The sequence below is a fragment of the Neophocaena asiaeorientalis genome, unplaced genomic scaffold (genome assembly GCF_003031525.2).
Source record: "Neophocaena asiaeorientalis asiaeorientalis breed wild unplaced genomic scaffold, Neophocaena_asiaeorientalis_V1.1 scaffold202, whole genome shotgun sequence".
Classification (NCBI taxonomy): Eukaryota; Metazoa; Chordata; class Mammalia; order Artiodactyla; family Phocoenidae; genus Neophocaena; species Neophocaena asiaeorientalis.
In genome coordinates this window covers 176,465-248,553 of record NW_020172627.1, presented here as the reverse complement: position 1 = coordinate 248,553, position 72,089 = coordinate 176,465, and positions in this window count along the sequence as shown.

Sequence of the window (72,089 nt, the reverse complement as noted above, 5' to 3'; positions counted from 1 at the left end):
TGGGAGAACTTTGGGGGACACTGAGCCTCAGGGTAAACTTTGCACATCAATTACGGGCAAAGGTAACGAATTGAAAACATGGTGTTTTTTTTTGAAATCCCCACTATGTACGGGGAGCCCTGCAATGAGCTGTCTGCTTTGAGAGGTTGTGTTGTACTGATTGCAGGATTCGCAAGAGGAGGTAGGGATTGGGCTTGGGATTCTCTACCCTGTCCCCCAAAGTTTTCCTTCCCAGGTTCATGCACTGCAATGGAGCTTGAGTCCAGCCCTGTGGGTACCCCACGGCCTCCCCAGTGCTGAGATAGAGATGTCTCTTCTTCCTGGGGCTCCACTCCCCCTCCTCCTCCATGGCCTGTACCTCTTCTGCTCCCCACCAAGAGGGTCTCACCCCAGCCTCCTACTGGGGGTCAGTCCTTAGGTTCCCCCAGCTCCCTGATGAGAGGCACCACACCTGAACCTAGGGGCGGGGCTGACAGGACAAGGGGCCTTCACAGCGCTTGCCCTGAGCAGCGGAAAGATGCTCAGACATTTCACCCTCCCTGATGAACACTCCTCGGGGCACCCACTGGACCTTATTACACTATCAGAGTGTCCTCCTCTGTATTCATAACCTGGTGTGTGTCTGACCCAAGAGGAGGAGAAAGGAGGAAAGAAAAAAACCTTCCCATATTATAAAAACAAACAGGGATGTATCATGAGGGAGAATGAAACTTGTGCATGAATTTTAAGGATAAGAAGCAAGACTTTAAAGAATTCTGGATTGTAGCTTCTTTTTGGGGCTGTGCCCCAAATGCCCCAAATGACTTATTCATTCATTGGAGATCTGTTGGATAAAAAGTTTGAAATGTGCTGACTTCACCCATTTAATCATTTCCTTGTTGTTTCTTTAGTGGATATTTAAAAAACATTTTATGTTTATCAAAGTCGTACATATACATAGTTTTAAAAGTTAAAGGGTTCTGCAAGGCTTATAATGAAAACCAGCATTTCCCCTCCCCCTTCCTGATCCTCGCTCCCCAGAGGCCATCACTTTGAATTCTTCTCGCTGATTCTTCTGCTGCTTTCCTCCTTACTCTAAAATAACATGCGTCGACTGCCATTTCTTGATTTTCCAGTTTAAATGTTATTTGATGAATTCCTACAATGGAAGAGGAGGACTTAGCACTCTGAAACCACCCTCCCGCCATGCGTAGGCACACTCTTTCCTCCTCAACCCTCGTCATGGTAGTTATAGTGTAATTTTTGGCCAAATCAATATTCGGTATTTACGTAGTTATGACTATGTTCATATTATTCACGGCTAAACCATGTAGAGCACATTTCCTATCTTGCACAGCTTTTTGTTTTGCTTGGAATAAAGGGTTGCCAAGTTTTCCCTTTGTTTAGTGTTTGATTACCAGTCTTTTGTAGACTTTGGGCTGAAGGAGGCTATCCCTGCTCTTTGTGTAGATTCGCGTGCGCTCCAGCATGGACTGGCTGCTGCCACCCCCCCAACCCCCGTGGCCTTGGGGTCCTGTTCACCCCTTTGACTCCCCCAAGTTGGGTCCCTGTTGGCTGAATCCAATGTCTTCTCCTGGTTTCCTCCCTTGTTCTGGTGAAGCGCCTCCTCCAAGAGCTTCCTGACAAATGTTCTGTGTTAGCACAGTGTTTTGAGAGCTTGTACAGACAAAACTTAGCCAGTCCACCCTCACTTTTGATTGGCAGCTTGGGTGGAGATGCTTGACCCTCAGACTTTGAAGCCGTCGCCCACTGCCTTCCAGCTCACAGAGCTGCTGTGGAGAAGTCAGATGCTGTTCTCATCAGGCCAGTTTCCTCTCTGAAATCTTTCAGAATTTTCTTTTTATCCTTGGGCTGCCCGGGTGTGGGTCTCATTTCACATGGGGGTTTTCAAACTGGAGGCTCATGGTTGTTACTCGCAATGTGGTAAATGTTCTTTTGTTATTTTTCTACCCCTCCTCCTCATCCCCCCAATCTATTTTCTCTGTTCTCATTTCTAACCCTTTTGTTTTTTCGGTTATGGACCTCCTGAGCTGATTGTCTAGAGTTTGTAGTTTTTCTCTCCGATGTCCCATCTCTTTGTTTGTGTTCTGTCTTTTGGAAGATGTGTCTTAACCTTTCTATTGAGCTTCTTGTATGCTATCTATCTGCACTGTTAATTTCCAAAACTACTTTAAAAATCCTGAATGATTCTTTTTAAGCTTTGTTATTATTTTGTAAGCAACCCACTCACTCATTTCATGGATACACGCACTATCTTATTTCCTGGAGATAGCACTTGTAATTTATATACATAGATAATAATTTTTTTCTCCCCTGCTCCCTGAGATATCTCTGTTTCTTCGAAGTTCTTTTTTCACTCTTTGATGGTTTTGCCTCTGACTTGATGTAACCAGTAAGGCTCTAACACACACATGGGAAGCTCTGTGTGTCTGGGTGGGGCTTTGGTGGAGGAAGACTGATCTGGGCCATTTTACTGGAGGGGGGATCCGAACTGCCAGTGTCTGTATAGATTCTATTGGGCTGGCCTGTATCCCTAGAGAAGAATCATCCGAAACACTGCTTGGTTTCTCGTTCTCAGGGAGAAAGAGGTGTAGGGTGTGGGTTTCAGCATTCAGCAATGTTGACTTTCTCTTCATCCCCGTGGTCAGCCTGGTGCCCTCACCTGCATCTGTCCCCTTGGTTCCTGAGTCCAGAGCCCCCTGCTTCTCTCTCACTAGAGAGTAGAGCCCTGTCTTCTGCCAGGATGATGGGGAGGTGGTTTCTTACCTGTACAAGTTGGGGCAAGGGACCATTGGCCAAAACATTCTCATACTAATTTTTAACTATCCCTCTGTTTTCAGCTCCGCCCACACCGCCACTTGCAGACATACCTGTCACTTGTAATCCCAACTCATTTCTGGCAGACTCTGCTTTGCTTCCAGGCTTCCCCCACCACCTGGGTAGGTTTCAGGCTTCTCAGATCTGCTCCAGCATGACTACTCATGCAACTGCTTTCCAGGTTCCAAGATTTCATCCCTGTTACTTCCTCTCCATTTTCTTTGTCTGTAGAAGGTTTTGCCTTATTTTCCCTTCTTACTGTCATTTAGTGAACTTTCAGGAGACACTAGATTAACACGCTGGGGAGCCCATGGGCCTTTCTTTGCTTGCTCTGTTCTGGAAACTCCTCCCATCCCGTCACGGACTGCCCCTGCCAGCCCAGGACCAGCTGCCCTGTCTCTCTCTGCCTCTCACATGGGTGGGAGGTGAATGATTAGAAAATCCTTTCAGGAGGCCTTGAATCCAGCTTTTAGACCCTGGGGACTAGTTGGCATCTACCATATTGTGCTTGATCTTTGGAGTCTGTGCACAAACCAAGACTGAAAGGGCCCCACTGGAGCATCCAACATTCACTGCCTTCATCTTAATGATCTCTTCCAATCCTTTACCCACTTTTCCATTGGACTGTTTTCTTTCTGTGATTTGTAAGCACTATTTTTGGCTATGAATCCTTTGCTTGTTAGAAAATTCCAAACGCTCCTTGTTTTTTTAACTTTATGATGTGTTTTGAGCTATGGAAGTTTTTAATTTCTGTAAGATTAATCAGTCAGTTGTTTCCTTTATGGCTTCTGGGTGTTGAATCTTCCTTCCTGGGGAAGGAACCTCCATCCTAAAGTTGTAAAAAAGAACCTCTTTTTTCCCCCTAAAACTTTTGTTGTTTCTTTCATTTAGCTTTTTTAAAATATTTACTTTTCATGACAAAAAAAATGCACCCTAATGTAGCAAAATAGCCAACACAGAGATATGTCACAGGGAGTTAACAGTCTCTTCTCTTTTTACTTCCAGGCCAGCTTCCTCAGGTCACCAGCCTTAGCAGTTTGAAGTCTATCACACCCTTCTTTATGGTCATTCAAATATGTGTTCAGATTTATGGGATTTAGTTTTGCTTTGTTTTATCAAAATGGGAGGATGGTGTTTAAACACCTCTGAAACTAATTTTTTTACACTTTATTATAGATTTTGTTGTTCCACTTTAAAAATGGTTTTAATTAAAATTTCTATCGAGGTAACTATAGATTCACGTGTACTTGTAAACAATACCGTGTATCTTTTATCCAATTTCCTCCAATGGTAACATCTTGCAAAACTGTAGTCCAATGTCACAACCAGGAGGGTGAAATTAAGATGATCCAGGGATCTTTTTTGTTTGTTTGTTTTATTCTACCATCTCTTTTTATTTTTTCCACAACTTTACTGGAGTATAAATGCTTTACAATGTTGTGTTAGTTTCTGCTGTACAACAAAGTGAATCAGCTATACGTACACATATATCCCCTATCTCCTTCCTCTTGAACCTCCCTCCCACCCTCCCTGTCTCACCCCTCTAGGTGGTCACAAAGCACTGAGCTGATCTCCCTGTGCTATGCGGTTGCTTCCCACTAGCTATCTATTTTACATTTGGTAGTGTATATATGTCCATGCCACTCTCTCACTTCGTCCCAGCTTACCCTTCCCGCTCCCTGTGTCCTCAAGTCTGTTCTCTACATCTGCGTCCTTATTCCTGTCCTTTCCCTAGGTTCATCAGTACTGCTTTTTAAAATTCCATATATATGTGTTAACATATGGTATTTGTTTTTCTCTTTTTGACTTGCTTCACTCTGTATGACAGGTTCTAGGTCCATCCACCTCACTACAAATAACTCAATTTTGTTTCTTTTTATGGCTGAGTAATATTCCATTGTATATATGTGCCACATCTTCTTTAACCATTCATCTGTCGATGGACACTTAGGTTGTTTCCATGTCCTGGCTATTGTAAATAGAGCTGCAATGAACATCGTGGTAGGTGACTCTTTTTTTATGGTTTTCTCAGGGTATATGCCCAGTAGTGGGATTGCTGGGTCATATGGTAGTTCTATTCTTAGTTTTTTAAGGAACCTCCATACTGTTCTCCATAGTGGCTGTATCAATTTACATTCCCACCAACAGTGCAGGAGGGTTCCCTTTTCTCCGCATCCTCTCCAGCATTTATTGTTTGTAGCTTTTTTGACGATGGCCATTCTCACCGGTGTGAGGTGATACCTCATTGTAGTTTCGTTTTGCATTTCTCTGATGATTAGTGATGTTGAGCATCCTTTCATGTGTTTGTTGGCAATCTGTATATCTTCTTTGGAGAAATGTCTGTTTAGATCTTCTGCCCATTTTTGGATTGGGTTGTTTGTTTTTCTGATATTGAGCTGCATGAGCTGCTTGTATATTTTGGAGATTAATCCTTTGTCAGTTGCTTCATTTGCAAATATTTTCTTCCATTCTGAGGGTTATCTTTTCCTCTTGTTTATGGTTTCCTTTGCTGTGCAAAAGTTTTTAAGTTTCATTAGGTCCCATTTGTTTATTTTTGTTTTTATTTCCCTTACTCTAGGAGGTGGGTCAAAAAGGATCTTGCTGTGATTTATGTCATAGAGTGTTCTGCCTATGTTTTCCTCTATGAGTTTTACAGTGTCTGGGCTTACATTTAGGTCTTTAATCCATTTTGAGTTTATTTTTGTGTAAGGTGTTAGGGTGTGTTCTAATTTCATTCTTTTACATGTAGCTGTCTAGTTTTCCCAGCACCACCTATTGAAGAGGCTGTCATTTCTCCATTGTATATTCTTGCCTCCTTTGAAGATGATCCAGGGATCTTATCCCTAGTTTTATTTGTACTCCTTTGTGTGTGTGTGTGTGTGTGTGTGTGCGTGTATACGATTTTATCACGGGGGTAGGTTCATGTATCCACCACCACAATCAAGATGCAGAACAGTCCATCACCATCAGGATCTTTCTTGTCTCCCTTTTATAACCACACCCACTTCCCTCCTACACGCTCCCAACACACAACCCCTCACCCCCCTTCCTCCCATCCCTGAGCTGTGGCAACACTAATCTGTTCCCTGTTCCTATAATTTTGTCATTTCAAAATGTTATATTAATGCAACCTGCAGTGTAGTATCTTTTTGGATGGGCTTTATTCACTTGGCATAATCTCTGGATCTTTATCTGGGTTACTGGGTCTCTCAGTAGCTCCTTCCTCTTTATTGCTGAGCAGGTGCATAGTATGGATGGACCACAGTTTGTTTAACATTCACCTGTAAAAGGATATCTAGTCTGATTTTAATTTTGGGCTACTATGAATAAAGCTACGATGAACTTTGAGTACAAGCTTCTGTGTGAACACAAGTTTCACTGCTCTGGAAAAATGCCCAGGAATGAAAATTTCTGGGTCGTATGGTAATTGCATGTTTATTTTTTTTTTTTTTTTTTTTTGCGATACACGGGCCTCTCTCACTGTTGTGGCCTCTCCCGTGGCGGAGCACAGGCTCCGGACGCGCAGGCTCAGCGGCCATGGCTCACGGGCCCAGCTGCTCAGCGGCATGTGGGATCTTCCCAGACCGGGGCACGAACCCCACTGCGCCACCAGGGAAGCCCGCGTGTTTAGTTTTATAAAAAATTGCCAAACCATTTTCAAGACTGTGAAACTATTTGTTTAAATATTGTTTGAGATCCCTTGGGGTTCATAAACACAGATCTAGCCTTTTTGTTTTTCAAAGCTCCATAACATGCTATAGTGTGGATATCATGCAACTGATTTCACCGTTCAGGCTGTCTCAGTGTTTCACCACTGCCAGTGATGCTGAGATAGACAGCCTCTTACAGAGAGCCTTACATACTGGCGACCTGACTTCCATAGGATAGATTTTCAGAATTGATAACTTTAGTAGATATTGCATATTACTTTCCAAAAAATTCTAGGAATTCATACTCTCACAAGCAATGTATGAAACTAGTCATTTCCCTACCTCCTTGCTAGCAATGTAAATCGTCAGTCTTAGTTTTATTCTAATATTCTATTTTTTAAGGTTATTTAAATTCCTGTGGAACTTACTTTGGAAGACATTGTAGAATAGGGGTCTAACTTTATTCCTCCCACGCCAAGTTCTTCTAGTTAGCTATTACTGCATGGCAAGCTAACCCAAAACTTAGTGACCAAAACCAGTAATTTATTATTATTACATCTTGGGATTATGGGATTAGGAATTGGGTCAGGGCATAGCAGCAATGACTCCTTCTTGGTCCATGATGTCTGGGAACTCAGCTAGGGTACCTCACACAGCTGGGGGCAGAAACAGTTGAGGGCTGACCCAGCATCTTCCTCCATCTCTCTTTTCCCCTGGCGTGTCCATGTGGTGAGCATGGATTTCCTCACAGCATGCCTGCCTTATGGTATCAAACTTCTCACATGGAAGCTCAGGGCTCCAAGAGAGAAGGAGCAGCTTCAGCTGTCCCTTAAAGGCTAGGACTGGAGCTGACATAGTGTCACTCCCACCACCCTCTATTGGTTAAAGCAGTTGACCTCCAGCCCAGATTCACGGGAGGAAGCTTAGACTCCACCTCTCAATGGGAAGAGTATCAAGGACTTTATAACTATCTTTGATCTGTTACACAGGTGTTGATACCTAATTCAGCTAGTGTTATTTATTTAATTATTCTTTATTCATTGAATTGAAATACTCCTTTTTTTCCCCTGGCCTCTCTATTCTGTTTCACTGATTCATTTGTTTTTTCATCAACTAAAGCCATTATGTTCTGATTCTTATGGCATTACAGTATATTTTGATAGCTAGTAAGGTTTGTACCCCATTATTGGCTCCCCTGTCCCAGAATTTGCTACCAATTCTGGCTTATTTACACATTCAGGTGATACTTTTCCTGCCTTGGGATTTGGGAATGCCTGTTTTTCCCTTTGAGGGATGGCTGGTGCTGTCCAGTCCGTTTGGGTTCCCTGGGTGGGGGTCCCCTGGACCCAGATCTTGGCATCAACTCCAAAGTGTGAACCAAGGCTGGGGAAGAAAAGAAGGTTGTTCATCCCAGTGAGAGGAACTACAGGGTCTCCTGCCTCGGGAGCTTTAAACAAGCAGCACTCACACAAGCGTAGTAAGTGCTCTGAGCTCCCAGGCGGCTGCCCTCCCTTCATTGCAGTCTATGCACACACTGAAGCCTGTTTTGGAAATGCTGAGGGAAGGGATAATTTGGGGCAAATGCTTCAGCCCTGCAGGAAGACTCTGAGCCCTGTCATCTGAGTCAGAACACCCATTGCAAGAAACACGCCAGGGCCAGTTACAGCCACCTCCAGGCATGGTGAAGAGAGACCCAGATCAAAGTAACATTCCATGCCTGGGACATGTGTTGTAGTGTCCATCTCCTAGATGTAGAATTGAAAGGGAAGTTTAAGGGAAGAGGTGTTATACCTTTGCATGGAAAGCTGCAAACTCAAACTGTGAACCAGTGTTTCTTTCTTTCAAAGGACTGAGTAATCAGTGTTGCTTTGGTTTTGATTTTCCATGTAAAAGAAAAGGGCAGAAACATTGTTTCTTCTGAGAGCTACCATCCACAGCTAGGAAGCCTGGGGGAGATTAGAGGGAAGATTAATGTGTGACATTTATACATGGGGTTTGGGAAGGATTGTTGCTTTTTATAAATCCATTTCTGTTGCCCGTGGTCTCAGTAGATATGGATTGGTCACTGGTGATTGTTTAACCATAAGATAACCTAAGGCAAATTCCCCTCTGCCTCTAATGAGCAGCCTCTCAACAGGCCATAATAAAATCTGCATGTGTAAGTTTTCCTAGACGATGGAAGGACTCACTTTACCCATTTCCAGGATATTTGGGGGACATGTTATGACTGCTAAGATGGAAAGTAAGTTTCAGCCGCCATCTATCTGGATCTATAGAGTGATAGTCACAACAGGCCTGTGCCAACTTCTACGGAGACCAATAGATGTAAAGGTCTGCTATGCGTTAAAGCAGGCTGCCGTTCCAGGGCATGGGATAAGGAGGTCCTGTGTGGTTGTACACTCTGGGCACTGAACAAGGGTAAAGGTGTCCCTGCTTTCAGCTTTTATGAATTGGAAAAAACAATATTTATCAAGTGATAGAGCAGAGAGGTAAGTTAAAGAAAATGGCTCCCTTTGATACGATGGAGACTTTTCAGACTTGATACAATACAGTATGTCAGAGCAACCATGAAACAGGCTCTAGTAGGGTGACAAGGAACACAAACCTTTATCCCAAGTGGCTGTAGGCTGTAGTGCCTTCATGTAGCACACTTGCTTGGGTGTGGCCATATTAGCTGGGAAGGGCCAGCTTCTGTGCTGACTGGGCAGTGCCTGTGCTGAGCCCATTACTATAGGATGAAGGGGAAATGGACATGGGAAGATCCTGTCCTATTAGATCTATCAGACCACCCTCCCCCACTTACTTCTGTAGCCTCCATTGTTTAGTCTCTTATTTGCCATCCGCCTCTAGCCAAACTCTTAAATTCCCAGTTCCTCCCTGCTTCCTGCTCCGTCTTTCTTTAGAACACACACACACACACACACACACACACACACACAATTCCCTTTGCCTACAGTGATTTTCCGTGATATTTAACCTGGTGAACCCTTCCCTTTGTGTTTTCCAACATCTATGACCTGTGCAACGTTCAAAACCCCAAGAGGACACAAACACACGCACTGCTTGGTCTGTCTCCCCTCTGCCCTCGTGCCCGCGCTCCCCCAGATCTCAGCACAACGACACTGCCTCAGGAGCTTACCTGCTTCCCGTAACCCAGCTACACCCTCCTGGGAGGTCAATCTTAGTTCTTAGGAAAACTTTTAAGTATCTATTTGTGGTTATTTGTTTAGTGTCTGTCTTCCTCATGGAGTTGTAGGCATCAGAAGGAGAGAAACACTATGTATTTTGTTGTTGTTGTTTTTTGTGGTATGCGGGCCCCACTGCTGTGGCCTCTCCCGTTGCGGAGCACAGGCTCCGGACGCACAGGCTCAGCGGCCATGACTCACGGGCCCAGCCGCTCCGCGGCACGTGGGATCCTCCCGGACCGGGGCACGAACCCACGTCCCCTGCATCGGCAGGCGGACTCCCAACAACTGCGCCACCAGGGAAGCCCCCAACACTATGTATTTTGTTCACTACTTTTCTCAGCGTCCAACTCAGAGCCTGATGCTCGGATGTTCCGTCAAAGTTGGCTGTCTATGCTCATCTTGCTGCTTCAAGAATAAAGACTGATGCATTCGTTTTCTTGGGATGCTGAAACAAATCATCATAACTGGGGGCTTAAAACAACAGAAACTTATTCTCTCCCAGCTCTGGAGGCCAGAAGTCTGCCGTCAAGGTGTTGGCAGGACGGTGTTTCCTCTCAAGGCTTTAGAGGAGGATCCTGCCCTGCCTTTCTCTTAGTTTCTGAGGTGACTGGCGACCTTTGCTGTTGCTTGCCTTGTAGATGCACCACTCCAGTCTTTGCTTCCATTGTCCCCTGACATTCTTCCCATGTGTCTATTTGCATATCTTCCTCTTCTTATAAAGACACAGTCATATTGGGTTAAGGGCTCACGCTACACCAGCATGACCTCATCCTAACTTAACTAACTATACCTGCTATGGGCATATTTCCAAATAAGGTCACGTTCAGAAATTCCAGGAAGGACACGAATTTGAGGGCATGCAATCCAATCCTGCACAACTAAGGTATCTCCCTTTCTGCCTTCAGCTATTGCTGAGATGATGTTCCCGTGCCCTCTGCACTGATGGATGTGTCTACGCTCCCACAGGCTCCATGAGAACAGCGGGTGCTTCTGGTTGGTGCCTCCTGACCTGTGATAGAAAGTTGTGGAGGAACAAGGGAAGGCTGAGGACTCCTGAGAGAGGAGACCCCATCTTGCACTGACAATCCAGAGGGAAGGATTCAAACCCAGGTTTCCGGGAAGTCAGCAAATACTTGTTTTTTCTGCACACGCTGCGAGCTGCTGACACATCTGCAGGATGGGAGGGCGTGGCTCCTGAGTACTGAGAAGGACCTCGAATTCTTCCCTGGTAATGACAGAGCACCTTTATCAGGGGGCCTTGGCACTGCTCCTCTGGATTCTTCCTAAATCATGAGGTTTGAATTACAACTTGCTAAGGGAGTGGGATGCAAATTCATCCCAGCTTTGTTAGCTAAAGGGCCTGAGTATGTGACCTTGGGCATGGACATGTTTGAAGTCCAGAACACATGGGTTGGAGGAGTGGAAAGTGGGCCTCAGACAGGCTCCCCTCACACCTTGGAGTCAGACATGTCCGTGGGCAACTGGCAAGCCCTGGCCTCTAAAAAGACTCACACCCCATTACATTCTGCCATTGCCAATGTAGGGGGTGGGTGGGCTTGGTTTGGTTTCCAGGAAGGAAAGAGAATAAATACAAAAGCAATTGTATTAGAGAAGACTGGGTGGGGTGGAGAGACATGGGGAAGTCAGAGCATTTTATCCAGTTGGCTCTCAAGTACATAAAATCTGTAGCAGGACTGCTGGAGGGATAAAAGTAATGACCTTGTCAAGGAAAACCATGGACATCTTTATTGAGCTATAATTTACATTCCACACAATTCATGCATTTCAAGTGTACAATTTGATGATTTTGATTTATTCACAAGTTGTGGAATTTCAACAGTCAATTTTAGAACATTTTCATCACCCCAAAAAGAAACCCTGCATCTCCTAGCTCCAATTCCCCCACTCCCCAAGCTATAGCAAACCACTAAGCTACTTTCTGTCTCTATAGATTTGCCTGTTCTGCACATTTCATATAAATGAAAACATACAACATGTAGACTTTTGTGACTGGATTCTTTCACTTAGCGTCATGTTTTTAAGGTTCATCCATGTTGTAGCACGTATCAGTACTGCATTCCTTTTATGGCTGGATAATAGTCCATTGTATGAATATACTAAATTTTGTTTATCCAATCATCTTTTGATGGACATTTGGGTTTCACACCTTTTGGCTATCATGAATAATGCTTTTATACATTCATATGCAAATTTTTGCACAGACATATGTTTTCATTTCTCTTGAGTATATACTTAGGAGTGAAATTGTTAGGTTATATGGTAACTCTATTTTTAACATTTTGAGGAACGGCCAGAATGTTTTTCATAACAGCTGCACATTTTGCATTCCCATCAGCAATGCATGAGGGTTCTAATTTTGCCAATATTTGCTATTATCTGACTTTTTGATTGCAGCCATCCTAGTAGGTATGAAGTGGTATCTTATTATGGTTTTGATGTACATTTCTCTGATGGCTAATGTTGAGTATCTTTTCGTATGCTTATTGGCCATTTGTATATCCTTTTGGAGAAATGACTAGTCAGAGCCTTTGCCCATTTTTTAACTGGGTTATTTGTCTTTTTATTATGCAGTTGCAATAGTTCTTTATATATTCTAGATACAAGTCCCTTATAAAATATTTGCAGAAAAGTTTCTGCCACTCTATGTGTTGATATTTCAGTTTAATAATGGTGTCCTTTGAAGCACAAAAGTTTTTAATTTTGATGAATTCGAATTTATGTTTTTTTTCTTTTGTTGCTCATGCTTTTGGTGTCGTATCTAAGACTCCTTTGCCAAATGCCAGGTTGTGGAGCTTTATGCCTATGTTTTCTTCTAAGACTTCAGTAGTTTTAGCTTACATTAGGTCTTTGATGCATTTTGATTTAAAAACCACAGACATGTTTCACAATAATGAGATATTTGGAAAGAGTGTGCAGGACAACTTACCAACGACCGAACTGTGGTCTTCAACAAATTTATCTACTTAACATATTCTTTTCTGTGTGCTCATTTATTTACACACACATATAATAATAGCAATACAACAATAATAGCTTTTGTGGCCACATGTTAAGTAGTGACTAATGCAGGGCAGAACAATAACGAAACATTGCATGTAGCTAACAGTGGATTTTGCGCTTTCTTGAAGCAACCTCTCCTTAAAGATCAAAGAGAGCTGCCAGATTTTTGACGAACAGCATTAAAAAAAAAAAATGAAAGAGAATATACAAGCCACATTTTCTCTCTAACTTCTCTCTAACTGGAATCCCAGCATAAAGAGGGCTTGGATCAGCTTCTGTCAACAGATTTGAGACGTTGTCTCTTGCAGAAGCATCCAATTTACTCAGTTGGGGAGGGCCGGTAGAGATGCTGGTGCTTGGCAACCAGGAAATATAAGGCTCAAGTCACTCCCATCGTCCCTCACCCACATTTTCCATGGCACCTGAGAGAAGTAGAGAGATTCAAAGTTGACCAGAGGACCAGCTCCATTATTTGGGGGCAAAATGAAAATTCACAGAAACCTCTTGTTCAAAAAGCCGAAGAAGGGTCACTAAAGGTACAAAAATAAAGATTTTTTTCTTTCTTTTGCACTCTCTCTCTCTCTCTCTCGTCCCGTCTTGGTGTTTTTAGTTTGTTACTTATTGTCCTGCTCCTTTAGGTGTGGGGAGCCTCACGGCCCGAGTGCAGACCTCACAGGTCAGTTCTCCCACCTGGCAGCTGCTGGGTGGACACACTATGTCCCATCCAGGGTTGGGGACATGAAGCCCAACATTTTTCTTCTCCATGGGCTGGCCGCCTCAACCCAGAGAGCATGGGAGACCCAGAGCATCAGTCCACACCGGTACCTGGACTGGGGTAAGAGAGAGGCTTTCCCCTCCCAGTCGCCCACTGACACGCCATGGTGCTGCCAGCCTGGGGTGTGGGCAGCCAGTGCCACGCCTCACCCCAAGATGCCATGGGCACATGCACCTGACCCCAACCCTCCCCACACCTGTCTCCACTGGGGGCAGAGTGCAGCAGCAGCTGTCACCTGGTAGAAGTGGGAAAGATGCTGGGAGCAGGGGACTGGATGGCCAAAAACCCACCCTTGGAGATGGGACCTTATGTGCGCTGAGGTGTCAAGCCCAGTACATGCTGTGTTGCCCAGAGGACTTCACTTATAAAACGCATTCAAAGATACAATTATGAAGATTCCTGGAGACCAATCAGTAACGGCAGAGCATTAAACCCCAAGTGCGGGGCCCCTCCGAGGGCAGGGTCCTGTGGACTGCATTGGTTGCCCACCTAAAGGCCAGTCTGGGTGTCCTGTGAGATTAGCTGGGAGACAGGGCTGAGGGACCAGTTCAGAGGCTGCCTGATGGGGCACGGGGACACACTCCAGCCCTGTCAGTGGCGAGGAAGGTCACTACTAGATGCTCCTGAGATGGCTCGTTTCAGGGAGCTGCGTGGCCAATAGCCAACCCCGCAGATACCAAGGAAGCATCTTAGGATGAGGAAGGAGGTGGGATCAAGGAATGTCTCACCCCACCAGAGACGGGCAGCGGGCCTGGAAAGTGAGCCCTCGATGCTCCTGCCCTCCACTGGAAGTCAGAGAGGATGGATGAGGACTCAGTGCTATTATATTTATTGATTTCAAATCCAATTAAAAAGCTTTGCTCTAAGTAAATTTCATTATGGAGAGTAAAACGGCTCCATTTGATTTTACAGTTGACACCTGTGTACTGTTGCAACCGCAGTGCTGTACCCTCCCCACCGGCACTTTCCAGAGCTCACCCCAGGCCAGGAAGGTGCTAAGCCTCTTGCACGGTCACATTGAATTGCCATAACAACCGCACGCGGCAAGTACGGCTTCATCGCCACTTTTAGGAAGAGGAAATCAAGACTCAGGGAGGTGGAAGAGCTTGGCTGAGGTCATGAGGTGTGCAATGAAAACCTGGTAGAGCTAGAATCAGACTTTGATTGCTCTCACCCTACTCCCACTCCCACCCTCAACTTGTACCCTAATCCTCTTTTTAGTCCTAACAGTTTTTGTATGTTACATCCACTTCTGTAGGTAAACATTTTGAGAATGTACCAAAAGAAGAGGAAGTTGTTAGGGTGATAGCTCAGAGATGTGTCTGAGGGGCAGCTGGGGAAAAGGGACCCTGACGAAGGGACCCTGATGAATGGAAGGACAGAGACAAGGAAGGCTGTGATGTCCAAGAAAGGAGTCATGCCCCTCTTGTGTAAGAAGCGAATCATGAAGAACCTCCTGACCTGAGTTCAAGGATTTGTCAGGAGATGGGGGTAAACTCTCGGGGGCACGGGTGGGGTTCCTGGCCATCACGTCAGCAGCCGGCAGAGAGCTCTCCTCTAAACAGCTATGGGTCACAGGCCTTCAAAAATCTGATAAAAGCAATTAACACACTCTTTCTAAAAAGGAGTACTATTATAATTCTGTGCATAATTCAAGAGGTTCACACACATCTTATACAAACCAATCTCAGATTTTTCTGCACATCTGGAGGAACAGAGGGAGCACAGATGCACCTGCACCAGCTAACATGAGAGCAAAGAGACCCACAGGCAGCAAGTCTTCCATCTGGGACAGTACCATCTGAGAAGCATATTTCTTGCTAGGGTGACAGAGGGGTGGAGGGGACTTTGCAGAGCCAAGAGCCTGCACAGGGGACATGGGGCTTTTGACTTCCCCGTAGAACTGGGTGAGGCCTCCCCTGTGGCCCCAGACACTGACTTTTCTCAAGACATCAGCACCTACAGAGAAAGAATTGTATATAGTGGCCAAAGTAACACTAGAGGATTTTTCTCTTCTCTTCTAAATATGTTTGTTTTTAAATGATAAGAGACCTGACTCCCCTCCCTGTGTGACAAAACCTTACACGCCGCTCTGATCTAGCTTCTTCCCATATGTGTCTGGGACGGCCTGCCATGGGTAAAACTCTCTGGGAAGCAGGCTCTGAGTCTGAGATTTGTCTACAGGAAATATTTTGGGAGTGCTATCCAGAATGACACGTGTGAAGAGTTATGGAAGCAGGCTTGGGCAGAGAGAGAAGTTGGGCCATGAGGCAGTTCTAACACATGCCTCAGCCATGCACGGGAAACATGGCACAGCCAACATGACCCTGTGGAAGAGCCCTGAGGTGGCTGAGGGGACCGGGCCTTTGCATCCCTGCACTGACCAGCCATTGAATGTGGGTCTGCTCTAGGAGCAGTGGTGACCACCACCTGAGTTTCCGGCTGTCGGTAGGGGGAATAGGGACTTGGTCGTGAAGGGGTGGGGGGCTCTGGGTGCACCACAGCCTTTGCTACAAAACCGCTCAAATGTGGCACTCTGACCTGGAAAAGTAACCATTTAATTCAGCCTGTGAGGACCAATATACAAAGGCTATGCTCATGTTTTCACTCCTCTTAGTGACCAAGAAGCTGCCACTACTGACTGATACTACTGTAGAACTTTCTAGAACTTCTGTTGTAATTCCACCTGCCCCCAGACAGGGGCAATCCAGAATAAAGGGAAGACAGTGCCAGAGTCATGTCAGCGGGATTGTTCTCACTCTGGATTCACTATGGGAATAAGAGTCCCCCATGCTGTTCTGCTCAGGCCATTGGGAGTTGGAAAAAGCAGACGGAAGCAAGGCCAGATCCCCTGTAGACGATCAGCAAGCAGCAGCCTTTCTTTTGAGGCTTAGCCAGTGAGCGGGAGCCAGACAGGGGACTGGCTAATGTCTGGGCTTAGTCTGTCTGGAGGAAGGACCAGGAAGGCTAGACACAGCCAGGCTCTTTTTGGCAGCGATGCAGGTACAGAAATCTGACTTCTCAGGGTACCTGGAACTGTCTGAGCACAAGGGATTGAATCAAAATAAACAAGCTCTTAAGATACTGATGATAATAACAATAATGGTGGTGATGATGATGAAGATGACATAGCTAACATGTATTTTGGAGCTTCTTGGTGCCAGGGTCTAGGCTAAGTAGTTTGCATGAACTATCTCCACAAATCCTTTTTATAAACCTCTAAGGTAGGTACTATTTTTATCCCTTGTACAGATGAGAAAACTTACTGTGAGAAGGCTGGGTAAGTTGCTCAAGTTACATTGCTAGTAAGCGGTGAACCATTATTTAAACCTGGCCAGTCTTACACTAGACCCCACACTCGTCCCCAAGCCTTCTGTTTCTCGTTAAACGGTGCCATCCTTCACCCAGTTGCTCAGGCCACAACCCCTAGGAGTCATCCTTTAGTTCTTTTATTTGTAAATGTCCTATAACTAAATGAAATTTTAATAGTCTCATAAACTTTACCTTGAAAATTTCTCCTCAGCCTGGCCACTTAGGCTTTATCTCCCGACCTACTGCTGTATCAGTGAGAACGAGCTAGGCTATGCCTCAGTGACAAACAGACCCTAACTCTCGGTGGCTTAAAATAGCAACAGTTCCCTTGCTCTTGCTCCACATGCGTTGCTCTCCTCAACGGGGCTCTCCTCCATATTAGCCTCGCTCAGGGAGTCAGATTGACAGAGTTTCTAGAATTCGGAACGTTGTCAAGGGATGGCAAAGAAAGGGCAAGGTGTGTGCAAGCTCTTAGAGGTGTCTACTTCTCCCGTTTTATTGGTTGAAGCAAACCACGTGTCCATGCCTAATTTCACAGGGGTGGGAAGTGCCATTCTTCCATAGACCCAGGGGGAGCCCTAGAGACACAGGAGAGCAGCAGCATCACTGCCGCAGTCCCTGTAGATCCGATCTCCACGCTCTCTTGCACAGAGAACTTTAACAGCCTCAAACCAGTCCCCTACTTCTGCTCTTGCCCTCCAAACCCTTCTCTGTGTGATGGAGAGAATGACCTAAAATATAAATCAGATCACTTTCCTCTCAAGTTTGAAGTCCTAAATAGCTTCCACCACATTAATAATAAAAGTCAAAGTCCTCAACCTGGCCTACAAGGCTCCAAAACAAGGCTCAGCAAACGACAGTCCTCTGGCCACTGCCTGTCTTTGTCAATAAAGTTTTATTGGCACACAGCCACACCTATTCACTTACATATTGCCTGTGGCTGCTTTCATGATACAACAGCAGAGTTGAGTAGACATGACAGAGATTGTATGGCCACAAAGCTTAAATATCTAACTGGCCCGGTACAGAGACAGCTTGTTGACTCCTGCCCTGAAAGACCTGGATTTTGCCTCCTCCCAAGACCTCATCTCCTCTCACTCCCTGTTACTGGCTTCCTCCAGCCATACTGGACTGCCTATTGTTCCCCAAACTGCCCAGCTCCCTCCCACCTCAGGACAACTGCACATTCCATCCTCCTGCCCAGAAGCCGCTTCCCTCACTTTTTAACACTGCTCATTCTGGGAAAGAATGTCTGGTTTCTTCTCTACAGGCCCCCCTACAATAGCAACCCCTCAATCTTGTCACTCTTCAATCCGTTCTTTGTTGCATTCCTCTCCACTTGACATGGCGCTGCAGATTTTATTCATTTATGTATTTCCCATCTTCTTCCATATTCAGGTCTGTGAGGTCCTGAAGTTTTGGGTTGAGAGGGCTGGAGTTGTCTCAGTATCCTGGATAGTCTTCTCTTACCATCTGTGCCTTCTGAGTCTCTAATTCTAAGTTTACCAGTACCCTCCTGGGGAGGGGATTTTTAATTTTTGGCCTCCACTCTAAAGAGAGTATAGTTCCATGAGATTTTCAAGATCGTTTTATGTCTGAAGATTTTAATTTTTGCATTTGAGAATCAAGGACAATGGTGGTATTATGATGCCTTTTTAAAAACACATCAAGCAAATTCCGGTCATCTCTGGGAGGCAAACTTTGAACATCTCTGCAGTCCCCAGGGAGAAAAATCTTCAGTAACTTTGAAGCCAAATATGATTTCTGAAAAGGAAGTTACAGTCAATTGAAAACTCTCAGTGGAGCGTGAAGAGCAGAGGGTTCCCTGTGGTGGAGCCGCAGCTGGTTCTGCCCAAGCTAGACGTGCCCTTCCCGGCTGGAGGGAGACCGCACAGGCGACATGGTGGGCAGGCTGGAGCAGGACGGGCCTCGGACCCAAGCGTGTGCTCAGAGACCAGCTCAGAACACGGAAATATTCCTTCCTCATCCTTGTTGTAGGCTTGGCCATTTCCAAATGAATTTAGGTGATTAAGGCAGAGAAAACAGAATAAAAGCAAAGTGACACTGCCTCACCTTCTTCTTCGCAGAGATGATCTGGAATATATGAGAATCAGCTGAGGCTACCGATGGTTGGATGAGTGTCTGTGGGACAAGGTGGTCCACAAAGAACCCCTGGCCCAATCTTCCTGGTCAGAGCTCCCTGACTCCACCGTTTCCTGCTTGGCTGCATGCAAGGAGATGCAGGGGTGCCCAGAGGTCCAGTTGCTTCCCTGGGCTTCCTGCTGCATTCACATGACCTTCTGCCACCCACACCCTTGGCTGCTTGCTCAGGTGCTCCGGACCATTCCCTGGAGTACCCTGTGCTCTGCCCTGCCTCATCCCAAGTGGGCCCCCTCTCCTCCTATTGGTCAATAAAGTCCAAGCTTAGCTGAGCATTCCAGGCCATTTACAGTCTGTGTCCAAGATCATCTCCTCTTTCTCTCTGACGTCAACTTACCCTGTGTTTATCCAATTTGACATCCAGCTGTTTCTCAAAGAGTCTGGTACTGTCCTGCTCCCTGCTTTGGTTCATGCTCTTCCAAATTCGCTGGTGTCTCCTACTTCTGCCTGCAGGAATGTACTTATCCTCCAAGGCCTTTATTCCAAGTCACCTCCCCCATGCATTCTGTCTTCTCCCTTGGAGCCCCACCATGGGTATCTACGCCTCTACCATGTCTGGCTGAAGCTACGCGAACCTTCTCCCTTCCATGGGGCTCCACAGGAACAGAGCATGGCTTGTTCATCTTCATTCCATTTCCCTTTGCCACCCCCCGACCACGGGGCCTGGTGCAGATGGTGGGTTAGAGGGTATTTATCAAATGAATAAATGCTCTAACAACAGGGACTGGTGATTTAATTTACACTGGTTTTGTGTGTGGCTTTCCCAGAAAGCTTGGCATCTCTAAGGTAGGGGGTGAGGATGGCATAGAACAAGGTGCAGTGGAAGGGTAGGAAACCTAAGCCAGAGAAGGCACATGGGCCATGGCTCCTTTGTAAGTCTGGCTGATGGACTGGGGTGAGTGATTGGGGTAACTGATGATCAGGGTTGTCCCTGAGCCCTGTGCAGGGAGACTGAGAAGTTTTACCTGGCCTGCTCCAGGGCTGATTGAGGTGTGATGTCTGCTGTAATCCCAGTGGAACACACATGAGCATTCACAACTCTGTCAAAGGTGTGAGTCTCAGAGAAAAGAGAGAAAGGCAAATGTCAGCTTCAGGGATCAGATGAGCTAGGCCTTTGGAGGAGGTAGGAGCATCTGTCCAGGCCTTGACGGTTCTCCTTTGGTGCCCTCTGATGCCCTAAGGTGTCCCTCCAGTTGGGCTGAGCAACTCTCACCATGGCTGTGTATGGGAAGCCCATCCTTGCACCCGTGCGATCGTGAAGCAAAGCCCTCACCCCATACAGCCTCCTTTCTGTGTCCTGTTGACCCTCGGCCATGCCCACTGTGCTTTCAGCCACACACAAACCTCAGACCTAGACACACTCAGGGATCCTCCCCTCTCTACAGCCCTCTCTCTTAAAGGTCTAGAAACCTCCACAGGCACCATGCTACAGTCAGTCATCTGTGAACTCCTGGAAAGTTCACTTGGACAAGGTTCTGACAAGGGCTGGGGTTGGCAGGTGGCCTGGTCCCTGTCCCGGGTTCTGGCTAACGCTTCACCAATCATCTTGCCCACCCATGTTCTACAGAAAGGCCCAGCAGGTCCCTGGATACACTCAAACGCTGCTCCCCTCCAGTGGCTGAGCAGAAAAACAGCTCCATCCTAGAGGTCCTTCTGGACTCCAGGAGCTGCTGTGCAGAGGGAAGAAAAGCACTGTCACTGAAATCATGATGGAGACGGGGAGCATAGAAAACAAAGGGTTGAAGAATCAGATGAAGGGGAGGTGCCACAACAACGAGGTGTGGAGGGGAGTAGACCAGGGCAGGTGGACCCACTGCCCCCACTGGATGGGTTTAAAATCATCTACTTCCCAGCAGTGGAAGGCCCAGAGGCCAGTGCTACCCCCAGGCCACGTCCATAATGCGGAAGGAAGGCAAGGAGAAGAAAGGGGACTGAGAGAGCCAGGTGTAGGTGAGAGGGGACAGAAAATCTCTGCATGGAGCGTCACAACATGAAAGTTCAGGCACTCCCCTTTTCTATTAGCAAAGTCACATTTGTTCCTGTGTACTTGGGGGAAGGTCAGGATGGGGGCAGGTGTGATGCAGCCATGGTGGAAGAGTCCTCATGGTTCCCATAGATACAGAGTGGAACCCAGCCTTTGTCTCCAAGCCCACCTCATGGCCACATCCTAGAATAGCCCAGGGTCCTCCTAGGTCTACCACAGCCCACACGGATGCCATCCTGGTGAGTGCCTCTCTTTGGCTGCCAGTCCCAGCTCTGCTCAGTTCACATCCTTATCGCTTTTCTCACCACCTTTCATAAGAACTTCCTCTGCCATTTTTCTCCACCAATGTACCTTCCACATGGCTGCCTGAAAAGTCTCTCACAGTGGAAATCTGCCCACACATCTCCTCCCGTGCACATGCTGTGCCCTCTTTCTGGGATACCCTTCCCTACCCCTACCTTGGACAAGGGCAGGAGTGATGGGGCCGAGGTTTGGATATCCAGGAAAGACTTGGGGCTGGATCCTGTTGGCTGGCGATTCTCAAACTTGCTCATGTGACAAAGCTCCTGGAAGACATGGACCCATTTCACAGAATACCACAGACCACTGATAGATATCATTCCATCGTAACCACAGGTAGGCGTGTATTAGATTCAAAGATAGTCCTCTTTTATACAGGACTGTCATACTCCTCAGGTACATGCAGTTCTTGGCACATATATAAGGTGTTTTTATTAAAACACATTTCCAAGTTTTTCATATCACGTGCATTTTCCATTTGCTCAATACTTTTCTAATCTGGGTTCTAACTGGGTTTTCTAATCTCACTGGGTTAATAAATTGTAGCACGTAGTTGTATAAATCTCATCACCTTGATAAGCTCTGAATTTCTTTTCCTGAAAGGTAAGGTTAACAACAGTTTCACAAGGATTCAGTAAATTAACCCCCCAGTGCACACTGGAGGTGCCCAGGACATGCCAGCAGCTTTTTCTTTGTCTCCTTTTCCACAGGCCCCTCTGCTTGACATGCACTGTGACCCACAGTCCCGGCTGGGACCCTGGTCTGTTTCCGTAGTACATATTTAATGTTTTTTCCTGCCCAGTATCCACTTCCCTTCCTCACCCCCAATATCTTTGTGCGGAATTCTCTTCATCCTGGGTGGAGGATTGAAGAAGTTTAATGCAAACAGCTGGCTTCCCATGAGGGCAACAGTGTTGTTTTCTGAATGCTGCCAGGTGGGTCTGTGGAGGGAGCCAGGTTTATTCCCTAATTTGTCACCATTATAAAGTTCTCAGATTTTTTTTTTCTCCACATGAGAGAAAGTTGTGGGAACGGCTGGGACCCAGGAAGCCCCATGGATGTTTGTCACAGATGTCACCTTGACCCATCAGGGAAGTTCTGGAGGTAAGTGATCAAGAACCCCTGGGGTCTCACAGGTCACCGGGAGGCAGACAGGTTAAGGGTCTAGAAAGTTTTGCATAGAAGGGCTTATTTTGGTTCCTGTGGGGCTGGGCTTTCTGACATCACACAGGGAGGAAGTTCACTTCTGCCACCCAAGGGGCAACATGACCGCTCTTATCAGCACTGAAGAGCCATCAGAAGCCACATGCAGAGATCCTCAGCAGAAGTCCAGGGTGTGCTGGGGCCAGGGGAGCTGCAGCCACGGGAAGGGGAGAGAGAAGTGGAGATGGCCCGGGAGCCTCAGTGCCCATCCGCCCGCACGCCAGGCACATCTGTCTGGTTCTACTAGGTATGTCTCAGATCCTCTATTTCTTCCTCTAGTAAGTGGCCACAATACTTGCCTCTTAAGAGTGTCATGGAGGTTAAATGAAATCATGTATCAGAAATGCCTGGGACATTGCGGGCACTTGATAAGTGTGGCCCCCCTCCCTCTGCGGCAGATAGCATCACCAGAAGAGAGAGGAGGGTTCCAGCATGGAGCAAGTTCATGACATCCGCTAGGAGCAGGGGACAGAAATTATAGCAAGGAGAAAAAGCATTTGTGAAAAGGTTGGTAATGAGGGTGGGGAAGTCCAGGAGTAGAATAACGGGACCTGAACCACAAGGTGAGGACCACAGACACAGGACTCAAGACCAAGCCTGAGTACCTGGAACCCCCTGGCCCTCGTGCGCCTAGTCCCTGACGCTGATGGCTGTGCGTGCAGGTGGCTGAGTGTGGAGGTACCATGTGGATGTAGATGGGTGGATGTGTGGAGATTGCTAGTCACAACTAACTTGTGTCAGAAAACTCTTTTCCTGATTAGTTGTTTCTGTTGAACTTAACTGCCCAGAAAATCGAATTTTGAAGTTTATCCAAGACATGATTATGTTCTTTTCATATAATCTCTTTTTCTGAGAGTCCCCGTGAAAGAAGGCTAATTGGATGCTGTTTGTTTGCAGTAAGAATACTCAAGACCAGGTGGAGCCAGTGGCCTTGTGCTCCGTGGCATGGGGCCAAGGCCAGGACAGCGGCCCTGATTGGATCTGCCTGGGCCTGGCCTGCCCAGGGAGAGAGGGCACTGGTGATGGGCTGCCCCGCCCAGGACCAAACAAGTTAGGAGGACGGAGGAGGCTGGCCTGTCCCCTCCTCTCACTCATACTCTGCCCTCCTCTTGGGAGCCAGGAGCCTGCCCTCAATCAAATTGTGGCCTTGCTCTCAATTTCCGTTTCCCTTTCTGACAACACAGGCCAGCCTCCCAGAAGAAGAAAGATGAGTTTCTAATGTAAAACAGAATCTGTTTGAACCAAGCTCGGAATGGTTTCCTGACTTTCATCAGGAAGGGGAAGGACTTCCACATCAGGGGACCAGAGGTGGTGGCAGGCATGGAGGTGTGCAGGGGAGGTATCCTCAGGTTGGACAGGAAGGCTTGGGAGGGAGCCCTGGGCATCAGGGCGGGCCTGCCAGGGGGAGAGTCAGGAGGATGGAGGCCTTCTATCGCTGTCCTGGCCCCCATCGTTCAACCCCCTTTCATTCTGCCACGACCCCCCTGACCTGCTAAAATTGAATGGTGGTTCTGGTGGGCTCCAGCACCCCATCCTAACAGGCACTGTCATTCAGTCCTCAGGGCAGGCAGTGGGGGCCCAAGGAAGAGGCAGCTGCCCTCCACCTTCTCGAGGGCCGGTCCCAACCCAGGATGTTAGGAGAGAAAAAGGCTGCAAAGGGAAGAGACTAAAATAAAGGGGGACAGAAATCTGCCACAAGCAATCCCCAGCTTCTCTCAGCCTCACCCTGGAGAGGAGACCTCTTGCTGGGAGAGAAGCAGGAAAGGAGACCCAGAGGGCACATTCTCCAACAAGAAGGACCGACTTGGCCAAAGTGATAACCAAAACCTCAAGGGCTAAGTTCCCCTGGGAGAGCAGGGAGAAGACACTGGGAAAGTTACCAAATGGGTTTCCTCTCCTTCTGTGCGCTCTTCACATGGGCCCACACAGCCCTGCCCGTTTCCCCCTCTTGTCTCTGGAAGTTGTGAGGTGGCCACTGGAGAGAGACGGGCGAAGCTGAGGGTAAAACCCACACCCCACGTGGCTCCCCTGGACTTCAGCAAAGCCCTCGTTGAACTGGGGGTGGGGGGAAGCTCAAGGGTTTCCTCAGGCTGCAAGAGGTGTGGTAAATCCAGGCTCATGAGCCACAACAAAACTACAAAAGAAAGCGACAGGCCCAGCTCACCCTGTGAAGGCTGCACGCTGGCCCAGCTATGCCTTTCCCCTGGTAAGTCTGCAGAAAATCCAGCCCCTCCAACTGTAGCTCAATGGGGAAGAAAGCAGACCTCAAACTGCACGGGAAAATCATCAGGGAGATTTATCCGTACTGTATCAGAAAAAATAGAGTACCTAGACAAAGCCATTCACGTGAAGCCTGGGCGGGATTTAACAAACAGCCAGGCGTCTATGCAAACACACTGTAGCAAGAAAGATAAAGATGGAAGGAGAAAAGGAAGGAAGGAAAGAAGGGAGGGAGGGGATAGAGCTTGGAAAAGTTAGATGAAAAAGATATTCTGAAAGAAAATGTAATCCAGGAAAGCAATTCCTTTAGGCACTTATATTTGTGTATTGAACATTCCCCATGTACCAGGCCCTGTTCTATCACTCAAACATGCGTTAGCTCCCTTAATTCTTATAATACTTACATGGATTTAGATCTCATTATAAGCCACATTTTATTGATATAAGTCTTATTTTACAGAAGAGAAAAGAGACACATCGAGGGTAATTAACTTGCCCAAATGGCAAGTCCAGTATTCAAAATCATGAAAATCTAGATAAAATACTTGATTGCAGAAAATCTAGATAAATAAATAAAGGTATAAAAGAAAAAATAATTCATAATTCTACTGCCAAGAAGCAACTACTTCTTCCTGTCATTTATCTTCTCTATTTTCAATTTATTTTTATAGTAGCTCTTGGTGTATTTTATTACAAAAATTTTTGGAGGAGAAAATTTAAAACTACCTAAAATCATATGATGTATCTCCCTTTAGATGCATGTATATTTACTTATACTCTTACTGGAAAGACAGAACAGAAGTGATATAGGATTCATACACACACACACACACACACACACACACACACACACCTGTGTTTTAAAGTACAGTTGCCCCCCCGCCTTGTAGAGGCAAGTTCCTTACCTGTGAATTCAACCAACACTGGATCAAAAATATTCAGAAAAAAAATACCAGAAAGTTCCAAAAAATCATGTTAAACATGTCTACCAGGGTAGGTACTGGTAGTTAGCAGTGAGCACCTGTGGTTTTATCCCTCTACTGTTTGTATTTAGTCTCTAAATGCCATCACTAACTTTTGTTGTCATTGCTTTTGTTTCAAGGAACTGTTCTTGGGTACTGAGTTTTCTTATATTTAAGAATATCTTCTTATTGCTGTTATAACTTAACAATTTGGAGGTCTATGCTCGTTTTGGGATATATTTATTTCCCTCAGCACTTTGTAGAAATTGCTCTACTGTCTTTTAACTGTTACTGTGGCTGTAATACATGATATACATAGCTTGGGTTTTTGTTTGTTTGTTTCTTGGATTGAAGTATTCTACCTTTATCCTTTATATTCTATTTCTTAACGAAGGCCTGTCTAGCTTGTCATCATTTTGTATTTTATATGATATGCACTTTTAATGTTCAGATTAACATTTTTCTTCAGGAAATTTTAAAAATTTATATCTTCAAATCCGTTTTTTTTCCCCTATATTATGATTCTCTGAGATATCAATTTTCCCTCTGTTGTATGGTCCTTATATATTATTTTCCATCTAACAATTTTTATCTGCTTCATGAAGGTTTTTCTTATATGACAGTAGTTTGACTTTTAGCTGGATGCACTGTCAAGTTCTGATTACTATTCTCAGAAACATTCCAAGAATATATTATGATATTGTATCCAAAAACCATGAAGAAAACTTTCTATGGAAAACTTCTCTGTGCCTTAGCAGAGAGCATGAAAGTATACACAGAAGTTAAAATAATATTATTATTATCCCCAGACTTCAAAATTATTATGTAATATACTCATGGTGACTATATATAATACCATATTACATATTTGAAAGTTGCTGAGAGAGTAGACCTTAAAGGTCCTCATCCCAAGAAAAAAATTTTGTGTGACTATGTATGGTAACCAATGCTAACTAGACTTATTGTGGTGATTATTTCACAATATATACAAATATTGAATCATTATATTGTATACCTGAAACTAATATAATGTTATATGTCAACTATACTTCAATAAAACAAATTTTAGAAGACTTACAAAAAAGAAAGCATATACAGAAATTTAAAAAATGTTATGTATTTTGATTCCCAAACTGCAAAATTTCTCATAAAACCTAAAAGAAAATGTAGAGAAAACTGCCGAGGACTTGGAACAATATAAGAAAGATGCAAATTTGTTAGAGAAGAGGTAAATGAACTGGAAAATGAAATGCAAGATAGTCAACATCCATCAGTTCCAGGAAGTAAGAACAGGGAATATGGAGAGGAGGAAATAATTAAAGACATAATAGAGGAGTGTTTCTATAGTCTAAAGTAAACAAATATCTTCACACTAAAAGGAGCTGCTGATTGCTAGGCAGGAAGGATGGGGAAGAGTGTAGGGAAAATCAGATCGCTTCTAGAAAGAACAAAGGAGCTACAATGGAAGAAGAATCGAATCGGACTTCTTGCCAGTATCACTACAAACTGGAATTAAAGGCAGAAAGGCCTTCAATGTCCTAAGGGAAAATCACTGTCTACTTATAACCCTGTCAATTAGATGTGAGAACAAAAGGCAGATATTTTCAGTCCTAGCAAAGATTCAGGAATTTTGCCTCCCATGTGTCCTTTCTGAAAAAAAAAAAAAAGAAGAAAAGAAAGACAATCAGATTCTCCAGACAAAACAAAAAGCTTGAAAGAAAAGTCATGGTACAAACATGAGACAAGCTAAAACTTGGCATAATTTTAAGCAACGAATGGCATTTAAAAAAGGGAATCTATTTGACCTTAAACCTTGGAATATTCTCAGTAGTACAGCAAAGATTCAGTGATCTAGGAAAACATTCTCGTCCCCATGTAGATGTTTCTCTAATAAAAATATCTGGCTGAACCACAGGAAATTGCCACATTTTGGGGAGGTAAAAGGAGATTGAATATAAGGAATTTCATATCGTTCATATGATTCAACTGAATACATAAAAGTTCTATTTGTTGGGTTTTGATTTTCAGGATCAACATAAAAAGAAAAGATGGAAGACATGATTGCAGTTTCAGAGCAAAACATAAATGATAAAAACTTGGAAAATATTAAAACCATGTTATGTTTAGGAGGTAGAAGGTTGAAGGAAGTAGAAAGAAGTTCAGGGGCACAAATTTACTTATTTAATGAGGAGTCCCGAGATGCTGATTATATTTCATGAATCAAGAAACAGAATGGATATTATAAGATAAAACATATATACATATATTAATGTTGAGAACTAAGATTTTCACTATAAGACAAAGGAGATATGGGGAGAAACTAAAATAAAAAATCCTATTCCCTTAAATTTGAATTGGAAATATCACTACAAATTCATAATTTTATGTGTAGGCACCTGTCCATCCATCCATCCATCCATCCATCCATCCTAGTTCTGTCTGATGAAATGGCAAAATGCCAGTACCAAGGAATCTATCTGGTGACCCAGATCTTGATTTCTCAATACTATTCCCCATGAAAATGAACCATCTTTGGATAAATGGCTGATTCCAGGTCTGAGGCAGGGAAAGTAGAAGATAAGCCTGGAACGTCTTGTTATATCAGTATGTAAAGAAGTGCTTGAAGCATAATGAAAATCAGTCAAAAGTATGCAGGAGTCAACTTTAAGGGGATCTCACTGACTATTTGGGGAACAATTTAAAATCAAGGAGCATAACACATTGAGAAAATAAATCCATGAATCTATAGTAATATGAGGGAAATTGCTTATGTCTACATAATGTATAAATAAATTTACAAGAATGGCAGCTTTATGCGTGATTTCCAAAACAAGAAATAATCTAATTTTCATTAACAATAGGTTGGATAAATTATGTTATATTTATACAATGAATAGTACATTGCTTTGCCTTGTCACACTGCAATAAATAGCCCGTGGTCCACTCTGTGGGTAGCTCCTCCAAGCATCAGGGAGGGGTCGCATACCCAGTGACAATATCAATAAACCGTCAATAGTGAGTGCTTGTGATACGTCAGCCACAGTTTAAATACTTGTATTTACTCCTCATGTCAAATCCAGTTTCAAAGGAAGCCACTCTCAACATTAACTTTTATATTTGATTGAACCATATGAAATTGCCGTCATCTGGTCAATTTTGTCCTAAAAACCCAGCGATTTCACATGGTCCAATCAGATACCACATTGCCCTGAACAGGGCCCGGTGGTCAGAGGCAGAGAGGATGTGAGCCTAACTTGTGTCATCTGCTACAAACAAATATGGACGTTTGGGATTCTCATCCCCTAAAATTGTTTCCGGGTCACCAAACTGCACCAGTAGGAAATGGGCAGCCCCTGGAAGGGGGAGGGTCTCCCCTCTTCAGATGAGACTGTGGAGGGGGGAGTAGACAAAGCAGATCCTCTGTCTGGGAAGTGCCAGGGACCACAAGGACACTGGGCATACGGCTCCCCACCCTGTTGTCTGACCTGGAATGTATTGCAGTGCCAGGGAAGGGAGTGGTGTTTCTGACAAGCAGGATTTGATCATTGCTCGGACTGGCAGCAGTTCAGAGTGTTTCCTGAGAGTTTCTACTGGCCTTATCCTGTTCCTTCTGTGCCCTGTATATTGGGGGTGCTGGGACAGGAAGGAGTCTTTAGGGTCATGGCTTCCCAGGCCACGAGGAGCCACACCGACCTGTGGGGAGGGCTGCCCATCACTGAGATGATGGAGATCAGGACTCGGGTTGGCTGCTGGCCCCCGTGGCACTTTAGGGCCATATCCCTTGAGGTGAGGAGGCACGTGTCCTGTGAGTAGGAAGAGGATGTGTGAATGCTGGGTAGCTTCAAGGGTGGGTGGAGGCAGAGGCTGCCCTGGGGAGTTGCCCGCCCAGTGCCCACTGCTCCCTCTTGCTTACTAACAGCATTTGGGGTGCCAATATGCCCCATTTCTACATTTTCTCACCCCCTTTACAAATAGGAGTAGGATAATCATTTTAAGATTTATTCATGTTGTTGTGTGTGTGTTCATTCTTATTGCTCTTACATCATACTTTGATAAAGAGATAAATGCTATAGAAATATATCCATTCTATTTTTCTACCAAGTCAAAAGCATAATATTATAGGAAACATTCTAGACTCTATTAAACTATTTTAGCTGCCATGTTCTAGCTGTGTAACTGTGGACATGTCACTAAACCCCCCCATGCCTCAGTTTCCTCTCCTGTAGGATGGGACTAATACTAGCACCTCATTGGCCAGGTTCACCAGTACTTTTATCATTGACCTGAGAAGCCCAGCCTCCTGGATGTGTGTCTGTCTGCATGCCTATGGCTTTGTGGACTGGAACCTTCTGTTGGCTCTGGCTCCTTGGTGAGTTATATGACCGAGGTTTGTCAAAGGTCAGGCAATGATAGATCAAGGAAGCGGGGGTCTTGGCTCTCTGCCTGGGAGAGCTGCAGAGAGGGAAGCCCTCTGCCTCGGTTCTGATGGGGTGTCTGAGAAGCAGGCCCATGTGGTGCTGTCACAGGACCGAATTCAGGTCAGCATGGCTCCTGTCATCAGGAGGAGAGGTTCTGGAGCTATCTCAGAGGTGCTTCAGCTGGAAAACTGATTGCCATGTGAGAAGGAAGTTTAGAGAAAGTCAAGGTGGTGGTGGAGAGATTCACACAGGAAGCTGCACTGCTGCTTCCCAGCAGGAATGAGGTTTGGGAGGAAACAGCAAATGTGTTCATGTCCCTCTCGGAGGGTGAGGAAATCATTAGGGAGTCCACCAAACAGACCCTTCCTTCTAGCAACGTTAAGTGAGAGAAGTTTAAAGGAGAGGACGGACCTTACAAACAGGGGAGGCTGCCCTCTGAGTTCAGGATGGAAATTGTTGCAGGCGGTGTTTTGCAAAGATGGTCAGAGAAATATTTTCTATCTCTCATGCTCCCCTAAAAGCTTGCAGCCCCTCATCAAGAAGTGGCATTTACAACCTTTCCCCTTGAACCAGGCCTACGGGACTGCCGTGACCATACACTAGGGAAGAAGTGGCATTACGTGACATCTGGGCTGGGGTATAACAATGTCATACACTTCCTCCAGGTTTTCTGGGGATATTCACTCTTGGAACCCAGCCACCATGCTGTGAGGAAGCCTAAGTCGCCCGTGGAAAAGCCTACATGAAGAGAAATGGAGACCCCAGCACACAACCCCAGCTGAGCTTCTAGCCAACGGCCAGAGTCAACTTGTCAGCCGTATGGAAGAGCCATCTTGGAATTTGACCCTCTAACCCCTAGTCTTATGCTACGTGGAACAGAAATGAGCCACACTGGCCAGCTTAACTGATGCACGAGCAAAATAGAGGATTGTTGTTATTTTAAGCCACTAAAGTTTGGGGGCAATTTGTTATGCAGCAATAGACAACTCATACAAAGCTCATCTAGGAAAAGGATATAGGTTGATGCACTATTCAATAGCTCATGCAAGTCAATATGCGGAGATGCCAGCCCCAGCCCTTACTGTCACCTGTCAGCCTTCTCCACCGAGCAAGCCTTTCCCACCATTCTGGCAAGTCTGGGGCATTAAAGGACAAGAGTGAGAACTGCCTGCCCTCTCTTGGACATCTAAGTTAAAAAAAAAATTGCACCTCTGGTCAAAATATAAACATTTTTTGGAATGGCTTAAAAAGTGCTCTTGTTATAATACTATTTTTTAATTGTGGAATTCACTGAGAGCTCTAGATAACTCCTCTACAAATGTCAAGGGTCTGCCCTATCATCCGGGTTTATAAACCTCTTTCTACACAGCTTGTGGGAGGCATCAGGCTGTCCAGAGCATTTAATGAGGATTTACTGAGGGTTTATAACAACTGGAATATTATTTTGCTGCATTTTATAGATGAAGAGACTGAGGGTCCCAGAGGTCATGTCCATTGAGCCAGCAACTGAAGGAGCAAGGAGAGGAAGCTATGTCTGTCCATCTCAGTCTGATATTCTGTACAACGTCAATGTGTAGCTTTGAATTTACAGTGGGGATTTATTTCTTTTCACTAATTGGGTGATAAGTATAAGAACACGTATCTTTAACTCACTCATTCTTTCTCTCTCTCTTTTTACTTTTGGATAGTATAGACAGCCATTTCTTTCTTTCTCTCTTCTTTTAAATTGCTGTAAAGTACACAAAGCATAATATTTACCATCTTAACCATTTTTCAGTGTACAATTCAGTGGCATTAAGTACATTCACGTTTTTGCACAGCCATACCATCAATCATCCACATAACTCTTTTCATCTTGCAAAACTGAAACTCTGTACACGTTAAACAACACCTCCTCAATCTCCCTTCTCTCCCCAGCTCTGATAGCTACCCTTCTACTTTCTATGAACTTGACTACTCTCAGAACCTTATACAAGTGGGATTGTACAGCATTTGTTTTCTTGTCATTGGTTATTTCACTTAACATCCTCAAGTTTCCTCCACGTTGGAGCCTGTGTCAGAATCTCCTTCCTTTTTAAGACAGCTGCTTCTCTCCATTCAAGCACAATGTCTTGCTTTGGTCTACACGCAACCTCTTGCCAACATCTGTGTTTAAAGCTTCCAACAAATCACAGTTTCTCTCCATCCTCTGCTTGATGTGAGCACTTGGGGTTTTCTTAGCATGGAAGCAAGAGCACCGTTAGGTGTGTAATCACTGCCCTCCAGCTCTGGAAGACCATACCCCTGTATGGTCTAGGGAACATTCTCCCAACTGGGTTAGGAGATTTTTTTCCCCATCGGCATCACCCTGTATCAGTGATTGGATCATGAGGGTACAGGGAGTATCTTAAGTAACTTTGAGTTCCAGGTACCCATCCACAGTAGATCCTCTATAAATATCTGCTCTGAATAAGTAGCTAAGTGAATGAATGCAACCACCAGAAGGTACTTGGCTTAGCAGAAAGCCTGGTCAGTTCACAAAATTTACTTCAGTGGCTTGGCAATAGGAGAAAGGTAAGTAAATTAAAAATGAACTTTTACTGGATTCAGAGCAGAGATTTTAAAAACATCCCTTAAAAGCCTCCCAGTCCTGTAAGATGTGACTCTAACCAGACTCTGTGTGTCAGCAAAGCTAACGCCCCCATCAGAAGGGCATCGGACATTGGCGGTGTGCTGGCTCTATGTCAGCCCTGTCTTCATTTATGGCTCCCAGGAATCTGGTGGATAGGCACCATTGCTGCCCCTGGTGCGCTGCGAGGTTGAGTAGCTTACCTGCCATCTCACTGGGCCTCCTGGAACGTGAATCCACTCAGTCAGCGGCAAAAGGAGGCTCTCAGTCAGGGATGCACAGATAGGACATGTCCCAGGGGACAAAGTTGGTATTGTACATCCCTGGGTCGCCTAAGTGGTACCTCTCAATCTCCTGGGGGTCCGATTCAGCAGCTCTGGGTGGGCCTATGAGTCTATATGTCCAATAGGGTATGCCCTTGAGAAGAAAGTGTTGGGAAGGGATGGTGCTGGCTCAGGTCACAGCCTGTTACGTTCCTGGGTAGATGTAAATTCGGACAGCGAATATGGGAGCATTAAGCTAATTTGGCAGCCTTCGGATTTTACTATGGCCCTTGCGTATTTTCCACAGGCTGAGCATGAGTTTGCCAGAGAGAGGGTGGATCCTATACCTGGTAGCACCCTGAAGTCCTTTCCACACTACAGTTTACCAGGTGGAGGTTGAATCCATCTGTCTACCTGAGCTGGGGCAGCCTGACTCTGGCTCTGGACTCATATCCCCTCAGGATGTCTGGCCCTGCAGCCTGGAGGAACCCTGGAGGCCTCTTGGGAGATAAACCTGACCCGCCCCACGGCACTGGGCACGTCTGAGTCAACAGCCCAGCTCGGAACCCCTTACTGGCCAAGTGACCACGGCTAAGGCCCTCCCTCTTGTGAACTTGATTTCTTCATTTGAACAATGGGCTGCGATACCCCCTCAAAGATCCTGGAGGTGATGGATGTACAGCAACTTTGCTTAACAGAGTGATATGCACGTGAAAGTGGACACATGCCTAAGGAGGGAACTAGAAGACACAGCTTGAGAATCTGGTGACACATCTCATTTAAACAAGCTTTCAGGATGAGAATGCAAGGTCTCCATTGACCTGTGATCCTGCAGAGATGACTTGTGAGCTGAGAGGTGTGGACTGAACATGCCGTTCTCTCTGCCTTGCACAAAACACTGCTCTGTTTCACACTTGAACACACAGCGGAGTCAGAAACCAGAGACCCCCGCATGTTTTATGGACTCGCCTTGCTCTTGAAATTGGCATTATAAAGAGAATTTTCCGGGCCCCTCATGTCTTCTTCCCCCACAGTCACAATTCCCCAGCTCCTCAGCAGGCCATCTGCAAAGCCGGCTATCATATGTCATGTTCCGTGATGCTTCCTGTGACCAGGATCTTTGGGCTCCCCTGTGACTGTCCCAGGCCAAGCCTGTCAGCCCGCACCTCTGTGACAACCCCTCCCCCTGCCGCTGCCTCTAATGGGCTCTTTGTCCTGACCTGGGCTCCCTTGAAGAAGGAGGGGTTTGTTCATTCGATGGCCCCTGATTTCCACCCCCTCCCCTGTCCCCACCCTCTGAGCTGGGTTGAGTCATGAATTCTGTGTTTTATGAAGTGTGGTTCTTCTCAGCAAGCTTTCCAATAATGCCTCTGTCGTTTGAAAGTACTTTTGTTCAGGATATGTGGACTGGATTATCTAACTTTGTTTGTGGTCAAAACTGTATTATTTATTTATTTATTTTTGCTGTGTATTTTTCCCTACCACATAAGTGTTCTTTAAAATTTGCACACGGTAAAATTAACTCTTTGGGGTGTATAATTCTCACAGTTCTACATACTTAAACCCATGTCTAGATTCTTAAAACCACAACCACACGCAGGATACAGAACAATCACAGCATCCCAAAGAATCCCCGACCCGTCCCCTACCCCAGCCCTGGCAACTACTGATCTGTTTTTTGGTCCCTGTCATTTTGCCTTTTCCAGATTGTCACATAAATGGAATCACACACCTTTTGTTACTGGCTTCTTTCAATCTTTTAAATATATACTTAATTATAAGACAAATGCCACAAGGATGCTGAAAGCTAGGCAGAGATTTCATTTTTCTTGCTGAGTTAAAAATGAAATCCAAGTGATCAAGCTGCTGTTTAGACCAGGTGGGAAAGCCAGCGTGTGGCGGTCCCATGGTGGGACTGAGGCCGAGGGGAACCTGCTGTGTGTGCCAAGCAGGCGCCCAGAGGGGGACGATGGCACTCACAGTGACTGATGGTCCACTGTGTGCTGGCACTGCCTGGGGCCACACCGCCTTTAATCTGCATACAAACTCTGCATGTCCTGTCTTCTTGAATCTGCCAAAGAGGAAAAATGGTCAAAGAGGCTAATATGCTGTCCCAGGTCATGTGTTAGAAGCGGGTTGGGCTGAAAATCAAACCCAGTCCCTCTGATTCTCCTCACTGCGTTCCCAGGACCAGCTCTGGCTCAGCAAATGCCTCCTACTAACACTCTGGGGTCGGATGGTTCCTGAGAACCTGTCTTGAAATTGGCATTATAAAGAGAATTTTCTTGGACATCAGCAGATGTAAGTCCAGCTCCAGGACTAACAGACCTCTGACAGTGGAGAAGCACTGACCTCCTCCCAGGGCCTCGGTTTCCTCACTGTGTAATGGGATGGTGCCAAAGTGATCCTGCATATGCTGCTCGGGGAGTCTTTCTCGCTCTGTTCTGCAGGTCCAGTCAAAGTGGAATCAGAGCTGGCTGACCATGCATCCTTCCCCGCGCCAGGGCCCAGGGGAGCCCGCCATCCTCCAGGCCCTTTCTGGCCCAGCTCTCTAGGGCTGGCACTGGAAGTCAGATACCTTTGCAGTCATCCTATGGAGAAGTTCTCCTTTCCTTTCCAAGGGAGGACCTTCAGATGGCTCCTTTTCTTCTCTTCCTACAGATCCTAGGACATTCTTGTCTAGATGGAAAACATGGCAAATAGTATAAATTACAAGCTTAATCTGATTAGTATGAAATCGAGGAGCTTGAGCTCAGCTGGCTCTGGGCCTACAGTTCATTTTAGACTGTTTTGAAAAAAAAAAAAATGTGTTAGGGTCAGCAAATCCTTTCCCTCCAGACTTCCTCTTAATTTTTAAACCCCTTTGTATGTCAAGAGAAATGCAAGTCTTATGTCTTCAACCCATTTACTCTTCAGTCACTCAAGTTGTTCTGAAAGAGTGATTGAAGGTTCGAACAGTTCTTTTCTCAGGACAGGAAGTTGCGTTGACTTCCTGTGAGCAAAGCTCCGATTTCCAAAGATCTGAGAAAGGGTCAGAGCTCCCAATCCAGCAGGATTGCAACAGACAGAAGGAGTGCCTTCTTTGGCCAGTACTCACAGTTTGGTTCTTTTAGATTCTGTGTCCCTTTGGAGAAACAACTCAGCAAGAGCCATTGATTTGTTTTTCCAAAAAACCATCTTCAAAGCCAAATTGCCAACACAATTCAACAGAGGTACATAGACGTCTTTGCAGTGAATTACTCAATTGGGCAAATTCCCCGGGGTTCCTGCTTCTTTGTGGGTTTAGAATTGGATTAAAAGTCAAGGCAGGCTCCGACTTTGTCTGTAGCCTCCAACGATCTGCAGATGTCTTGGTGTTGCTGAGATGATTTTCAGATTAGTCTGAAACAATCAGATTAAGACAGGGGCTTACCCAGGAAACGGACTGGGGTCACAGGGGTGGAGGCAAATGTTATAAACACAATGGAGGTCTTAGTGACAGTGGTTCAGAGTTATTGATTTGACCCTTGGGTTTTCTGAGTAATGGGCTTCAGGCTTGGTTCTGGTTTTATTCCCACATGTGAGTTGCCTCTTCCTTCTGGTCTTCCAGTGAGGATGAAATCACTGGCCTGAGAGCTGCAGAAGGTCCTGGAGGGGTCCTGTCTATATTGTTTCTTGTTGTATCCAACTTAGAACGTGGAATACGGTTGTTGCTCAATTGTATATTTGTCAAAAGGAGGAATGAATTAATGCCCAATGCCCTTTCACTTTCATTTCCTGTAGAAAAGTTCTCAGGTAACTAAGCCTCCTCACTCTTCAGCTCCCCCTTTCTGGTGTTGGTCCCAGAATTTCCCTGTCCAGACTTCAGACTGCTGTAAAGCATGTCTCCTTTTGTAAATCAGCTATGGAACGTGCATAAGAGCTTTTGAGTTTGAAATTCTCAAGGACCTGTCTATTGGCTACTTCCAGGTTCCCCCTGATACTTAGATGGAGACAATTTCTTTATCAGTTGGACATGGAGGGATCTCCATGTCCTAGATCTATAATTTCACCTGCCAAACTGAGATGGGGAGACAATGATGAGACCAGGGGAGGGGAGTGAATCTGGCTTAACAAGAAAAACAACAGGCCCAGGTGTCATGGCACAGTGGGCATAGGCAGCAGTGAGAAAGACAATAAGGGGGCAGTCCTGGCGTGCAGAGATAGGAGTCTTAGAAATTAGTGTATGATGGTTGCCCACAGGGTGGCAGGTGTGGATGACATTTAGACTTTCAGTAAGGCTGGCTGGCAAGTGGTAGACTGGCCCTAGACCCCTAGCAAGATTCAGAGTGAGGTCTCTAGCCTCAGGGGGCTACTCTCTCAGGCAAAAATTAGCTCTAACTCAAGAGGTGCTGGGGTTCTGTTGAGACTCATCTCTTAGGAACAAGGCAAGTTACCAGAAGGAATAAGAAATCCAGTTACCGGAAGTAGAACACAAGTCCAGAGTTGGATGAGCAGGAGGTGTGACCCTCAACTCAGCCCTAAGTGAAGAGTTAGGACTGGCTAAAAGCCCCTATTGGAAATCAGGACTGGAATGTGAAGAGGAGAGATGCAGAGGCAGCCTGCAACAGGACAGGCACATCCTTCCCGCACCCAGCTTCTCTTCTCACTTGGGTGGTTATTACTTAACATGCTTGACTATTTGGAAATGAAATCAGAGCACAAGAGAAGGACCTTACCTCTTCCTCACACTCTAAATCCTTCTTGGAGAGAGAGGACTTTCAAGCAGCACATGGATTGCCTTTTGCTCCATGTGCAGACTCTGGGTTACCTGTCATGGCATGGTTGGGTCTGATCATGGGCTGCTACTGTGATGAAAACAACCAGTCTGTGGTTGTGGATACTTCACTCTGCTGTCTTTGATCTTCTCCAGTTTAGTGCTCCTGAGGGCCCTGCGAGGTGGGACCCCCATTCATTGTTTGTAGGTGGGAATACAGATATACATAAGTAAGTAAATGAGATGAGCCAACTGGTCAGAGGCTCAGTGTGCTCGGTGTTCGGCTCCATGGATTCACAGCACATCCACCTGCTCCATGTGCAGCCCACGTCGTCCTTGCCACTTGAACTCCCCCAGTGTCCAATCACTCAGTTCCTGCATCACAGTCACAGCTGTCCCAGGTGCATCTGCCCACAGTCTCCAGAGGGATCCAGGCTCCTGTGGCCGCAGCCGCCACAGGTTGGCCTGGTTATTCCCATTTTTGCGTAACCTGATTGCTGCTGCCCTGTGTCCAGCCCTGGCTCACCGATTCCTATGGCCCCAGCATTGCCTGGGGGTTGGCCTACCTCTTCCTCAGGAGGCTTAATGCAACTGGGACAAAGCCACAGGGAAACGACCCCTTGACGTCCAACACGAAGTTGTGAAGGCCAGAGGTGGACTCTGCAAGGGATTAAGTGTGCTTAGGGGAACTTTCCAGGCAGCCAAGAAGTTCTCAGGACATGCAGAAACCCTAAGGTATACATCCCACATTCTAAACCTCAAACAATAAGATTGGAAATAAACAGAAAAGCCAGGACCTAAAAGTACTTAACTACAAGGAATCTAAAAAGAGTTTTCTAAATATCAACCAGGCAGGGAGGAAATTCAAAGAAAGTAAGAGCATTTAAGAATATAATTACAATGTAGATACTCTAACAAAGTGTGAGGACTCAGGCCAACACTTTCTCAGAGGGAAAGTCATTTCTTTAGATGGCAATTTTAATAAAAATGCTAAAGGAGCTTTAATGACCTAAAAAGTTAACAAAGATTATGGTTCACAGAACAAAAGGGGAAAAAGAAAGACAAATGACACAGAAAAAAGTGAATTAGAAAGAGAGACAGCAAATTAATATGGGTTAATTCCTTGAAAAATATGTTTACCAAATTCATAAGGAACTATTTTTAATAGAAAAAGAGAGAGAGAGAGAGAGACAGAAAATAGAAGCTGACAAACTTAGAAACGAAAAAAGGCTGATGAAAATTCGGAGCAATATAAGGGTCTGAGGCCATGGCCCACACTTTGAGAAAGCTAATGGGGGGCTTTGGAGCCAGGCTGCCGGGTCCGAATCTTGCCGCTCCAAGTTGCTTAACTTCTCGTTCTGCCTGTTTCCTCCTGTAAAATGGGGAAGGATAACGATAACCTGCCTCTTATGGGTTTTTAACGTTTGAGTGAGTTACTCCAGGTCATTTATGGGAACATTACAGTGGCAGAGCCAGGGAGAGAAGCCTGTGATGATACTAGTCACAAGAGCCCATGGCAGCCCATGAGTCCTGGACTATTCTTATCCCCATCGTACAGAGAAAGAAACCAGGACCAAGAATGGTTAAGAAAACTGCCTAGGGTCATCCAACGATTTTGGAAAGATTTTTCCAAACTGGGGGAGGACAGTAGAACTGTCACAGGGTTGAAGGAGCTGAGGATGTTTTCCCTGAAGAAGAGAAGATTCAGGGTGGCATGTCCCACGTGCCCTGGGGAATAGCTGATACCCATGAGTATAAGCTAAAGGGAGGTACATTGTGATGGTTAATTTTACCTGTCAACTTGACTGGGCTTAGGCATGCCCAGATAGCTGGTGAAGCATTACTTCTGGGTGTGTCTGCAAGGAAGAGATTAGCATTTGAATTGGTGACCCAAATAAAGAAGATCCACCCTCACCAATGCAGGGGCATCATCCAATCTGCTAAGGGCCCAAATAGAACCAAAAGTTGGAGGAAGGATGAATTTGCTTTCTCTGCTTGAGGTGAGACATCCATCTTCTCCTGCCCTTGGACATAGGTGCTCCCGATTCTCGAGCCCTTAGGTTTAGATAGTTTGGACACCATTTTCCTTGGGCCTTCAGCTTGTGGATGGCAGATAGTGGGACTTCTCAGCCTCCATAATCACGTGGGCCAATTCCTCATAATAATTTCTTTCTATGCGTCTATGTATATCCTATTGGTTCTGTTTCTCTGGAGAACCGTGACTAATACACACATTCAATACAATATGAGCATGGTGATTTAAATGTTTGCACATTTAACCACCAATGTCTGGTTCCTTGAGTATTTTCCCCTTTCTCCCTCAGCTTCCGAGTTTGGGGGTGATGAAGTAATGGTCTTTCCTGACTTTTGTGTTTCTCAAAACCATAGTCTGTTATGGAGACAACATCTGTACTTCTGAAAGAAAAATTGTTATCACTGAGGAAAAGAAGGACTTCTTTTTTTTTTTTTTTTTTTGCCGTCCGGGAGCCTCTCACTGTTGTGGCCTCTCCCGTTGCAGAGCACAGGCTCCGGATGCGCAGGCTCAGCGGCCATGGCTCACGGGCCCAGCCGCTCCGCGGCATGTGGGATCTTCCCAGACCGCGGCATGAACCCGTGTCCCCTGCATCGGCAGGCAGACTCTCAACCACTGCGTCACCAGGGAAGCCCAGAAGGACTTCTTGATGAATGGATAAAGAAGATGTGTTACACATACACAATGGAATATTACTCAGTCATGGATAGACCTGGAGCTTATCATACTAAGTGAAGTAAGTCATACAGATATCATATGATATCACTTACATGAGGAATCTAAAAAACGATGATACAAGTGAACTTATTTACAAAACAGAAACAGACTCACAGACTTAGAGAACGAACTTGTGGTTACCAGGTGGGGAATGGTCGGGGGAAGAGATAGATTGGGAGTTTGGGATTGACATGTACACCCTGCTATATTTAAAATAGATAACCAACAAGGACCTACTGTATAGCACAGGGAACTCTGCTCAATATTCTTTAATAAGCTAAATGGGAAATGAATTTGAAAAAGAATGGATACATATATATATATATATAAAATCACTGAATCACTTTGCTGTACACATCATTGTTAACTAAAAAATAAATTTAAATAAATTTAAAAATAAAATGAAGTCTACTTCTAGAGGCTAGAAAAGATCTTTGTTGGTTGAGGTAGGCAGGGAGGGGATGGGCATGTGGAGAGACCAGGGTACATGGTGAGAATGGAGATGCCCACTTCTTGGGCAGAGTCTGCTGGAGCTTCAAGGAGGCAGTGAAGCCCCACAGAGTAACTGAGTGCTTAGAGGCACCATTGACAGCCTCACAAGCTTCTTGTGCCCAGCATGCCCCTCAGAGACACAGACAGATTCCTGGAATGCCCAGTGATGGCACAGGTGAGCTGATGTCAGCTTGGGAATCTGTAGGACCCACAGCAACAGGCAGGAAGGGGCCTCAGTGGATACTTGTGTGGACCCAAGATTAGCAACAGATGAGACTGTGTCCATCTTGGCAGACATCCAAGTAGACTGAACTCAAGGTTTGGGCGCTGCTTCGCTTTAAGCCCCTTCCTAAACATAATCACAACCCTGGGGGGAAAAGAGAGGACCTCAACTGATAGAATTTAATTTTTCCATAACCTTAATAGCACAAGGCTTTCAAATAGAAATTAAGTAGAATTGGGTATATAGACTGAGAGTCTGCCTTCCATGTTAAGAAGCAGTTTTTTGCCCACTCGTTAGAGGTATTAAATGTAGATGGTCCTCTGTCACTGAAATGTTCCAGAAGGGACTGGATAAGCCTTTGCTGAGGATGCCTAGAAGGTGGCCTGTCTAGAGACTGGCCAACCTAGAGACTCTCTGGTTGTATGAACTCAAACAGGTAGAAAGATGACAGCTGGCAAGAGGGACTCAGGAAGAAGCTTGGAATTTTCTGACTCCAAAGTATTTCCCCCAACCACCTAAAACTCATGGCCATTGATTCATTTCTGAGGGAAATAGCCATAAAATATATGAGGTTGATGAAGGGAGATACGGAATTTGGGAATAGAAGGGAAGGTGATGATGGCAAACAGAGGTTCTGTGTGGGTCATTGAGAGGGGGTGGCCGGCATGGGGACAATCCTATAGCATGTGTGACTAAATGGGGCTTGCACAGTTGAGAGGGGCTAGTAGGTGTGTGAAAGCAGGTGCGCTGTAGGAGAATGATGGCATAGGGTGTAGACTATGAGGATGATTGAGGGCAGACGTGTGAGGGGGTACATGATGTGGGTGTCTGCAGGAGAGGATGAGTGGGGTGTGCAGTTGGGAGTGACTGTGTGTAGAGCATAAGGAATACTGTCCTGGGGTGTGTTGGTGGGTTCAGTGGTCTTTCCTCTGTGAAAGAGTAGCCCCCTTAGTGGGTATTTGGAATTGTACCAGATTAATTTTTTTAAATGATCTAACTTGGTCTTCTACAAGCTTTATCTTTTCTTTTTTAATTTAATTTTATTTATTTATTTTTTTATACAGCAGGTTCTTATTAGGTGTCTATTTTCTACATATTAGTGTATATATGTCAATCCCAATCTCTCAATTAATCCCCCCGACCCGCTCTCCCCAGTTGGTGTCCATACGTTTGTTCTCTACATCTGTGTCTCTATTTCTGCCTTGCAAACCGGTTCTTCTGTACCGTTTTTCTAGATCCCACATATATGTGTTAATATACAATATTTGGTTTTCTCTTTCTGACTTACTTCACTCTGTATGACAGTCTCTAGATCCATACACGTCTCTGCAAATGACTCAATTTCGTTCCTTGTTATGGCTGAGTAATATTCCATTATATGTATGTACCGCATCTTCGCCATTCATCTGTTGATGGGCACTTAGGTTGCTTCCATGACCTGGCTATTGTAATTAGTGCTGCACTGAACACTGGGGTGCATGAGTCTTTTTGAATTATGGTTTTCTCTGGGTATATGCCCTATATGTAAGCTTTTTTGATCTGAGGATATCTGTCTTTCTTCAATTCTGGAATATTATCAGCTACTAGCTCTTTAAATATTGTCTCTCTTTTTTTTTCTTATTATGGAACTCCTGTTAGCTGTGCGTTGAAGATTCTTAACCTATCCCCCATGTCTATTAACTTCTTTGTCGTATTTTCCAGCTCTCTCTTTTTTTGTTGTTCTCTTTACTAACTAGGTTATTAGAAATTTTACATAGTTTGGTTTTCTCAATCATCACTACTCTTTGATTCTGTTCAATTCTCTGTTTATCGCGTCTATCCTCATTTGTTTTTGTTTCAATGACTATAATTTCCACTTCCAGATTTCTAATTTTCTTGTATGCTCCTGTTCTATTTTATAGCCTCTGATATTCGATTCATAACCTCCTATTCTTATTTTATGAACATATTCCTTCCTTTGTCTCTAGCAGAATTTTAAGCTTACCAATTTCAAAGTCCTTTTCAAATGACTATTTATTGTCATTTTCTCTGGAGATTAGCTCTCCCATTTATTGGATTTGTAAACTGTCATTCACAGTGTTATACTTTCTTGTTTGTTTCATACTTTGGGCTTTGAGGCTTATCTTTCTGTGGGTTCTATTTTTCTGGTTATTATTTTTAAAGTTTTCTTTCCAAATTCTCTTCTTACTGCAGAGTGGTTTTCCAAATTCAGCCAGGCTTCCTGTGGTCTGCATCTCAGAACAAAGTCTTATGAAAGGGCTCAGGATTCTTACCCTTTGGGAAGTTTAAGCCCCAGCCCTGGGCCTGTGAATGCATCAAGTTGCACAATTCCAGGGGCACCATTTACATGGAATAAAATGTCAAAAGGGCCCCCTTGAATTGTGCAATAAGATGGACCTCATGGCAGCCCATTTCCAATCTTGAGATATTTCTCCTTTTATCTTTCACTTCTTGCAAGTACCACTCTTCTGAGGCTCAGAGAAGATAAATCATTTACTTAAGGAAATTCACCAGGAAGTGGTCAAAGGTCGTGCATTTGTCTACTACAGTGTGCTGCAAGCCAGAGCTGTTAAAGAGCATTATAGAAAATAACTGGGTCCTTGAAATTTAGCATTGAAGGTATTTCTAGGATCCAATGAAAATATATTCCTCACATTTTCCCGTGTGTGTGCATGTTTGTGGAGAAGGAGGATGATGAGAACACACTAAGTGGGACTTTACTGCCTCCAGACTGCCCCATGTCTGCTACAATTGCTGGAGGGACTGAGTCTTGAGAGGACATCAGAGCTGCGGCTACGTGTGTCCAGGGAGACTTGTCTGTGATTCCTGCCCCTGCTTCCACCACTACTGAGATTGAGAAGGGCTACTCTTTTCCAGTCAGAACTCTCTCTGGATTTCAAACAGCCCTAGGGTTGTGTTATACAGTTATTGGATGTGATTTTCCAAAACCACGCTTCACTTTGAGTTTCCATCACTGTCAGGCAGCCCTCCCCACTGCTTCAGAGGGAGAGGATTGAGCCCATCTGAAGACTTAGCAAATATATGCGTAAGTCTTTGCACATTTCCCTTCTGATATTTGACCTAATGGGTTCAGTAACCCTGGAAATATTTGATCTTGGTGCCATGAGTCCCTAGGGTCACTGGTTTACTGGAGACCAGTGCTTGAAGTCCTGCTAAAACCTAATCACCAAAGAAAAGATCTCAAACTTAACATGGGAACTGACTGCATGTTCAGCCAATCAAATTTTGGGAGGCAGGTTCAAGCCCCCTCCTTTGGGTAAGTCTGTCATATGGAGTGAGAGAGCTGCCTGGTGGGGTTTTCCCATGCTTAGCATGGTGACTGACACACGGATGACTCTCAGTGACTACAGGGGAACCCATGATAATAGACCTATCCATTGTTATCACTCAAGGATGGCAAAGGGATAAGGAGCAAAATAGTTCATTTTCGGTGGATCTAATCCGAAAGATAGCAATCTGCATGCACTCTGGGTTTTCAAAGTATATAGAACTGCTTTTCTAAATGTTTTAGGTCTGGAAAACTTCAAAGGTACTTGGCCAAGGAAATCTGTCTTAATTTTTAAATCCTGGTCTATTCGAAGAGAAATGCAAGCTCCCTGTTTCTAATTCATTTATACTTGATTTGTCAAAACCCTCTTTTGTAAGAGGTATTTGTTGTCCAAAAATCCTTGACCCCTGCTGGAAGGACTGCATCCTAAGGGAGGGAACTGGTTCTGGGCAATTGTCCTCAGCCCCAACCCTCATTACACATCCATGTCTCATCCCCCGGAGGGCTCCAAGGTCCTAAACAGGACTGCCTGTCCTTCCCCCTCTTTGAGAAGTAGACAGGGACTTTAAAAGAAGAGCCTGTGGCTGGTCGTCCCCAGATCCCCAACCAAGTCTTAGAGGTTTGGCTAAAAACCTTCAACACCCTTCCCAGAGGAGAGTAAATAGAGCCTTGTAAAAATACAGCATTTGTGTTCCTTTGACTTTACGAAGTTTATATGCTTGAAGTGTAGCATGATAAATGAATGTGTTTTTCTGTGGTTACCTCTATTTGGTCTGCTGTATGAGTCTGCGTTCATTCGGATGATATCTAAAATGACAAATCATCCTTTTAAAAAATATTTTTAAGTTGAAGAATTTACATGTAGTGAAATGTACAGGTCTTAAGCGCATATATTGAGGAGATTTGACAAATGTATACACCCATGTAACCAACAACCCAATCAAATTATACAGTATTTCCATCACCCCAGAAATTTTACTTGTGCCTCCTTCCAGTAAATTCCATCATCTGTAAGCAGCTGCTGTTCTGCTTTCTGTAACTGTGGTGGGAAGCTTCTAAGATGGCCCCCAAGGATGCCCACTACGGTATTTATGCCCTTGTGTATCCCCTCTGCTGGTGTATGGGCTGCACCAAGTGACGTGCTAACACTTCTGAGGGTAGAGTAAATTACAGAGATTGCTAGACCTGTGTTTCTTGCCATCTCTTGCACTCTCTCCTGTACACCCATCTCTGGGGGAAGCCAACTGCCGTGCGACAGGCCCATTAGGAGAGGCCCATATGGCAAGGAACTGATGTCTCCAGCCCACAACCGTCAAGCACCTGAGATCTGCCAACAGCCACACCAGTGAACTTGGGAACAAACAGTCCTCCAGTCAAGCTTTGAGATGACTGCATCCCTGGCCGACACCTTGAAGCAGCCTGTGAGAGTCTAAACCAGAGACATCCTGACCCTCAGGAACTGTGTGATCATACATGCTTGATGGTTTAAGCTAATGAGTTTTGGCATAATTTGCTATGCAACAACAAATAACTAATACAACACTGTGGATTGTTTTGCTCTTGAACTTCAGGAAAATGAAATCATACAGTATATATTCTTTTTATGCTTGGCTTCATTTGTTTAACAGAATGTTTGCAAGTTTCATTCATGCTGTTGTATGGATCAAGAGTTCATTCTTTTTCAGTGATGAGTAAATTTCATTGCATGAATATGTGACAATTTATTTATCCATGTCCTGTTGGTAAACATTTGGGATGTTTCCAGTTTTATGCTTTTTTGAATAAAGGTGAATAAAGCTGCTATGAACATTCTCGTACAAGTCTTTCTTTGAACATATGTTTTCATTTTTCCTGGGTAAATACCTAGGAGTCCAATTGCTGAGCCACTGTTGATTAATCTAAGAAGAAACTTCAAAATAGGTTCCAAAGTGGCTGTACCATTTTGCACAACTTCTTTGTGCAAAAGTGTCTATTCAAGGCTTCCTCCTACTTATTTTTTCTTCTTTCTCAAGCTTCTTTAGGTGGAAGCTTAGATTGCTGATTTTTAAATCTTCCTTCTTTCTAATATAAATATTTAATGGTATAAATTTCTCCCAGAGTACTGCTTAATTGCATCCTACAAATATTTGTATGTTGCATTTTCAAGTATCATTCAGTTTAAAATATTTCCTAAATTCTAAATTTTCTTTCTTCTCTGGTGATAGGTTATTTTCTAAGTATACTACTTAATTCTCAAATATTTGGGATTTTTCTATTTACTGTTACTGATTTCTAATTTCACTACAGTCAGAGAACATACTTTGTTATGTTTCAATCTTTTTAAATTTATTGAAGCATTTTATGGCCCAGCATATGATCTGTCTTATGGCTATCCCAAGTCTACTTGAAGGTAATGTATATTCTATAGTTGTTTGGTGTAGTGTTCTATCAGTATCAATTAAGTCAAGTTGGTTGTTAATTTTGTTCTAACCTTCTATACCTTACTGGAGTTTTAGGATCTAGGTCTATTAATTACTAAAAACGGGGTGTTAAAATTTCCAACTATAATTGTACATTTTTCTTTTTCTCTATTTGTCAAATTTGCTTTATGTATTTGAACTCTGAAATGCTTCTTGTCTTGAAGTCTACTTTCCCTGATTTTAACATGGACATAGCTGCTTTCTTATGTTTCCTGTTTGCATAATGCATATTTTTCATCTTTTTACTTTCAACTTCTCTGGTGTATTTGTATGTCAAATGCATCTCTTGTAGTCAGCATACAGTCAGATTTGTTTTATTTTCTGTTCTGCTAAGGTCTGCCTTTTGATTGGAGTGTTTATTCCAATTTTAGCTAATATAATTATGGATATATTGGGTTTAAGTCTACCATCTTGTTTCTAGTTGTCCCATCTATTTGTTTTCCTCTTATGTTCCTGCTTTTTGTCTTCATTAAGTTAATTAAATTATCTTAGATATTACATTTAAATTTCTTTGTTTGCTCTTTAGTTATACAACTTTGTATTAGTCTTTACTGGTTTCTCTAAGGATAATGATATGTAGTCTCAACTTACAGTCTACATAGAATTAACATAGTAACTTCATGTAAAGTGCAAGAATTTTAAACACTCAAATTCCATTCCTTGGGCTATTATCCTCATAAGTCTTTCATTCTTATATGTAGTGAATATAGTATAATTTAACATATAGTAAAAATAACATATAGATAGAGAATACAATGTTATTTTTGCTTTAACTAGTCATTCATTGTTTAATAAAAATAAAAAATATATACTTTATGTATACAAAGTATATATAAAATACATGTATTTGATATATACATACATACATATTTGGTATATATAAATATCAAATATAATACTCAAAAAGGGTTTCCACATATATTTCGTCCAGTTTTATAGTTATTTTCAGGAGGAGACAATTTTAGAACCAGTTACTTCGTGATGACTAGAAGCAGAAATCCTGACTGATCATTTTTACATTTTGGTTCAAGGCCTCAATAATGTTTTTCTAGCCATTTCCACCTACCTTTCAGTTTGGGCTCCTTGACATTTGTTTTTGGAGAGCAGTCACTCTCTAGCTCAGACATGAGCTACTAGAAAGGTAGTTGGTGCTGTGGAAAGAACATGGGCTTTGGGAAAACCTGACTTCAAATCCTAGTTTAGTAATTTTAGTAACTTATGACTTAGGGCAATTAATTAATCACTGTGAGTTTCAGTTTTCTCATGTAAAAATGGGGGCAGAAATAATAATATGAATACTGGTACTGCTGAAAGCTAACATTTATAGAATGATCACTCTGTACCAGGAACTTTTCTAAGTGTTTGAAACTTGAAGTTTCTCTGTGAGGATAGACATAATGATATGTGTAATGGTCAAGTGGCCCTGGGGATTGGGAAGAGAAAAATGAAAGATTCAGGGACTCAAGTGGGTCCAACAGTCCTAATGACCAATTTTTGCCTGCATGGTATCACCTGATGCTCAGTCCTCATCATTATGGTACCATTTTGTCCTCATCATCAACCAGGGAGATGATAAGCCTCGTGGAAGCATGAGTGACTGAATGACTCCCAAATGTGGGCACACTAATGAGCTATGGGCATTGCTGGCTAGCTTTCTACCAGAATATACTGGTCATGGGACTAGACCCATTACAACATCTCAGTAGTATTTGTAGTGCCATTAAATGTTTGAATGATTAAATTTTTGAGACATAAATAAATCATGGAATGAAGGCCAGTTAATTAATACTTTCCTGTATCATTGAATTTTGTTTTCTTACTACTTAGCAAAGTAGAGAGTAGCAGCTTTCTTGACCAAGACTGTTGAATAAACCTCAAAGGTTGTATCAGTAAGTATAGTCTAAGTTACATTTCAGTAACAAACAATTTCTGAATCTCAACAGTTTGTTTCTCGCTCATGTTACATGTCAAGTTCAGGGCAGGGAATTCTGCTCATTGTAGTTTCTCAGGGATGTGAGGTTATCAAGATTACTTTTCACACGTGCTTTCACAAGCAATGAGACAGGGGAAAAGGAATAGAACCCACTTTGCTGTCTCTTAAGGGCTGCTGCACATTTCATTGGCTAAGCAAGTCATTTTTCCATACATAATAACTTTATGAGTGTAGAAAAATTTTAGTATATACCCAGGGAGGTGGACCTTATTGACTATACTATATTTTTATGAGTTTCACCAAACCAGCCTGAGGCATTTCAGCCACACTTTCATTTGGCAGCCCCTGATATTCACAAGTGTTTTTGCCAAAGAACCATCATGCTTTTAAAATTATTATTTGTCTCTTAGACATACAGTCCACATTTTCTCCTTAAGACTCTCATAGCTAAAAAGAATGCCATTTCAGCCAGAGCCTATGTCCAACTCCATCTTTTCTAACAAAGATTTTCGAAACCAAGAAGTTGCATTTTAGCCAATGAAAAAAGACATCAAGCTTAAAAAGTTAAAACTTTTGTCACAAAATCAGAACTGTGTGCTTTCTTTGGTTTCTAATTATTTTGAAAGTTTCTTAAGTTAACTAATGATTACAATGTCATATAAACCTTAATTTATTTGTATATTAGATCAACAATCTTACACTGCATATGTAATAGAGGGATCACAGAAAGGTCAAGCTTATTATTATGTAAGATGTAGGGATCATACATATACATGTATATATATACTACACTATATTATATATATGTATACACACACATACACACATCAATACAATACATACATTTTCTTCTTCTTTTTTGAGTGCACAGCACATTTTTACAAACTTTACAAGCACTGTTGTGGACAATGGGACTGTGTTAGCTGCATCAGCCTTATGGGTATAGAACCTGTGCAGCCCCACCGGACCCTGTGTTCAGAAGGGCCCCATGTTTGGTTTAAAGTTCTGCTGTTGCTGTCTTGAGATTCTTAATAACTTTTTTACAAGAGGCCTCAAATTTTCTTTTCACACTGGGTCCCCCTTTATAAGGGGCCACAAATTTTCTTTTCTTTTCACAGATTATGTAGCCAGTCCTGTGGATGGGGCACTGACTACTCGTCTGTTTTCTTCATTGGCAGATGTGAAAACTGAGGTTTCATGAGGTGGCCATCACCTGCAATTGGGAAGTGGAAGATGGATGGGGCCAGTCTAGCTGGTGCTTTTTTTTTGTTGTGCATGGAGTTAGCCAAGTGCTGTATCTGAGTTTGCAGGAGAGACATAATTAATTTCAACAGTTTTCCTTGAACCAATAAACAAGTGTTCCCCCCACCAGGGGACTCCCTTCCTGGGTTCCTGCTTTGGGTCTTTTTGAGGCCTATTTCCAGCAGCAGCAGACTTCTCCCTACCTCCCATCCTGAGACTGGCCAGTTAGAGTCAGCTGGTATTAAGGAGAGGAGGGGACAGAGCCAGCTTATGTACTGACTGGTATAACAGCCTCCAGATTCAGGTGGGAAAGCCCGGATGATAGGGATCCCCATCTAGGCATTCTGGGCACCCAGAGCTGCTGTACTCACATCTAGAGGCTAGGACACGGGGCTGCATTATCCATACCACCAGGTTGGTGCTAGTGGTGAGGGCTAGAGGGGACCCCTGCTCTCCACCTGACTCTCACTCCAGGAGCCCCCTTCTCACTTCTGCCACTAGAGACTACTTCAGGGGATTATTTATGACAGCAGTTTTACGTCATGTAGGCCAATCCTAAGAAGTGAAATTTACAGTGAGTTCCTGGCAGGTGAAAGGAAGGTTCTCCTCCCACCAAGGCCCCTGGCACCTGAATATCTTACTTGTAGACCTGGAGTTTGCCCCAGGATGGGTGTGGAGGGCAGGGGCTGGGGTTTCCAGTAGCTGAGCCTATGTTGTGCACCTGGCTGTCATTCTCCCTGCTTCCTGCTTACACAGCCACAGGCTGTCAAGGACCCTCACAACCCCATAATCAACCCAATGGTCCCCATCAAGCAGACGCTCAGCCTGGATGGGACTGGGAGGGGAGACACTTACTCCAGAAGCAGCACAGTCCACCTCAGGACAGCTCTTCCTTACTGTGATGACTTTGGAAGGGGTCAGCTTGGAGGAGCCGAACTCCTCTTCCCAGAATTCACTTTCAATTATGTTTCTGGTTAGAGCGGGTCAGAGGCAGATTCTTGGGAGACTAGGAGGGTTGGTGGGGAAGTAGTAGCAGACACTTTTTGCTGCTGACTATTGATTTACCAGGATGCTATGAAGCCACAGCCTGACCTGCTCCTCCGACTTCCGGGCCAAATACATATGTTTAACCTTATGACGGAGGGCCCAGCTTCTGCAGGCCCATGTCATTATGTCAGGAGCAAAAAGAGCAGACACGGTTTCAGCCCAGCCTCCCACTTGTAGGTTCTGGCCTCCTTGTGACCTTCCCTCCTGACAGCCTGCCCCGTGGACTGCAAGCTCCAGCATCAGCCTTGAGGACAGCAGTCTTGCAGAAACTGCTTAGCCAAACCACCTCCCACAACTGGGTTAGGTCAGTTCCCTACAACAGAGCATATATCTCCTATGGGTTCTGCTTCTCTGGGTGAATCCCAATATTACGCTTAGGTCACACTGGAATTGGGATCCCTTTAACTTGCACCTGTGGGCCCTAACTTGACTTCCGGATATCATAAGGAACAAGTTATCCTCCCTCTGCATCAGTCCTCTGCCTGCATTTGCTCTTCTTCAGCCTAGACAACTTTGGTACCTTCAGATGACTTACTCAGAAGCATTTGAGCCCTTTCCATAGCTGGTGCTCTCATGTCCAGTCCTGTTGTCATAGTAGGACACCTAGGGACTGAGCCTGACTGTTCAGGTGAGACCTTTGCTTCCTTAAGTCCTTATCACAGACACTTCACACAGAGATCACACAAAACAAGTATTAATGACCCCTAGTCCCTGCCTGAGTTCACAAGAACATTTTCTTTCTCCTGACTGCAGGAGAGAGAGATTGGCCATGGGGGAAAAATAACCCACTCTGGATTTCTGTGGTTTTCCACCTGGAGACTAAATTCCAGGCCAAGCTGGGCCTCCTCTCTCTCCTCATCTCTCATCAGATGTATCAGGCTTGGTGGGCCTCTGTTAGGCTCAGCACTGGCCTTCCGAGGGTCTCAGCTGCAAGGGGGCTGCAAGGGCCTGGAAGCAACACTGCCTCACTTAAGAAGTGCCTGCTTACCCACCCCCTCGCCCCCAGGGTGGACACAGAGTGAAGCCACATTACCTGGCTGAGGTTTCGCACTTGATTCTCTGTAGTTATTGGCTTCCTAAGTCATTGAACATTCCAGACCCCTCACACCCTTCACCGCACCCTTGCCCCATGGCTCAGGGCTCTGACAGATGTAAAAAGAGAACTAGAAATGGACCCCATCTTTTGATATGTTTCTTCACTACTGTCATCCAGGGCCTGGTTCTGTCCTGTGGCCTCACTTATCTACCCAAGGAAACTGTTCAGGCCTCAGTGCAGGCTTTTTCCTTATAACAATGAGGCAGTGAGCTTAAGTACTTGACAACCTTACCTCTGAGTTCCCCAAAAGAGCCAGCTAACTCCCCAAATCTAGGCAGAGGCCAGACCCCACCTTAACCTTGGTCCACCCAGACCAGTTTATTTCTGGCCACATATGCACACTGTCTACACTTGTTAAGCTCTCCACCACTTACTCTTATGATTTTAATGACTCTCAGCCTTGAAACAAAAATGTCGTTCAACAGAGGCAATACCAAGAAAACTCAAGGCATTTCTGAGATCCCAGAGGAGAAAGACTCAGGGCAGGGTTGAGGCCTTAGAGGTTGGCTCATGTATGTTTAGTATTGCTATAGGCACTGACTCTGGGTCAGGCACTACCAGGATCATCATTAGGAATGACCATGGCATCTATGACAGTATATGTCTGTCCCTAGACAACTACTGTGGGGGGATAGTTACAGGCAGATCTATAGGACTTACTTATAAATTTCTGTGAGCTTCTAAGACCTGGGTGAGTTTGAGCGACTGGACTTCAAAATGGACCTAGCACTCTGATTTCCCTGAATCAGTCTGGGGGCAAGCACAGGAGCTCACTGAGTTATGGAAAGTGCCAGTTTAGGACATTGTAGGAACTGCCCCTCTCCATTCCCTGTGGTTTCAGATTGGCCCAGAGACTCTTCAAGATGTGAGGTGAAAGGCCAAGACATCAGTTCCTCCTACTTTTTCAGCTGAAATTACACATTATCCTGGGTTAGCAGTCCTCACTGAGGGCTGGGGAACTGAGTACGATAAACCGCCAAGTTATCAACCCCCCACCTCCCCAGCCCCCCATTCATCCCAGCTTCTCCTAGACTCTGCCCTCTGGTGGGAGAATCAGGAAGAATGGACAGGACATCACTTGTCAACTGGGCCATGCCTGGCCATCCATGGGGCCTGCTGGGGCCAGCAGGACAGTAGCTCTGATGCCTCTTCCCTCCCCGTCATTCTCCTCTCACTTTCTCCTGCCTCCCAAGCCTGAGCCCTTCTGGAAGGCGAGAGAAGTTTAACCTCAGCTTGCAGTGCTCCTACCTGACCTCACTACACTCAGTTTGCTGCCTCATATGTCCTGAAAAAGATGGTTTTCTCAACTAATTTTTCTTTGTCCCACACCAACCAGTAGACCTCTTTTCATGAGGGCACAGCTTTGGAGGCAAATGTAGGTTTGAATCCAGGTTCTGTCATCTGCTAACTGGGTGCCTTTGGCAAGTGAATGACACCTTTGTGTCCCAGTTACACGGAGACAATCATGGCCAGGAGGATTATTTGTGAAGGTACCTGGTGGAGGCACCTTATAGGCATTATAGGTACCATTATAGGTACCTATATACCCTATAGGCATCTGGTACATGTAGGACCCCTCTCTTCCTTTTCTTACCCTTCTAGTCCAACCACAGTTGCTCAGTAATTCCCTCCTCACACCCCTGACCAAGGACACTGCTCTCTTCCAGGCAAGGGGAGCCTGGGGCTCAGGGGCCTCAAGCTGCACACCCATGGATTCCTGAGTGTGTGTAGGACTTTTGGACCAACCAAAGTTCCTTCCCCAGGAGGCCAGCAAAACAGAGTCCATGACTCCTATAGCAATTCTTCCAGGAGGTGCTGCAGCTCCAGAAACAACTTACCCCATTTCACAGAAAAGTTTATCCTGCGATCAAACTGTAAGTAACACAACAGCCTCTTCTACCCCAAGCTGCTGCTGTGATTTAAAAAAAAAAAACAATCGTGTTGACATATTTCTATTCCTGGCCAAGAAGAGAAAGGAGAGAAAATACAAATGCAACTTTTTTACCAGAGCTCAGGAGAAAGCTTGCGACTGTTTCTCCCCCGGTCAGCAGGATTGCTGGGCTGTGATGTTGTGGTCCCAGGGAAGGCAGGGCCTCCGCAGGGCTGGCTGAGCACTTTCCAGTGTCCTTGACTTTCGTGAAAACAGTGCAGCGAGGACCAAGAACAGGCACGGATGAATGCAGACACAGGATGCTGGGAGTGTCTCCAGCTGGAAGGGCCCAACACTAGGAAATGAGGCCTAGGGTCTGTTGAGTCCTGCAGCTGATACATGTGTGGCCTGGGGCAACAGGCAGCCCCTCCCTGACTCTGTTTTCTCTACCCTGAAAAGCTTCACTACAATCTCAGTGAAATCTGAGAGGCAGGTGTCTGGTTTCTCCCTCCTTTGTCCCACTGGGGAGGATGGGGACCAGATATTGTCTCTGCCGCGCGGAGGAGTCTTTTTCTCGCCTCCTGCACTTGTGAGACCTGTGGGTATCCTGGGGACCTGCCAGCCTTCCCCTGGCAACAAGAGCAGAGTACCAGCAGGAGTCAGCCCATAAACCTTGCAGGATCTGCGAGGGCAGTGAGCTAGTAGGGAGAGGCCTCCCTCAAGAAGAATAGCACAAAGGGCCATTGTTTATCAAGCTCATGCCATGTGCCAGGCACACACTTCATCCTCACGATAGCCCTGGGAGGCTGGTGTGGAAAATAAGATCCAGAGAGGTTTGATCACATGCCCCAGGCATCCAGCCAGTGGACCCAGAGAGCCCTAACCATCTCCTAAGCTGCCTACTCTGGAGACAGCAGAAAGCCCACCCCAAAAGGGATTCTGTGGATGGTGTGTGGGTGTGCTCCTTGCGGCCGACAACTTTCTCTGTCTCCACTCTGCTTTGTTTCACCCTCCCTGGGGTCAGAGGCTATGGATAAGAAGCACTAGAGAGTCCTGAGGGCCCTGTTGTCCAGGACGCTGCAATCACTGGGGCCCTGCCTTCTCTAAGCCTTGGGCAGGAACCTACATGGAGATCTCCAAAGGACCAGGCGTGGCACCAGCTCCTTATTCCACCACTTACCCATTATATTGATGGGCAAACTGAGCCCCAGGGAAGTCCAATGACAGTTTAAGCTCACCCAACATGTGACTGTGCTTCTCTGCAAAGCTGATAGGCCAACCCAGGCTTACAAGGGGGCAATGCTGACTTCATCCAGCTACTGAGCAACTGGGGGACCCAATCAGAAGAATCACAGCAACAGCGCTCACCTGACTGTAGAGAGGATTTGTTAGGACAAGTGCAGAATGTAAATTACACTTAAGAATCTTGATCTTCTCCGTTTGACAGAAGACTGCTTTCTTTTTCATCTCGGATCCTAATCCTGTTTGTTGTGTATCCAAATGAATCTGTTTTGCTTTATCAAAACAAAACAAAACAAAACCCCAACACCTAGAAGGCACTTGAGAGATCAGGTAGGAACCAATGCATGCATTTGGTTTTATCGTGTGCCAGGCTCTGTTCTTTGCGCTCCATATGCCGACTTATTTATCCTCACTACATTTCTGTGAGGTAGGTACCATTGTCAGCTCCATTTCAGAGATGAGGTAACTGAGACTCAGGGCAGTGGGTTGGTCCATGGCTCTGTGACACTGGTACTTGAACCCAGGGTTCGAGTTCTGATCGGTGGTTTCTGCAGCTTTATTTTCCTCTCTTGGAGCCTGGAAGCAGAGTGGAGGGAGGCCTAGACTGGCAGATGTGTGGAAAGATCTTTCAGGGCAGAATGCCACGAAATGTGGGAGGGTCTGGAGGTGAGAGGATGTAGCGAATTTTAAACCTTACATATTTCACTTTTAAAATCCTCCCCTGATGCTCTCCAGATGCAGGAAGTGGCGAAAGCGCACATTCTTCAAAAGCCATCCCAGGCGAATAATCTGACACTGAAACAGAAGGGAAAGCGGGTTAAGCGTGGGGGAACATTTACCTGCAGTGCAAGGGCCATGCTGCATGAGATGGCCCTTACCCGAAATCTCGGGAGGTCCTCCTGAGGTTGCTGCTGGCCATATGCACAGGTCAGACAATGTCACACTCACAGTTCTGAGATGTAAAACTCAGGGCAGGACAAGGGGACGCCCCCCCCCCCACACTGACACACACAGAACAAGAGAGCCACGTGCCACAGACCTCTGATAATGCCTTCTAAGAGAGTGTATTTTCTAAGCAATGTCCAACAAATAATAATTCCAATTTCAATTCTCAATCAAAAAGTATCCCAAGCTGGCCTGGTCCTCTGGGTCCGGGATCCCAGCCATTCAGCCCACTTCACTGAGGCTGGAGCATGTCAGGGGCCAATGTGTCACCCCAGCCGCCAGAGTCGGGTCGGTAAGTGCCCAGGCTGCTGCTCAGCAGGCACAAGGGTCTGCACTGAGTCTTCAGGGTCGGGAGCAAGAAAAACCTGTTCTCCCTGGGGTCCTGAACGCCTCCTTGGAGGAGCGTGCTGTGGGAGCAGAGGCCCTGGAGTCCCTGCTGCCCGGACTTGGCTGAGGTCACAACCTCACTGGGCCTCAGTTTCCTCATTTGTCAAGCAAGGATCATGATGCCTCCCTGGAGGATTCCTGAAACGCTGCTCTGGGGGCAGAAGGGGAATTGGGAGCCCAGATGGTCGGTGTCCTGGAGAGGAAGGAGGCAGAGAACAAGGAGGGAAGCAAAGAGATAGGAGAAAGATCCTCCGCAAGGGTTAAGGAGTCGTCACTGCGAAGGGGAAACCGGCTGCTTGGGGAAGTGGGTTTTCCAAGATCAGTAGAGGGCGCCACCATTCACGAGCACGTGCGCCGGAGACCAGTGATCCTTGGCACCTAGCTCTCCTGCATCCCATGCCCAATCCATTTCAGGGCCAGTGTGTCACCCAAACCCTCAAAACCCACTCACCTCCCTCCGTGCCCACAAACTGTCTTGGGCCCACACCTCCTTCCCATGCAGCAGACGTATCAGGCTCTAAAGCGGGCTGTTCCCCGCCCAACCCCTTCTGGGTTTATTGTTGCTTGTGGGATGGAGGATGGACTCCTTCCTTCTGGCCAGAGTCCATTTGTGGACTGCCCTGCCTTCCTTCCTAGCCCCTTCCCTGGCCCTGGCCCTGCCCCTGGCCCCTTAGCCACCCAAGTCTTCTCCCTCCTGAATCATCCCCACACTCCCACCTGCCCCAGGGCCTTTACACATGCCATTCTCATCCCTCGGTTCATCTTCCTTCTCCTTTCGCATGATTTTCGCTCTCATCCTTCAGATGCTTGGTGTTCATGACTAGAAAACCACCTTAAAGTGTGTTAGTGCACACATGGCATTTGCCACCACCGTCCTTTTTTATTTTCAGAGGGGGAGTCTTTTAATTTTAATATCTGCCTCTCACCCCTACTAGAGGGTAATGTTCATGAGGGCAGGAGCCCCTGTTCCCCAGGACCTCCTGCCGGACACAAGAGTGGGTGCTGAGTGCTGGAACGCCGGGCCCATGGGAGGTTTACTTAAGTGCTCAGACTCTGGAGTTTTCTGTCATCTTAGAAGAGTGACTTTCAAGAGTGCAGGGAGTCGGCACTTCTTTGTTCTGGATGCATCCCTCGGTGTCCAGAGAAGATGTGCAGATTCCTGGTTTGTGTTGGAACAGAAACAGAGAAAGAGGCTGCTGAACGAAGCCTTCCCCCGCGTCACACACACCTGTCAGAACCATGTGTCCACACCTCTGTGACAGTGTGAGTGACAGCCCCTGATTTACACCTCATCTCCTCCCTGAGGCAAGGCCCGAATCCCAGCCTGGTGCTCAGGCTCCAAAACCAAGGTGCCACCACGGGCCAGGCCTGCCTTCGGGGCCTCTGATCTCCTTTGGCCTAGTGAGTGGGGAGCCAACAAGTATTCACCACCACTAGCTCCGTCTGGAGAGCAGGGACAGCTCAGGCAAGTCCCGACTAAGAGCAACGTGTGAGCTTTGTCTTAAAGCAGAAAGGACAGTCTCTGGGAATGTTCCAAGGGTGCATTTGGGAGGAGGTGCATGTAAAGGCCTGGAGGATGGAGGACAGATGTGGCATATTCAGGACCTTATCATTTGGTGGTCTTCAAGGAAAGGCTCTGACTATGGTAGCAACAGAGGACGAGCCTCTAAGGGATTTAAAACAGAATCTGCTGCAGGAAAGATGACCTTGGCAGCCATAGGGAGCTCTCCCTGAGGGTGAAGGAGAGGCCTGGAGCGGGGAAAGGAGAGGAGGCTGTGGCTCCACTCCAGCAGGAAGAAGGGAGGCCTGGGTCAAGGCCAGCCCACAGGAGGGCAGCGGGGACAGAGAGGCGAGACGGAACCCAGCACCCTGCTGCCACCTGCCACAGACTGACTGAGCCCATGGCCTGAGGACTGAACAAACCCAGCAGCAGGGACTGTAACTGTCCAGACAACATGAACCCTCCTGCTCTGGTTCCGTCCACTGGCCGCACCCTCTAAAGATGGCAGCAGGCGGGGAGAGGGGCCGGGGTGGGGGGCAGGTGTTGAAGATAAAGCCACACAGAGAAATGAACTTAAACTGATAAGTGTAGGGAAGGAAGAAAAGAGAGAAAAAGATGGAGGTGTGTGGAAACAGGGGGTTCATAAGATTGAGAATCAGAGGATGGATCTCCAAGCAGGTAGCTTTTAAGCTGAATCTTGAGAAACCAGTAGGAGTTGGTCAGGTAAAGTGTCTGGAAATGTCTTCAAGGCAAAAAGAACAGCACAGACCAAGCCCCTGAGGAGGTAAACACACGGGCCTGAAGGAGCAGACAGTGCAGAGTGGCTGCAGCACAGCCCCTAAGGGGCGGCAGGACTGGAGGCCGAAGAGGCAGTGAGGCCTGGACAGCCCTAGTGAGACCCTCTCTAGATCTGGTGAGGCTTTGAGGAGGTCTGGGGAGGCCTTATTGAGTTGGGTCCTTAAGAGCGGGAGCCAGGTCTGCGGCCTTCCTGTCTCCGGGTCTAGCGCAGGTCCCGCACAACACAGATGCTTGGTAATAATCAGCCTCACACCAGAATGGATGATCTTTTGGCCCGAGCACTGCGGGTCCTGACGGCTCCTACTTGGGGGCTGGGGTGGTATTCTATGGAAGGTCCGGGCCTTGCCTAGGTCCCTGTTGGCCAAGCTGTACTCACTTTAGCCTCTGCCTGAAGGAGGAGGACCCCCGGAGGGCAGCACAAGCTCTTTTTCTTTGCTAATTACTACCTGACATTTTAATGTTCACATTTAATGGCATTCTCCACCCTTTAGTGCAAAAAACCAAAAACGCATGAAGGCTTAGAGGCCTATAAACCCAATAACAGAACTTTTGTAAAACACTTTGAAGTCCCTGCTGGAGCCTAAAACTTTCTTTCCCTTTGAATGTGCCGATTGTGTGATGGGGCTTTTGAAATGAGGAAAAGAATCAGGGATCTGGCAACATATTCACATCAAAATGTGCTCACAGGGACACACACACACACACACACACATACATGGGCTGGAGACACCCGTAAACCTGTCACTGCCTCTCAGGGACCTCCTGAGCCCATGGATTTCTTGATTCTTTCCTGGGAAGTAGCACAAATTACCCAGAAGATTGTCACTTATGAGCTGAGGGCTCCGAGTTCACAGTCTAGGCTGCCATCCCTCATGTGTGACCTGGGCAAATGACCACGTCTCCGTTTCCTCATCAAATGGGCAGCAGTGACATCCAGGAATGAGTCCTTCACACGGTGCCTGGTATGTGATCCCATCCCGTCCACACTGGGTTTAGAAAGGTGGCTTATTACGTGTACACCCAATTGTGAGGTCACTTTCTAACCATACAGTCTCTTAAAAGATTTTCCATGGGAATGAATTCACCTTCCAGACAAGGGTCCTCCTTCAGACACAGTGTTCAAGAGCGGCTTTGGAGCGGTCAGGTGGGGAGGCCTGCTCTGAGTTGCCTTCACGTAAATGCTTACGAGGCGCCCAATGACAGTTGTGCCATCAGGATGCTCTAATGCAAGGTCTTTTTGAGGTTGGTCCGCAGCTCACGTGAGGCAGGTTCATCACTCCCACTTCATCTTCTTTCCCAGCGGCTCTGAAAGCAGAAAGGAGTGGTGACAGGGTGCAGTTTCTACAGTGCCTCAGCTTTTCCCATCCCACTTAGAATTCTGCAGTGAGACTTTGCCGGCCTCCCATAAGGAGGTGGAGGCCAGTCCCCCTCTACTTTGAATCCAGGCTGGACAGAGTGGCTTGCTTGTAACCAGCAGAATGCAATGGAAGTAATGCTCCGTGGCTCTGTGTTGGGTCAGCAGAGACCTTGCAGCTCCTGTCTCGGTCTCAAACACTCCCTCTTGGAACATTTCTTCTTGGAATCTAGATGCCATGCTGCGAGGAGTCCAAGCCCAAACAAGAGGCAGTTGACAGCTACAGCAACTGAGATTTGCTTACTTGGCAGCCCAGCCTTCCAGTCATCTCAGCTCAGGCACCGGGCGCAAGAGTGAAGAAGTCTTCTGATTGTTCTAGCCTGAGCTGAGTCCCCGATAGCAGAGAGCATAAACTACTCAGCCCCTCTCTGCCTTGTCCAAATTCCTCACCCACAAATCTGTGACCTGAAATAGCCCTTGTTTTATACCAAGGGATAAAGGGATAGTTTATTAAACAGCAAATGAAAATGACAGCAGCAACCAGATGATGCATCGCTGGAGGTCAAACTGGGAAACGGGAGATGGGTGGTGTGACCATATAGTTTATTGTTTAACCTGGAATACTTCTGAAAGTTTAAGGGGGCCCCATTAATATACATGTCACGATAATGAGCATAAACTGGAATTCTACTGGAATCCTGGCCACCCTAGTAATGGGTCTACCTCACCACTGATGCTCCTTTCCTTCTCTTCCTGTTCTGTGGGGGGGAAAGCCTGGGCTTGGCTTTAGAAGATCTGAATTTATTTTCCTGTTGTCATTTTACCAGCTGAATGGCATTGGATACCACTGATACTAGATAAGCTTAGATGACCTTCTAAAACCTCAGTTTTCTAGTCTGCAAAGTGGAAATAATAATTCTTTTCTCTCTTCAGTCTTCAAGCCATAGCAATTAACTTCATCCTACGGCGTTGCAGAAATTGTCCTGGAAGAAGTCCTCAGTGACTGGCTCATGGCCAATCCAAAAAGTTCTGTTCGGTTCTCGCCTTACATGCCCCTTCAGTGGCATCCAACTGTGATGGTTCATTTTGTGTGTCAATTTAACTTGGCCATGGGGTACCCAGATATTTGGCTAAATATTATTCTAGGTGTGTCTGGGAGGGCATTTCTGGATGAGATTAACATGTGAATCAGTAGACTGAGTAAAGCAGATGCTCCTCCAGGCAACTTTAAAGTAAAAGGATGGAAAAAAGATATAGCATGCGAACATTAACCAAAATAAAGTAGAAGTGGCTACGTTAAGATCAGATAAAGTAGACTTCATAGCTAAGAAAACTTCTAGAGGTATGAAGGGACACTATATAATGATAAAAGGGGTCAATCCTCCAAGAAGGTAGAAATCTTAAGTGTGCAAGGAAATAGTGAATTACATAGACGACGGTCATATTGTTGTGTGTCTTGAAGGATGCCTCATCTAAGAAGACAAGGAGAATGAAAGGAACAAAGACACTGTGTACAATTGGAGGACTGGAAGATGAGACGGGTGAGAGTGAAGATGAAGTAAGATGAAGAGCCAGAGGTGGACCACCTCTCATATCACCCTAAATGCCACTCTAAAGATATCAGCACATATCTGTAGCTGCCAAGAGTGTGGATGGCCACAGGCTGAACAGTGACATTGAACCAATTCCCTTCCCCCTCTACTTTTTCAATCTACTCTTAAAATGTCAGTTGATAAATTAATCAACATTGACAGTAACAGAGTTTGTGCTAGACTTTTCTGTCCTGATCCCCTGTAATTCTGTCTGAGGAGGAAAACTGGGCAACTCGGCTTGTCTGGCATATATTAGATGTTGATGAATATTTGTTAAGATGAACAAAGTGTACTTTAACACAAGTTGAACTAAAGTCGAGGCCTTTGGGAAAACTTGGAACACTAATGAAAATATCGTTTTAGATGCTTAATGAAAAATATTTACCCTTAACGAACCTTAAGTGAGCTGCAAATTATTCATATTCAGTCCAGTACCTGGTGGTTATTTAGCTAAGTCTTGATTACATGTAATGTAATTGTCAATGGATAACGCTGCAGTGCTGAGTTTCCCCTCCTCCCCCTGCCTGGACACACTTTTCATAAAAGGACACTTTCCTGTTTGTACAGCAGATGGAGGCTCACATGGGAATTCTCTGTATGCCCTGCAAGCAATCCAAGCATCTGACTTCCATTCTCCACTCACAGCTGGGGCAAGTGCGAGAAGTCAGCAGAAAGTTGGAGGTTTGTTAACAGGGGGTTTATCTTGGCACTCAGTTGCGATTAAATCCAGTGGGTTAAAAGCTTCTGAAGGCATTACCCTCCTTTAAACAGGGCACTTTTAAAGAGTGTTTCCACAATGAACAATATTCATCACCAGTGTTATATACGGCTACCTTTTACCCTCAAATAATGTTTTCTTTCCTTGGAAGGGAAAGCAACTTTCCCATCATCATAATTGAATCCAAACATCTGTCACCCACAAAGGCATGGTTTTAGAGGTCAGCTAATGGATGGATATCTGGCTTGAACCACGGGGTGCCACACATTTACACCCACACCTACATGCACATGCACATACCCCAAATGCATTCCTCCAGAAACCTATACTTTTCGCGATCATTTCTTTGAATAGAGGTAAGACAGCAATGAATGTAGCTGGAATAGTCAAAAGAGCAAGGGACTTGGGGACGGCAGACCTTGGTTCTGCCTTCACATCACCATAGCCTCTCTAGCTCTCAATTTCCACACCTGTGAAAAATGTGACTGTTGAAGCCACCTCCACCATTTAACTCTTGTAACCCAGCAACGCCCTTATGTGTTCGTGCATTTGTGCATTGACATGAAGTTCCCTCCACCAGCTGCGTTCTACTAGAGACTTGCCATCCTTCAAGGCTCAGCGTTTTTGATGTTGCTTCCCCAAGGAAGCCCTCCATGGTTCCCTCAGGTAGAGTGACCAGCTCATTTTTTAGCATCCCAGAAACCTTGCAACTAGTTGCATTATTGCATTCATCGCATTCTATGGCAACCACTTCCTCATGTGCCAGTTTTCCAATCTAAACGATTAATCCACAGAGAACAGACCAGGGCTTATTTTTCTCCATTTCCCTGGTGGCAAGCAAAGGATTAGCACAATGTAGGTGCTAAGAAAAGGTTGAAGGGAAGAATAAACAATTGGATGAGTAATTACTTGAATGACACAACGCCCTAAAGGCAACATCACATAAGAAAATCTGTCAGCTGACCCCCAGGCTCTCCCCCTCCACGATGATAAGAAAGTGGTCTTGCTGAAATCCATTGCTTGTCACATCTCATGCTTTTGGTTCATCACCTTCAGGGTACAGCCCAGACTCCCCATCAAGGTAACCCACATCATTAGGACTGAATTGTTATCTCTTTCACCGCTCTCCTCCCCTCTCCTGCCATCTGCTACGTTCCAGGGAATACAGTCAAATTTCCTGACATACTATGCTCTCTCATACCTTCAGGTCTATCCCTCTGCCCTACCTCCATCTTCCCTCTTCACCTAGCTAATCCCTACCTGTCTCCAAGGCTCAGCTAAACTGACTCTGCCTCCAGAAAGCTTTCCTAGATTCCATAAACTTTCTATTCTCTGCCTGCCAGAATGCCATCCTTGACCTTAACAGGTTTGTCTGTTTGAGGGTCTGTAAGCAACTTGAAGACAGAGGCTGGGCCCTGCTCACCTCTGTACCCCCAGGGCCTGACACTGTGCCTGGCCCTGAATGACCCCTCAGTTAACATTCCTGCCATGAATGAGGGGGTAGATGAATAATGTGTCAGCCTGGTCAGTAGAAAGTCAGATCTAGAGTTCAAGCACAAAGCATTTAGAGTGTTATGTGCACACCATCCCACCAGCTAGAGGGTTTGTCTTCTTGACCGTCAAAGGTTTTCTTCTTCTTGACCTTGACCAGTTTCCGAGAAAAGTTTTTTAAAACCCCCCACTATGGCCATTAGTTTTTCAATTTCTCATTGTAATTCATTCATCGTGTGTGTGTGTGTGTGTGTGTGTGTGTGTGTGTGTGTACCTACACACGTGCATTTGAATATCTATAAATATATATTCAGTTAATAGATATTGAATCAATGCTGTTAGGTATCTACAAGTTTCTTATTACCTTAACCCCTTGATAAAGTCTGAATTTGCCTGGATTATCTTGTCTTACCTCTTACTTCCCTTCCTTCCACACCCCTTCACACACTTTTATTTTCAACCTTTCTGTGTTGTTTAGTTTTAGGTAAATCTTTTGTGGGCAGCTTATGCTATAATTTTTAAAAATCCAATTTAATTACCTGTGTTTTCTAGTTGAAGAGTTTAATTCATTTACATTCATTAGTATTACTGTTTTTTACTTCTTTTTGTCATTTAATGTTATGTTCCATTTATTATGCTTATTTTTGCTACATTTTTTTTTTCCTTTCCTGCTTTTTGTTGGATTAGTAGTGCTTTCTTTCTTCCTATTACCCACTTGGCTGCTTTGGAAATTAGAGATCCTATTACTGTGGCAGGAGTGTCCTCTAGAAATTTTACCTTACAAAATCACATTTATGTTTTTCTAGAAATGTCTAAAATTATTCAGTATCTTTATTTTCATCCCAAGTAAGGTACTGCTTTAGCATGCCTCCAGTGCCCTCCAAACACCCCTGCCCCATCAACTTCCATAGTTTTAGTTCCATATTTACTTCTTCTATCAAGAGTGAATGGTATCTACCAACAGTTTGCCCATTATTTTATCACTTCTTCTTGTAGCCCACTCTTCTCTGGATTTATTTTCCTCCTTGTTGAACTCATCCTTTAGTAGTTCTTTCAGTGAGGGTACGTAAGGGATAAACTATCTTAATCTCATATGTCAGAAATGCCATTATTTCAAATACTCTGTAGTGAGAGTTAACAGGGCACAGAATTCTAGGCTGACAGTTTCTTTGAAGGTAATGCTGTATCATCTTCTTGCCTCTCTTGTGGATGACTGGAAGTCAGCCGTCAATCTGGGCATGCTGCCTTTGTAGACAATCTCTTTGCAGACTTTAAGATTTCAACTTTATCTCTGATGTTTTGGTTTTTTGTTACAATGTATATTAAGATATAGATTTATTTCCATTTATTTTAGTATGTGCTTTCAATCTGAAGTTCTCATCCTTTGTTAACTCTTGAAAATTCTCAACTGTTATCACTCCAAACATTGCCCCTTCTCCTTTCCCTCTACTCCTTACTTCTGGAGCTTGCATTAGAAGAATGATGGAGATTTTCAATGCCCTTCCGTATAGCTTAACTTCTCTTTCAAATATCCATGTTTGCTACTACATTTTTTTCTTTTTATGGAGCTCAGACACAGAGCTCTGATGTATCTTCCTTTTCTTGTACAAACATCAGCTGCAATGGACTAGGGCCCCATTCTTATGACCTCCTTAAAGATCCTGTCTCTAAACACAGTCAGATTGGAGGTTTGGGCTACAACATATGGATCTGGGGGGACACAATTCAGTCCATAGCACTCCTGCTAAGACCTGTGTCAGAACCAAACAGAAACAAGCAGTGCAGCAAATGGAGACTTGTGCACTTGGTACAGCTCCTCTTTTGGTCAATGGTCAACAACAAGATTATAGTGATGACTTTTGCGATGCAGAGCTCACAACCTCTGTCCCCTGTGTGCATATTCCATCATCCTCATGAATCTCTATTATGTGTTATGAGTGTATGGGGGATGGTTGTCCAGTGAGGCTGAACTTTAGATTATTTTAGTGAGGTCCACTGCTGGTTATTAGTAGAGACACTGCATTATCTCAGGGCCAGCTTTCTTTGTTCTTGGTTACTGGTTGGTAGTGAGTAAGTGCCTTCTGCTTATGTTTATTGTTTTGCATTGAGAAGGTCATTCTTCTCAATATTATTCATGGTTTCTGGAAGAAGAAAAGATCCTAAGTCTCCCTTTCTGAGGTTTAATGTTAGGGAGTGGATTGAGGGGGACCCTACTGGTTGAGCCGATAGGAAAAGACAAAGAGTCCCTAACAGGGGATGAACTGTGAGGGCAGAGAGGGTGGGACCGGTCACCCTGGCCCAACATATGCCCTAGGTGGCCATGAGAGGACATGGCTGAGGCTGGACATCCCTCCTGTCAGGTCCACTTGGGCATGTCTTGGGAACATGTGTGGGTGTGCATGTGATTGTGGGTGTCGTGTGCGCCTGTGTGTAGGTAAGTCAAAGCAGCGACCTACTTGAGTAACTGAACATGAGGAGTCCAGGCCCACTGAACATGGATCCACTAATGCTGAGAATATGAGAGAAGCTCTGCCTGCCTCCTGCCCTAACCTAGAGCTCCGTGCACCCAGATCACCAGACACAGGTTTCTGCATCTGACAAGGATTTCCGAAATGGAGTAAAACAGCAAGAGCAATGCTCAGAAGAGAGTATTAAAGCAGACTAGGGGAAGGTATACTTCAGAAGACTGGAGGCTGGGCCAGCCTCCCTGGGTTCTTAGGACGAATGATCTGATCCCAGGAGGAAGGAAGTTTCTTGGGAAGGGGGAGAGGAGGACAAACACAAGCAATTTTAAAATGTAAATATTGGAAGCAGTAAGACTTCATTTTGTACACCAAGCTTATGAATTGCCTCCATTATTTTGAAGTCAAGGAAACCACGGCAAATTACTGACAGGAGAAGATGGCGGAAGAGTAAGACGTGGAGATCACCTTCTTCCCCACAGATACATCAGAAATACATCTACACGTGGAACAACTCCTACAGAACACCTACTGAACGCTGGCAGAAGACCTCAGACCTCCCAAAAGGCAAGAAACTCCCCCACGTACCTGGGTAGGGCAAAAGAAAAAAGAATAAACAGAGACAAAAGAATAGGGACGGGACCTGCACCAGTGGGAGGGAGCAGTGAAGGAGGAAAGGTTTCCACACACTAAGAGCCCCTTCGTGGGCGGAGACTGCGGGTGGAGGATGGGGGGAAGCTTTGGGGCCACAGAGGAGAGCACAGCCACAGGGGTGCGGAGGGCAAAGCAGAGAGATTCCCGCACAGAGGATCAGGGCCGCCGTGCACTCACCAGCCCGAGAGGCTTGTCTGCTCACCCGCCAGGACGGGCGGGGCTGGGAGCTGAGGCTTGGGCTTCTGAGGTCAGATCCCAGGGAGAGGACTGGGGTTGGCGGTGTGAACACAGCCTGAAGGGGTTAGTGCACCACAGCTAGATGGGAGGCCCTAGGTGGCCATGAGAGGACATGGCTGAGGCTGGACATCCCTCCTGTCAGGTCCACTTGGGCACTTTTAGCTTTTTAAGGAACCTCCATACTGTTCTCCATAGTGGCAGCCATAAAAAGAAATGAAATTGAGTTATTTGTAGTGAGGTGGATGGACCTAGATTCTGTCATACAGAGTGATGGGAGGGAGGGAGACACAAGAGGGAAGAGATATGGGAACATATGTGTATGTATAACTGATTCACTTTGTTATAAAGCAGAAACTAACACACCATTGTAAAGCAATTATACTCCAATAAAGATGTTAAAAAAAAAAAAGGAAACCATGGCAAAAGTATTTATTTATGGATCGAATGCATGCTTATTTAGCACCTACTTTGTGCCAAAACCAGAATTAGGCTTTGGGGACACAGAGAATCAACACTGACTCACCTGCAAGGAGCCCCTGGTCAGAGAGGAAACACCTCAATCACGCTTGCTGATGCTATGTAATGTGTGTAGAGTGATAATGCCTGGATTGATTGGAAGGAAGGCTTCCAGGGGGAGGTGTCCTATGGGCAGTTCACTGAGGAGTGAATGAGAGCTCGTTAGGAGAAGAATGAGGTGTCAGGCGGCGGCCAGCTGTCTTTATTCCACATCTGTGAATGTAAGAGTCTTCCATCCAATGGGTGGGGCTGAGCCCATCTGTGACCACAGATGGTTCCAGGGAGGAGCTGGAGGTCACCCACACTGACTGATGTGAAATCTGCAGTTGGGGACGTCTGGGGGTGTGTGCAGCATGCTCCAGCATCGGAACTCTCCGTCCTGCACTTGGCATGTTCCCCTGACATGGGAACATTCCCCTTGCATCTGGCCAAACTGGAGCTGGTGCTGGAGACACAGAGACCTCCCCCGCCTGGCGGGCCCCTCTGCCCAAGTGGAATGCTCCCCAGGAGGAGCCCCATCAGCAACTCCTGCCTTCATCTGCTTTTCATCATCCTCCCTTCTCGTGTTAACAAAACATTTTCGTATTCGCCAACTGCTTGATGCTGGGTCAGGAAGCTCACCCTCACGTGGGAAGCCCAAAGGGTGAAGCTCCTTACCAGGCACTTCTGTAAATCGCAGTTTATTTAGGTCTAGGGGTGTGGTCCCAGCGCTGGCAAGCCTTGCACCATGCTTCAGATTCCCAGGGCAATCTGGTTCGTATCAGCTGAGCAGTCCCCAGGCCCCAGCTGGCTGCAGAGCGCTCTCTGGCAGAGGTCTGAGCTCTAACAAGGCTCTGTTTGTCTGCAGACCACATTTTGGTACCTGCTAACAGAATCAGGGTGCATCCGGGATCATTCATCCCACAGTTTCTTAAGTTGCTGTCAATAGGACTTTGGCTAAACCTCTTCCTCATCTCTCCAAATAAGTTACGGAAAGAGCAGCTTTCTGGGCCATCACGCATGTCAGCAATCAAGTGACAGCCCCTGGGGGGTCCCACAACCCGACTGAGGGTATTGCTGGTGAGTTGGTGTTTTTTGAAGCCAGGATCTCAGAAGCATTAGGACGTCTTGGAAAGGGAGGAATCCCACCATCACCTCTCCACTGTGGAGTTAGTACACCCTAAGGGGCACATGTACAGAAATGCACAGGAAAACAGGTGACTGTCCTCTCCCTTGGTGGTGACAATGGCAGGGATGCTCAGGCACCTGGGAGAGCATATGGAAATATGATGGCAGTGTTCTGGGCCTTCCATGCTGTTTGTATGTTTTGGGAATGTATGGTGCTGATTCCCAGCACCCAGATTCTCACCATGGACGGGAGTGGGTTTTCAATGATTTCATATGCTTCCCTGGCACAGAGATCCAGCAGAAAACGGGTCCAGCCAGGTGGAATGCAGGGAGTGGGATGCCCTGGCTGTCAACCTTCCTTCTGAGCTCTGACGCAAAGTGAGGACAGCAGGAGAAGCAGCCTGGAGAAAGGTCCCCTGTGCAGGTGAGGGTTTGCAGCCTGGCCAGTGCCTAGGGAGGGCTGGAAACCTAGCAAAGGGAGAAGCCCGCTAATACATAAAGGAGCATGAGAAGCTGGAGGGAGCTGAGACCTTGGGTCCAGTTAAAATTAATAAATACTGAGAGGCAAGAAGAGATGCCAGTAGCAAGTGAGGGGCAGAGGAGTCCAGAAACCCAGGAGAGATGCAGTCAAGTGAGCTGTTGGGTTGCAGCAATTTTTATTAAGCTCAATTCCTATGGTAGATTACCAAATGGCCCCAGAGATTCCAGCTCCTCCCATCCAGTGCTGAGTCTTTCTTCACCCCTTTGAGCTGGACTTGTGACTTGCTTTGGCCAATGGGATAAGTAGCCCATGTGACACAAGCAGAAACTTGCTTGCCCACTAGGGTTCCCCCTCTCACTGCTCTTGGAACTCCACTGTCATGTGATGACATCTGGGAACCTTTTGGATAATGAGAGACATGGAGTCCAATTCTCCCATTCCCCCTCCTCCGCCACTCTTCTTCTTCCTTGACTTTTTACTGTTAAGTTTTGAGAGTACTTTATATATTCTAGATACTAGTCCTTTGTTGGATATGTGGTTTGCAAATATTTTGTCCCAGGCTGTAGCTTATCTTTTCATCCTCTTAAAAGGGTCTTTTGTGGAATAAAAATTTTTGTATTTATAAAGTCTAATTTATCAATTTTTCGATTTATAAATTGTGTTTTTGGTGCTAAGTCTAAGAACTCTTTGTCTAACCATAGGTCCTTGAGGTTTTCTTGGGTGATTTTTTGTTCTGTTTCTTACATTTAAGTCCATCATGTATTTTGAGTTTGAGTTAATTTTTATAAAGTTGTAACACTTAGGTTGAAATTCTTTTTTCATTCCTTTCCTTTTCTTTTTCTTTCTTTTTTTGCAGTTGGGTTGGGGGTGAGTGGGCCATATGAATGTCCAATTGCTCCAGCACTTTTGTTGAAAAGGTTATCTTTCTTCCATTGAATGTTTTTTGCACTTTTGTCAAAACTCAGGTAGGCATATTTTTGTGGATCTGTTTCTTAGTTTTTTATCCCATTCCACTGATCTGTGTGTCTCTCCCTCTGCTGATACCACACAATCTTGGTTATCATAAGTATATAGTAAGTGTTAAAATCAGGTAGACTAATTCTTCCCATTTTATTATTCCTTTAAAAATTTGTTTTAGCTATTCAAGATCCTTTACCTTTTCATATAAATTATGGAATAATTTGGTTTATATCTGCAAAAAAATCTTGCCGGGAATTCGATAAAATGGCACTAAACCTGTATGTCAACTTGGGGAGAATTGACATTTTTACTATATAGTTCTTAGCATACAAGTCCTGTACATATTTTGTTAGATTCATACCTAAGCATTTCATTTTTCTGAGCAATTATAAATGGTACTGTATTTGGTATATTTATTTAAAAATAGAAGTTTATGTTTGCTATTCCATAAATGAAAAACAGGTATCACCTGTCATAACTAGAGAATAATCACAAAAATACAGTCATACGTCATTTAATTGTGCCTTACTTTATGGCTCTTCGCAGATACTGTTTTTTACATATTGAAGGTTTGCAGCAACTCTGTGTCAAGCAAGTCTTTCGGCGCCCTTTTTTCCCATCGCGTTTGCTCACACTGTGTCTCTGTGTCACGTTATGGTTATTCTATCACCATCTCAAACTTTTTCATTATTATTGCATTAGTTACGGTGATCTATGATCAGTGGTCTTTGCTGTTATCATTGCAACTGCATATGTAGTAGAAATAGCAAGAGAACGAGAATTACAAGTGGAGCCTGAAGATGTGACTGAGTTGCTGCCATCTCACGGTAAAACTTTAGGGGTTGAGGCGCTGCTTCTTATGGATGAGCAAAGAAAATGGTTTTTCGGGATGGAATCTACTCCTGGTGAAGATGCTGTGAAGATTGTTGAAATGACGATGAAGTGTTTAGACTACTACATAAATTTAGTTGATAAAGCACTGGAAGGGTTTGAAAGGATGGACTCCAATTTTGAAAGACGTTCTACTGTGGGTAAAATGCTATCGGATAGCATTGCATGCTATGGAGAAAAGGGTTTGTGAAAGTAGAGCCAAGCAGTGAGGAAAACTTCATTCTTGTCTTATTTTAAGAAATTGTCTCAGCCACGCCAGCCTTTAGCAAACCCCGCCCTGGTCAGTCAGCAGCCATCAGCATCGAGGCAAGACGCTCCACCAGCAAAGAGACTACGATTCACTGAAGGCTCAGATGATGGTTAGCGTTTTTTAGCGATAAAGTATTTTTTAATTGAGTATATACATTTTTAGACATAATGGTACTGCACACTCCTGGGATGTCTGTTTGCTCAGTTCCACTCACTAGGTGAGTGTCTTTGAATAAATAGCCTTGTCTGAACCTGGCTGGGGAGGCAAGGGGGCTAAGGGTGAGGGAGGTAAGGAAGCATGGGGCAAAGCAAAGAGAAGCCCCTGAGTTCACAGCTCAGACCTGCCACGCAAAGAGGGGAAGCAATTTGTCCAAGGATGCACGTTCATCAGATGAGAGCCAGGATTTGGACTCCAGGTTTACCTGGGCCCTTCCCACATGCCCCTCGGCCTCTATGGAGATTCAGAGGACCAGGATAGAGCAGCCTAC